Genomic DNA, 72,089 nt, shown 5'->3' with positions numbered 1-72,089 from the left:
CGTTCGCTGGCCGCCTCCAGTTAATTAACTCTGTTCTTTCATCAATGCATATTTTCTGGGCAGCCGTGTTTATTATCCCTGTGTATGTTGTTAAGGAGCTAGAGAAAAGAATGAGACGTTTCTTATGGAATGCAGGTCCTCAATCTAAAGTTCATGCTAAGGTGGCTTGGAAAAAGGTTTGTAATGCCAATAGAAGAAGGGGGGCTCGGCATAAAACATGTTTCTGATGTGAATAAGGCTCTCATGACAAATCACATTTGGAGTATTATTAGTAACAGGCACTCGTTATGGGTTCAATGGATCAATATTCACAAGCTAAAAGGAAGGAGTTTATGGGATATTCCTATCCGTGGTAGCATGACTTGGAGCTGGCAGAAATTATTATCCATTCGTAATATTGTTCAGCCATTTACATGGAGAAAGATTCGAAGTGGAGCCCAAACAAATGCATGGAGCGACAACTGGTGCCAATTCAGTCCTTTAAACTCCTTTATCACTCCACGGGTTATTGCTAATGCAGGTTTTAATCTACAATCCCTTGATAATTCCCTGGTTGATGATCAGGGCCAATGGAGGTGGCCGCAACCTTGGCTCGACCTCTTTCAGGTTTTAATTAATCTTGAACCTCCCACTTTGACGCATCATATGGAAGATAACCTGATCTGGAAAGATTTAGAGGGTCATCATCGGCAATTTGGCACGAAAGAAGTTTGGAATAATATTCGGTATCGTAACAACATAGTTAATTGGGCAAATCTTATTTGGTTCGCTCAATGTATCCCCTGACATTCATTCCATATGTGGCTGGTAATATTGAACAAGTTAAGTACCCAAGACCGGTTACGGGCATGGGAGGTGGGAAGTGAAACAAACCGTCAGTTAATGTGCTGTCCGCTGTGTCAGTATGATCGAGACTCAAGGGACCATTTGTTTTTCCAATGCTCCTTTGCGGCCCAAGTGTGGAACAACGTGAAGGTTATAGTTGATATGAGTAATGTTAATAACTCATGGGACTCAGTTATGGATTGGATGATCCATCATGCTAGCACTAAGAAGATCGAGCATATTTTTGCAAGTTGGTAGTTGCTGCTTCAACGTATTTCATTTGGCAAGAAAGAAATGCTCGTCTTTTGACTCCAAATCAAAGCAGTGACTCTATGGTAACGGAAAGAATTCTGAATGCTGTCAGGTTACGAGTGATGGGGTTCAAGGTTACTGGTGATGATAAATTTGCATCGCTGATGAGGAAGTGGAAGATTTCTATGCCTGAAGACGACAATGGCCCGGGCTAGCTCCTGACAGGAATCGGTCGTTGTGTGTAGTCTTGGTCATGTTTGTTTCTTGGATGTTTTAGTTTTGTTTGTCTTTATTTGTTGGGTTGTGTTTTGCTGGATTTCCTAGTCTTGGTATGCCAAGTCTAGCATTGTGTATCATTTCTGATGCACATGTTTGTATTCTTTGATTATTTATAAAATTCACCGGGGTAACCCTTTACCCAAAAAAAACATGTCTAATAATGTTGCCTAATCAATTTAGATGTCAAAATTGAAGTTACATATGCTTAAAATGAACTTATGCGTAAAAAGGGCATTTTGGTCATTTTCCTAAGGCATATAAATTACCTATCATACAACTACTTAAACGAAGTGACCATAAGGTATAACCTCGGAAGGTTATTCCCAATATAACTATGGTCACAATACATGTTTGGTCGGATCCTAATGATCGACCAAACGGGTCGGGTTCGAAAGTCTAAGCGGTTACTTAGACCGTTTATCTTACGACCCTATATAAGCACTAAACCTAAAGTGACGAGCTAAACATGTTAAAACATGTTTAACGAGGTTTTTAAACAAGTTTGGTATCAAAACAAAGGGTCTTGATACCTAAAAGTAGTTTGGTTGCAAAATACGCAAGAATACGCATTTTGACGGAAACTACAACTCGTCACTACGCCTAAATAACGTGGTAATCAGTAGGTATAGTCACAAAGGACTATGACCATCGTGATTACGCTCACGTTACGAAGTTCAAACGAACTTCGTGTTGACCATTGACTGGTCAAAGCTGAAAGTCAAACACTTGTTTGACTTTCACGCTTAAAATGCGTAAAAGAACGAAAGAATACTTACAACGGGTCCAAGAAATGGAGGTTTGATCTAAATATTCTCAGGTATGAACTGTATAACTTCAACTTAGAGAACAAAATCAGATCAAAGGTGAGTTTGCAAATGAAATGGAAGGGGTATATATAGATTTCGGAGAACCGTTTGGATCGTTTCTCGCAAATCGTGCTTTGATCTTGACCTTACAAGTGGGCACATGGTTTTCAAAACCATGAGAATACTTAAAACCATCAACTTCTAGCTCATAGAGTGCAAAACCTTGGGTTAAAACCATCAAAACCTCAAAAATGGATCAAGTTCAATGTATCTGCCAGAAATTTCAAAAATGGTCCCTGTACTTGTAAAACTTGATTTTTGGCACTTTTAAACCCCGTTAACCCCATTTCAAGGCTCTAAAATAAATTTAAAGTATAGGGAACTTGAAATGTGCTTAAAAATATCTCGGATGTTGGTTCGTTTGGTAGTACGGTTGCGTTGTTCGGTTAATTACGACGGAAATCGTAACGAACGCAAAAACAATCCAAGTTACGCGACGAATGGAATTTCATCATGCCAATCACTAAAATAAAATATTTTAATGATTACATAAATTTTTGGATGTCCGGATATATTCAGAACGTAAGATATGCGCGAAAATGCAAACTTATGCACTTTTTGACGAATTTAGTCCCTGTAAGCGAATAAACTTGATTTCGACAGACCAAACCTTCCAAATTTTATTTCTAAGTTATGTAAAGGTTATTTAAGGTATGTTAAGCCTATGCCACTGTTCCGGAGTGTTTGTTGTGTTAAACTGATTACGTTTACGCATCAGTTCACGTATAACTTCCCAGAAAGCGATTTAGAGCTCGAAATCGAACAAAATTTGATATGTGCAAATGACTCACATATTTATATAAATCCCAAGTATGAAATACAATATTTCATTGGTTTGGTATTTGTTTGATGCCGTGGAGGCACAGGTGTCCTATTCGTGGTTACAAACCGCGGTTTCAAAGTTAACCCCAAAAAAGTTCAAGCCATCGAGCGGATGCCGTCACCGTGCACGATCAAAGAAATGCAGAGATTGGCCGGCTACCTAGCCGCGCTTAATCGATTTTTATCAAACCACGCTGCAAAATCTTACCCTTTTATCAGTACCTTGCGCAACTGCATGAAAAAGCAAGAGTTCAAATGGACGCCAGAAGCAGAAGCAGCCTTCCAACAAATGAAGGAGTGTTTGATCAAGCTCCCTACCCTAACCGCGCCATTCGAGAAAGAACCACTTATTTTGTACTTGTCTTCGTCGGACAAGGCAGTTGGGTCGGTATTGTTGGTGGAAAGAGACGGAGTTCAGACTCCAATTTACTATGTTAGTAGGGTGCTTACAGATCCAGAAACACGATACTCAACCATGGGAAAGTTAGTGCTCGCGCTGCTACACACCTCCAGGAGGCTACGTAGGTATTTCACTGGGCATGTGATCACTGTACTCACTAATTTCCATATTGGCACAATCTTGCAAAAACCACAGACGTCAGGACGCTTGGCAAAGTGGGCATTCGAACTGGGGGGCCACAACATTCTATACAGGCCGCGCCCAGCCATTAAAGGCCAAGTATTAGCGGACTTATCACTGAAGTCCCAGAAGATAAGGTCAAAGAGTGTGAAGTTGTTGACACTCCCATCAAAGACGCATCAGATGGGTTATGGTTGCTATACACCGATGGAGCCTCGAACGAAGACGGCGCAGGAGCTGGTTTGCGCCTTGTTAGCCTAGAGAAGCATGAGTTTACCTATGCCATCAAGTTCGATTTCAAAAATACCAACAACGAGGCAGAATTTGAAGCGTTTTTGGCAGGCTTGCGCCTGGCCATCAAGATGGGAGCACAAAACCTACAAGCGCATGTCGACTCTCTCCTAATCGCGAGTCAAATTAATGGGTTATATGATGCAAAGGGTGAAGTTATGGACTTGTATTTAGAGCAAGTGAAAGAGTTGCTTCAACAGTTCAAATCATACAAGGTGGTTCATATCAACCGATCAGAGAACAAACCAGCAGACGCATTGAGCAAGCTTGCTTCAACGGCTTTCCAACATCTCGCCAAAGATGTAAGAATCGAAGTCTTAAAAAACCCATCTGTTTTGTTTCATCAAGTCAGTGTAATTGAGATAGGGCCACCATCATGGATGACCCCTATGATTCAATATCTTCAAGAAGGAATCCTCCCAGAGAACAAGGCAGAGGCCAGGAAGATACAAAACAAAGCACTGTTCTATGAGATGAATGGAGGCATTTTGTATAGAAGATCCTTCTTAGGGCCACTACTACGTTGTGTGGACCCTCAAGATGCAAGCTATCTGATCAGGGAGATTCACGAAGGCATCTGCTGCATTCATGCGGGCCCGCACATGGTCGTAGCAAAGATAATGAACGCTGGTTACTATTGGCCAGGGATGCACGTTGACGCTCTGAAGGAGTTGCGCAAATGCGACTCCTGTCAAAGGCACGCTCCAAAAACCCTGCGCCCGAAGAATGATCTCATCCCTGTGTTCACTGCCTGGCCTTTCCAGCAGTGGGGGGTTGATATGGCGGGACCTTTCCCTGAAGCTCCTGGAGCAGTGAAGTTCATAATTGTTGCCGTTGATTATTTCACTAAATGGGTGGAGGCCAAAGCCCTCGCTTCAACTACTACAATGATGGTGCGCAAATTCATATGGGAACACATCAATTGCAGATTTGGTCTCCCGCTCAAGATTGTAACCGATAATGGCACCAATTTTGCTTCTGAAGACCTTCAAGAATGGATGAAAGAGATGAATATCGAGCACACTTTCTCTTCCGTTGCGCACCCTCAGGGCAACGGTCAAGTAGAAAGTGTCAACAAAAGTATCGTCGAAGGGATAGAGGCCCGCCTGGGCACTAAGTGAAGAGGCTGGGTAGATGAGCTCCCTAGCATCCTGTGGGCTCATCGAACCATGCCAAAAACAGGCACTGGCGAAACCCCTTTTAGCCTGGTCTACGGCTCAGAGGCGGTTATCCCAGCTGAGATAGGCCTCCTCTCGCCACGCTTATCAGCGATCAACAAAATTGACAACGAGGCGGAGCGCCGTCCAGACTTGGACCTGCTCGAGGAGAGACATGAAATAGCGCGAATCAAAGAGGCCAAGTATAAGACGCAGTTGGAGAGGTACTACAATGCAAGAGTGCGCGTTTGTACCTACACTCCAGACGAATACGTTTTCAGAGACAATGAAGCTTCCAATGCTGAACGCCCCAGGAAGCTAGCACCTAAGTGGGAAGGCCCATACTTAATACATGAGGTGCTAGGAAAAGGGGCATACAAGCTACGCACCCTGGATGGACATATCATCCCGCGCACGTGGAACGCGCAACAACTGCGCAAATGCTACATGTGAACACCCTTGGCCATGCGCCTTTTCACTTAGTTATGTTGGCCATGCACCTTTTATCTACTTATGTTGGCCACGCGCCTTTTTAATTACCTATGTCGGCTATACGCCCTTTTTCTATTTCGATGATGTACGTTGGTCGCGCGCCTGTTTCTAAGCTACCGAATGAAAGCATTGACCATGCCTTATGTTTTTATCATCATGACTTCTACATTACAAATGCATGTTAAACTTTTGATTAGCACGAAAACACTTCAGTAAATTACGAGCTCTTGAGTCAGGCCTCCAAGGTTCTTCACGATCATAGCGCGAGACCGGGCAGTAACACTCATACACAAGCCACACTTACATTTATTCGAGCTAATTTAACCAAAGTTTCTAACAACAATGCAATAATTGTGGGGTTTCTAGGAACCCTAAACGAATTCAAGCAACTTTCTTCGTCTGAATTGATATTGATTTGTATCTAAGGATTCGGTTCTTTAGATTTCAATCAATTGATATCAGATTAAGCTTTCAGTTCTAGGGTTCGGTTTCTTTAATTCGATTTCCTGATTGTTTTTGGCGTGACGGCAGAATCATTAATCAGGCTTCGGGCAGAATCAACAATCAGTGTTCTATGGTTCTGTTTTTCTCCAATACGAATTCGTTTTTGTTTCTCTGATTGTTCTTGGAGCCGAATCAAGCTTTAGGGTTTTGGGGCGGTTGTCTAGTCCGATTAGGGTTTGCGGATTTGTTTGGCGGCGGAACAGAATTTTCAGTCGAATTAGGGTTTTGCGGAGGCGTAATCTTCTGATTAGGGTCTTGCTGGTTTGGACGACATCTTTAAGGGTTTATGGATGATCTTAGCGGCTCTGGTGGAAATCATCAGGAAGCTCGTACGACACCGAGGGCAACGTTTGAAGAAATTGCAGCAAGGCTTAAAATCATTGATGATCTTTCGGCTCAAACTGAACCTCGTAATGTTAACATAATTGATGAATTGGTTAAGAATTCAGTTCCAATTGAAGCTGAAAACCTGCGGTCAGCAACTAGGGTTTCTGATTGGGAAGGGATTAAGCAAGCTACCAAGAGATATGCGCAAAGATTGGAATTCAATGCGGCTGCTTTGACAGGTCAGGGGAATTTGCAACCTTCAGTGACAAAGGAACCGGTATCTTTTGCAAATGCAGTAAAGAACTTGAAGGAGAAGGTGCCGGTGAATTTTAGGGAGATGGAGTCTTCTGAGGTTGTTGATGGAGCTGATGTTGTTATTCCGTTGGCTTCGGTTAAGCAAGTCACGGACAGGTATGCAAACACTCTCTATGGGTATTTCTTGGGTAAACGGCTAGCGTTTCCGGTGGTGGATTACTTCGCTAAGAACAATTGGGTTAAGTACGGTCTGGATAGATTGATGATGAATGCGAATGGCTTCTTCTTCTTTAAGTTTAAAACTAAGGAAGGGATGGATAAAATGTTAGAGGATGGGCCATGGATGATAAGAAATGTTCCGATTATCTTGAAGATGTGGTCGGCCTCTATCAAACTAGAAAAAGAGGATCTTAAAGCTATTCCGGTGTGGGTAAAGATGCATGATGTGCCGCTTACAGCTTATACCGAGGATGGTCTTAGTTTGATTGCATCTAAGATAGGGGTGCCTAAGTTGTTGGATACATATACTGCTACGATGTGTGCTGATTCTTGGGGAAGAAGTAGTTACGCTAGAGCTCTTATTGAAGTGCAGGCGGGGGCTGAATTAAAAAGAAGTGTCACTGTTGCCATTCCATCTTTAGATGGTAATGGTTATTCTAAGGTGGAAGTCAAAATTGAATATGATTGGGAGCCTTTAAGGTGTTCGGGTTGCTGCGTTTTTGGTCATGATGATAGTTCGTGCCCAAAGAACCCTCAGGTTGTTCCATCCAATTGGGGAGTATGGGAAAAAAGGTGATGATTTTCAGGTTGTGGGTGCTAAAAAGAAGAAAGCTACTACTCAAGGGCTTCATATAAAAAATCAAAAACCTAAGGTAGTCTATCGTCCGGTTGTCAAACCTAAACCGAATGCGGCTGTGAAAAATTCGAATCGGGTTTCAACGTCGAACCCCTTTGATAGTCTTAAAGATGACGATGGTAATGGTAACATGGGGGGTCGAGTGGCTGGTAATCAGGGAGGTACCACCGTGGGTCGGGCTGAGAAGAAACCTTCGAGGGATGAGCAGGAATCGGATGAGGAGGAGGTCGAAGAAGTCTACAACGAAACTAGTGCATTTATGACATCGGGTACTCATCCTTTTTCTTCAAAAGCAGGGGCAAGCACCTCTTCTTCCAAGTTCTCGAATGGATAGATTGTCTGCTTTTCGTCTGAAGGGGCTGCGGTTCTGTGGCCACTTTATTTTTGATGATGGTGGTTGACATTATATGTTTGTGTTTTGCATTGTTTGTCTACTAGATGTCGAGTCATGATGTATAGTAGACTAGGTCTTTGGGGTTTTATAGGTCTTTGGATTTGTTTTGTTTTACATATATGGGGCATGTCCTGTATATGAACTAGTGTGGAACACATCCTCACTACTTGTACTTTATTGCGGTTGCATTTTAATAGATTCACCGGGGTAACCCTTTACCCAAAAAAACAATGCAATAATTGTAACTTGACAAATAGAAAGCAAACATAATGTCATATTCCAAAAAGCGCGCCCGCGCAGTGATTACATAAAAAGTCAAAAACAGAAATTACAAGGCACCAGCCTGCAAACACTATCTATTCGTTATCACCACCTTCGCCAGCTCCATCGCTATCGCCATCCCCGCCGGCTGTTTCTTCCTCATCTGTCAACTCCATAGTTTCTGGAGGGTCGAGGATAGTCTTTAGCCGCGCGCACCAGTCATCGTGCTGTAGCGCTTCGGTGACCAAATCCATAACAGGCAACGAAATATGGTCATAGACTTCTTCAGCACAGACTAGCACAGCATCAGCCTGATCTGTCACAGAGCAATGACTGGTATCAAACTCCTGACCAAAGGCCTCTTCAACATGATGAGCACACTCTAGATAAGCTCCGCGATGCCCAACCGCACGTGAGGCATCTATGAGTGCGGCAACAACCGTATCCATCTCAGAAGCGTTTAGAATAGAGTTAGCAATCTACAAAAATGGCAACGGGTGAGAACAAGACAACAATAAATAAAGCCTAAGTCAAGAGAGGAGAAACTCACCGCAGCTACTCCTCTATTGCGCATCCATTCGGAGTCGGAGACTAGCGTGTCGACGATTGATTGAGCTTCAGCGTAGTTGCTCTGAGCTACGTTGAGGGCAGAGGTGCTAATATCTCGCGCCTCGTCGGCCCTCTATTTGGCCTCCTCGGCGGTAGCAGCCTTCACCCTTTCAGCTTCAAGGTCTATCTCTAAGGACTCATTCTTGTCAGTTTGCTCATGCAATCGACGCTTTAACTCCACAATATCCACATCCTTGGCATTTAAGTCTCTATCCTTGCTGGCCACTTGCGCCATCAACTCAGCCTGCGAAGGATGAAACACGACTTAACAATATTTTAACAATTACAAAACATAAAAAAAGGAAAGGGTCAAGACTGTTGAACCTCAACACGTCCTTTCTCCGCTTCGACGTCCTCAGCCTTTCCTTTTAATGTGACAATCTGAGCCTCAAGGTCGGTAATCTTGGAGCGAGCAGCATACATGAACTGATTATCTTTTTTGCATAACTCTTTCCATTCAGCCCGCTCCTTCGACAAGAGCTCCTCAGCAGCACGCAGTTTGCTCTTTAGGCCCTCGCGGCCCCATTCTTCAGATTTTTTCCCGCATCAAAGGCGGCTTTCTCCTCAGTAAACGCACTTTTCATCTTCTCGAAATCTTTAACCTGCCTTAACAAGCGATCACGAGACTTCTCCCAGTCCCCCCCCCCCCCCGCTCTCTAACCATTGTGCGCCACTCACGCACAATCTGGTGGTTAGCAGCGTGGGTGTTGGCCTCCCCGACAATGTAGGTATGATACAACCCATCGTGGGTTTGTGCCCTCTGACGATTAACTTCACCAGGAGGGAAGGAGTTCAAGTACCAGTCACGGCAGGGAGCGAACTCCATGAACGTGTCTTTCTGCTTTAAGCCCCATGGAGGATGGTGGGGAGCATCACCGCGAGCCTCCTCAGAGTAAGTCTTGTAATAAATATCTCCTAAGGTATCCTTAGGACCTATCGGAGCTTGTGGCATCGAACTTTGGCCCCCCGCACCAGCCTGACCAGCCGCGCCTGCACATACATTACCACCAGCACTTGCACCACCTGCAGTAGTAGTAGTCTCCTTATACGCAGCCTGCTCAGGAACAGTAGTAGCTGATCCCCCAGCAGCAAAAGTCACTTGCACAGTTTGGGTGGGGGCATCAGGCTGTGCAGGCTCCATTGGTTTAACAACCCCGGGTTCCTTGTGCTGAGCAGTTTCCTTCTCCTTCTCTTTAAAGGGTTGATCAAGCCCTGTGATATGTGTGACCTCCGGGTCTCGCGCCACGTCATGCTGGGTGGCAATGGCAGCATCAGTGGCTTCTTTCTCCTTCTCTTTTTTCTTTTTCTTTCTCCTTCTCAACCACCTTCTCAACCGTCCCCTCGGTTGTCTTGAGAGGCTTGATGATAAACTTTGTTTTCTTCAGCACCGGTTCCTTTGGATCCTTCAACTCAATACCCTTCGTTTTCCCAGGGGCCTTCTTCTGGGCCTCTGTAGAAATCAAGTGTTAGAAAAGTTTCTGTCAAAAGAGCAAGTATTAAAATCCTACACTAACCCGGAGAGAACTTGTATAGGGAGCGCAGTTTGCTCTGTTTCCCTATCACTGGGGCTCCCCCAACCTTCTGCGCCGCTTTAACGCCTGCAGCAGTCTCCTCTCTACTTCTTTTTCTGCTCACCAACTTGGCAGCAGGTTCTTCATGTTCCTCTTCTTCCTCTTCTTCTTCAAGAGCAATCGATGAAGGGGTCGTGCCAACATCAGGGTTCCTTGATCCCGCGCTTCCAAAGCTTTTTGAGCCTGCAGCGCTGGCCTTCTTCTCACCTATACGGGACAAACCCTCAAGTGAGTCACTCGCAACAACGTAATCTTCCATGTTACTCTGCCGAAATCGAAGAGTACCTTTATCAGAGGCTCCAGCAGTCGCGCGGCTACTCCCGCCTTTCTTGCTGGTCGCTTCAGCATCTATGGTTATCACCATCTTCTTCTTCTTGCTCGTTTTCTTCTTCTTCTCCTCCGGATCTATGCCAAGGTCATGCAACACACCTACAAAGATGTTAGACTAGGAACTTAGCTCCCCATTTGATGACTCTACAAACTCCTCGCTGGAAAGATAAAGAATCTCTTTCCCAGCGGAAGTCACAGCACGCAAGGGTCTGGGGTTGGGTAGATGCGCACCTTCGGTTGTAGTGGGAGGATTGGCAAAGGCTCCAGTAGGGGTGTTGGTGCATACGTCTGTCGACTTCGTCCTGTATCGAGTCTTGTATTGTATTTTTGTGGGCATGTTATTTGAGGAAATTGTCAAATCTAGGATTTAGGGTAATTTCGCACGAAATTACCAACAGGTACTTCCGTACGAAATTAGCTAGTAATTTCGCTTGAGTTCTAATTCCGTTTGAATGTAATTTCGTTTGGGTCATGTTCAAGCGAAATTACCAGGCCTATAAATAAGGATCATGTAATTTCGTTTAAATCAGGTGTGTATGTGTGATTCCGGAGCCGAAGTGCTGCCGAAGTGTCGTCTTGCTGTAAAACTTTGTCAAATTAATCAAGAGAGAGTTTAAAGTGATATTCTAGCTGAATTGAACTTGATACGTCTGTTTCCGCCTTTCATATTGAGCAAAAACTCTTCTGATCGACTCGTTCAGGTCAGAAAACGATCCTACAAGTGGTATCAGAGCTCAGGAGGAAGAGTTCATACTAATTCAGCTGCAAATTCTGATTTCTACACCTTCTTTTTCACAATTAACAAGTTTCACTGTCAAAATGCTTTGAATTTCTCACATTATGTGCGCAATTATGTTTTTACAAACCCTTGAAAGTTTCAGATCTAAAATCGGCTTAAAACTTGATCAATTTAACAAACTTCAGCTCGAGATGATGACATCAGCGTAATTCCGCGTGGAATTAGGGGATTTCGCACCAGATAGTAATTTCGTTTGAGTGATTCACATGAAATTACCTAATTCCGCACCAGATTGTAATTTCGCTTGAACAGTTCCATGCGAAATTAGTAATTTCGTTTGAAGTTCTGATTTCGTTTGATAATTCCTCACGAAATTACAATTTCGTTTGAAAAGGTGTCACTTCGAACGAAATTAGGGGATTTCATTTCAAAGCAGTAATTTCGTTTGAAAAGGGAATTTCGCACCAGGGATTTCGCTTGAAAGATAATTTCATTTGAAACTGTCTGTTTGTGAAATTTTGAAAACCGAAACATGGAAGAGGAATTCTACAATGCGTTTGCTACTCCGATAACCATTACTCAGCAAGCAATGTTAGAAAACGAAATGGGCACCATGCAGAAACCACCTAAACTCATGATCATTGAAGAGTATAAAGGATGGGAAGAACGTTTTGAGAATTGGGTTCAAGCAAACTACTTGGATGCTTGGGAATGCATTGAAACGAAATATGTTAGACTGACGAATAATGACAAAGAGGAGATTGCTATCAAAGATCTTAGTGCGGATGAGAAAAAGAAATACAAAAATGAAAAGATGATGATCAGTTTACTGCAACAGGCCGTTAAAGAGGACATTTTTGTCTTATTGCAACACAGTGGGAGTGCATATTCGATTTGGAAAGCGTTAAGATCTAAGTTTGTTGGAAGTCAAGAAATGATTAAGAACATCGCTTCTGAAAAAAGAGTTTGATTTATTTCGTGGTTTGAAAACTGAAAGCACAAAGCAGATAATTGAAAGATACTGCAATTTGTTAGTCAACATGAAGAGAGTAAGCATCACAAAAGACAATGAGGAATTGATTGAAAAGTTGGCTGATGCGTTGCCACATGAAACTTGATGATGTTAAGAAATAAGAAAGGGTTTAACAATTTAACACTGAGTAAGTTCATTGAAAAGCTTGAAGCTCAGGAAATGGAACAAAGGAAGATTTTAAGAATGAAAGATTTTGATGGTGAACAAGATATTGGGTTGTATTACAAAGCAGGGTTAAATGATAAAACCACCAACATGTCACCAAAGGTTGAGACTGCATTCAATGCAAAGAATTCATCGGGAGGTTCATCTAAAGGATCAAACAGCAAAACCAGTTTATCGTCATATCCATCATTTGATCCAAACTTTTCAACAACAAAGAATGGGAAGAAATTACAATGCAACATTGTATTGAATCTTGAGAATGATCAAGATTACTCAGAAGAAGTTGCAAAAAGTCACATGTCTTTGTTGGGGACTGTTTTTGTTAGTGCATGCGCCTATCGACTTCGTCTTGTATCGAGTCTTATTTTAAGAATGTTAGATCAGGGCACGTAGTTCGAGATTTTAGGTAATTTCGCTTGTAGAGGTAATTCCGCTTGAAATGATCTTTTTTTTTTGGGTAAAGGGTTACCCCGGTAAATTTTATAAATAACCAATAAGAACAAAGCATGTGCCTGACATAGCACACGCAACTAGCCCCGGCATACCAAGACTAGGCAACAAGAAAACAAGACCAACATCAACGTACAACCAAAAGACGACACACAGCCCAAAACACTACCAATAAAACAAACAATTACTACCAAACGGACAACACAAAATCTTGGTCCTTAGCCCGGGTCTTCATCCGATGCCCTACACAGGTTCTGCCACTTTGTGAGCGTCCTTTGGTAATCCAAATCTCCTTTGTAAACGAAACCCATTAGCCTGAGCCGGACAATGTTTTTAATCTTCTCGGTTACCTGTTCCGCCGTGCACTCCTTTGACGTAAACAACCGATTATTCCGCTCTTGCCATATGTAATAAGATGAGGCCGATATTGCTAGCTTACACACGATGTGTTTGAACCTTTTGGAATCCGAATAGCGTTCCATCCAAACCGCAATCGAAGTCCAAGAATCATTAACGTTTTCCAAATCCACCAACATCCTTATGTTCGACCAGACTTGAGAAGCAAAACCACACACGAAAAATAAATGATCTCTAGAATCCGTACCATGTTTACAAAGAGGACAACACATGAGTCTCCGGTTCGTTTCGCTGCCCACTTCCCAAACCGCCAACCGATCTTGTGTTTTGAGCTTGTTTTTTATGACTAACCAAAGATGAAATGAATGTCTCGGGATACATTGACTAAACCACACCATACTAGCCCACTTAACTGGAGTGTCACGAGTCCGTAATGTATGCCATACTTCCAATGAGCTAAAGTGCTGATCATGACCCTCTACATCCTTCCAAACCATTCGGTCCGCTAACTGGGGGTCCTGTTGATTAACAGTTAACCCAATCAGAACCGGGTATACATCGTACCATGCTTGGGGCCATTTCCACTGCCCATTCTCATCTATTACTTCTGCCACCGTGGCTTGAAGGTTAAACCCCGCGTTCGCAATGTGTCTTGGTGTTATAAAAGACCTAAGAGGACTCAAGTGACACCAATTATCGCTCCACACATTCGTTTGCTTACCACTCCGAATGATGCTCCAAAAAGACGGCCGAACCGCATTCCGAATGGATAAGATCTTCCTCCAACCCCACGTCATACTACCTTTACCTTGTACCTCCCAAAAATTCTGATTTTTCAATTTATGAGTATAGATCCACTGCACCCATAATGAGTTCCTTTTTGAGAGGATACTCCAAATATGCTTAGTAATGAGGGCCTTGTTGACATCCGCAATACATCTAATACCCAAACCACCTTCCGCTTTTGGCAAACATATATCATTCCACGCCACCTTTGCTTTGATTCTCCCACTCGTTCCCGCATTCCAAAGAAAGCGCCGCATACGCTTTTCTAACTCCTTGGTAACACGAGCCGGGATCATGAAAACGGAAGCCCAATATAAATGCATGGCTGAAAGAACAGAGTTAACTAGCTGCAACCTACCCGCAAACGAGAGAGTCTTTGTCATCCAGTTATCAATTTTCTTCTCCATACGATCCACCAGCAACTTACAATCTTTCGCCATTAACCTCGTGGTAATCAACGGCACACCAAGATACCGAACAGGCAAAGTACCTTCCTGAAACGGCATAATGTTGAGAATATGCTGCCTAACCTGCTGACTAACATTACAGAAAAAAACCGTACTCTTTGCAGGGCTCGGAACTAGTCCCGAGATATTAGTGAATAACTCCAACACCTCCTTGATTCTGTTAACCGGAGAGACACTCCCATGAACAAAAATAAACAAATCATCAGCGAAAGAGACATTAATAATTTTCTGCTTCACACATTTTGCATGATACTTGAATGTTGTGCTTGAACGAGCATTATGTTGAAGGAGTAAAGTGAGCACCTCCATGACAAGAGTGAACAAATAAGGAGACATTGGATCTCCTTGACGAAGCCCCCTTCTCCCCTTAAAAAACCCATGGAGATTACCGTTTATACTCAATGAATAGGTAGCCGTGGTAACACACGCCATAATCCAGTTCACCATCTTTCTATGCAAACCAAACTGACAAAGAATCTGTTCTAGAAACGACCAACTAACAGTGTCATACGCCTTTTGAATGTCAATTTTGAATGCACACCTTGGCGGGCCTTTGTTTAGATGGTAGTTATGCATCAGTTCTTGCGTCAAGAGGATATTATCCGAAATCCTCCTACCAGGCACAAACGCCGATTGATTAATACTAACTAGGGTCTCCAAACACCCCTTTAATCTCTCCGTTATAATTTTACTTATACATTTGTAGAGAACATTGCAACAAGAGATTGGACGGTAATCCAAAACCGAATCCGGGGTATCAACTTTAGGGATTAGAGCCAAAATTGTATGATTCAATTGCTTCAGAATTTTACCGTTCTCAAAGAATTCCAGAATCGCTTTTGTGACCTCAGCCCCCACAATATCCCATGCATGCTTGAAAAAGGCAGACGTGTAACCATCCGGTCCCGGAGCTTTGTTTTCACCAATACTGAACATAGCCTTTTTAATTTCTTCTGGAGTAACCTGTCTGACCATGTTGCTTGCCACTTCCGGACCAAGCGTATTAACACAAACCTCCGACAAGTCAATACGAGCAACTTGATCCTCCATTCCTAAGAAACCCGCGTAATGATTTACTAACGCTTCCGAAGCCGCATCCCCTTCATATCGGGTTCCAGCCACATCCCGAATACAATGAATCTTGTTTCTAGCATTTCTACATTTCAGGCTATTATGAAAAAAAGCTGTATTCGAATCCCCAGTACAAAGCCACTCAACCTTTGATTTTTGCTTCAAGAAACATTCTTCATCATACGCTGCAATCTGGAACTCCTTTAGGCACTCCGATTCGTTCATACGAAGCTCCACATCAAGAGGGTTCTTGTCTAGCAGGCATTGGATCTCATCAAGCTTTTTACGCAGCTCACTCACCTTTAAGTGTAAATTCCCTTGTTGGTTCAGGATTTTCCTAAGACCTGGCTTCAAGTTTTTTAACTTAGAGGTAACCGAGAACATAGAAATCCCATCAACCATCTTCACCCATTCTCGCTCGACACAAATTCTGAACTCCGGTTTAGAAGTAATAAAATTCGCGAACTTGAACGGTTTCGGCTTAGACCCTTTAGGCACATTTGTAAGCTTTAAAATGCAAGGAGTGTGGTCCGAGACCCGATACGCATGGTACAGAACATAGGCATCAGGAAACATGTCTAAACCCTTAACATTACACATGACCCTATCAATCTTACGAAGTAAACCAATACCCTCCTTCGGCTTCTGGTTCCAAGTGTATTGCATACCATGACCCTTCACATCAAACAGGCCCGAGTTCTTGACACATTCATAAAATTCACGCATTCCAATAGTTTGACTCGACGTACCAAACAGTGAATCCTCCATATAAAGCGCCGAGTTAAAATCGCCCATGACAAACCAAGGCTTATCCGTACACAATATTGCATGCCCAGCTAAGTTCTCCCAAAGAGCCCTACGGTCTTGATACTTATTTTTTTTTTTTTTTTTTTTTTTTTTTTTTGGGTAAAGGGTTACCCCGGTAAATTTTATAAATAACCAATAAGAACAAAGCATGTGCCTGACATAGCACACGCAACTAGCCCCGGCATACCAAGACTAGGCAACAAGAAAACAAGACCAACATCAACGTACAACCAAAAGACGACACACAGCCCAAAACACTACCAATAAAACAAACAATTACTACCAAACGGACAACACAAAATCTTGGTCCTTAGCCCGGGTCTTCATCCGATGCCCTACACAGGTTCTGCCACTTTGTGAGCGTCCTTTGGTAATCCAAATCTCCTTTGTAAACGAAACCCATTAGCCTGAGCCGGACAATGTTTTTAATCTTCTCGGTTACCTGTTCCGCCGTGCACTCCTTTGACGTAAACAACCGATTATTCCGCTCTTGCCATATGTAATAAGATGAGGCCGATATTGCTAGCTTACACACGATGTGTTTGAACCTTTTGGAATCCGAATAGCGTTCCATCCAAACCGCAATCGAAGTCCAAGAATCATTAACGTTTTCCAAATCCACCAACATCCTTATGTTCGACCAGACTTGAGAAGCAAAACCACACACGAAAAATAAATGATCTCTAGAATCCGTACCATGTTTACAAAGAGGACAACACATGAGTCTCCGGTTCGTTTCGCTGCCCACTTCCCAAACCGCCAACCGATCTTGTGTTTTGAGCTTGTTTTTTATGACTAACCAAAGATGAAATGAATGTCTCGGGATACATTGACTAAACCACACCATACTAGCCCACTTAACTGGAGTGTCACGAGTCCGTAATGTATGCCATACTTCCAATGAGCTAAAGTGCTGATCATGACCCTCTACATCCTTCCAAACCATTCGGTCCGCTAACTGGGGGTCCTGTTGATTAACAGTTAACCCAATCAGAACCGGGTATACATCGTACCATGCTTGGGGCCATTTCCACTGCCCATTCTCATCTATTACTTCTGCCACCGTGGCTTGAAGGTTAAACCCCGCGTTCGCAATGTGTCTTGGTGTTATAAAAGACCTAAGAGGACTCAAGTGACACCAATTATCGCTCCACACATTCGTTTGCTTACCACTCCGAATGATGCTCCAAAAAGACGGCCGAACCGCATTCCGAATGGATAAGATCTTCCTCCAACCCCACGTCATACTACCTTTACCTTGTACCTCCCAAAAATTCTGATTTTTCAATTTATGAGTATAGATCCACTGCACCCATAATGAGTTCCTTTTTGAGAGGATACTCCAAATATGCTTAGTAATGAGGGCCTTGTTGACATCCGCAATACATCTAATACCCAAACCACCTTCCGCTTTTGGCAAACATATATCATTCCACGCCACCTTTGCTTTGATTCTCCCACTCGTTCCCGCATTCCAAAGAAAGCGCCGCATACGCTTTTCTAACTCCTTGGTAACACGAGCCGGGATCATGAAAACGGAAGCCCAATATAAATGCATGGCTGAAAGAACAGAGTTAACTAGCTGCAACCTACCCGCAAACGAGAGAGTCTTTGTCATCCAGTTATCAATTTTCTTCTCCATACGATCCACCAGCAACTTACAATCTTTCGCCATTAACCTCGTGGTAATCAACGGCACACCAAGATACCGAACAGGCAAAGTACCTTCCTGAAACGGCATAATGTTGAGAATATGCTGCCTAACCTGCTGACTAACATTACAGAAAAAAACCGTACTCTTTGCAGGGCTCGGAACTAGTCCCGAGATATTAGTGAATAACTCCAACACCTCCTTGATTCTGTTAACCGGAGAGACACTCCCATGAACAAAAATAAACAAATCATCAGCGAAAGAGACATTAATAATTTTCTGCTTCACACATTTTGCATGATACTTGAATGTTGTGCTTGAACGAGCATTATGTTGAAGGAGTAAAGTGAGCACCTCCATGACAAGAGTGAACAAATAAGGAGACATTGGATCTCCTTGACGAAGCCCCCTTCTCCCCTTAAAAAACCCATGGAGATTACCGTTTATACTCAATGAATAGGTAGCCGTGGTAACACACGCCATAATCCAGATCACCATCTTTCTATGCAAACCAAACTGACAAAGAATCTGTTCTAGAAACGACCAACTAACAGTGTCATACGCCTTTTGAATGTCAATTTTGAATGCACACCTTGGCGGGCCTTTGTTTAGATGGTAGTTATGCATCAGTTCTTGCGTCAAGAGGATATTATCCGAAATCCTCCTACCAGGCACAAACGCCGATTGATTAATACTAACTAGGGTCTCCAAACACCCCTTTAATCTCTCCGTTATAATTTTACTTATACATTTGTAGAGAACATTGCAACAAGAGATTGGACGGTAATCCAAAACCGAATCCGGGGTATCAACTTTAGGGATTAGAGCCAAAATTGTATGATTCAATTGCTTCAGAATTTTACCGTTCTCAAAGAATTCCAGAATCGCTTTTGTGACCTCAGCCCCCACAATATCCCATGCATGCTTGAAAAAGGCAGACGTGTAACCATCCGGTCCCGGAGCTTTGTTTTCACCAATACTGAACATAGCCTTTTTAATTTCTTCTGGAGTAACCTGTCTGACCATGTTGCTTGCCACTTCCGGACCAAGCGTATTAACACAAACCTCCGACAAGTCAATACGAGCAACTTGATCCTCCATTCCTAAGAAACCCGCGTAATGATTTACTAACGCTTCCGAAGCCGCATCCCCTTCATATCGGGTTCCAGCCACATCCCGAATACAATGAATCTTGTTTCTAGCATTTCTACATTTCAGGCTATTATGAAAAAAAGCTGTATTCGAATCCCCAGTACAAAGCCACTCAACCTTTGATTTTTGCTTCAAGAAACATTCTTCATCATACGCTGCAATCTGGAACTCCTTTAGGCACTCCGATTCGTTCATACGAAGCTCCACATCAAGAGGGTTCTTGTCTAGCAGGCATTGGATCTCATCAAGCTTTTTACGCAGCTCACTCACCTTTAAGTGTAAATTCCCTTGTTGGTTCAGGATTTTCCTAAGACCTGGCTTCAAGTTTTTTAACTTAGAGGTAACCGAGAACATAGAAATCCCATCAACCATCTTCACCCATTCTCGCTCGACACAAATTCTGAACTCCGGTTTAGAAGTAATAAAATTCGCGAACTTGAACGGTTTCGGCTTAGACCCTTTAGGCACATTTGTAAGCTTTAAAATGCAAGGAGTGTGGTCCGAGACCCGATACGCATGGTACAGAACATAGGCATCAGGAAACATGTCTAAACCCTTAACATTACACATGACCCTATCAATCTTACGAAGTAAACCAATACCCTCCTTCGGCTTCTGGTTCCAAGTGTATTGCATACCATGACCCTTCACATCAAACAGGCCCGAGTTCTTGACACATTCATAAAATTCACGCATTCCAATAGTTTGACTCGACGTACCAAACAGTGAATCCTCCATATAAAGCGCCGAGTTAAAATCGCCCATGACAAACCAAGGCTTATCCGTACACAATATTGCATGCCCAGCTAAGTTCTCCCAAAGAGCCCTACGGTCTTGATACTTATTTTTTGCATAAACAAAAGACCCGAAGACACTAGTGTTATCAGTTTTAGACCATAATTGCGCATGAATAACTTGATCAGATTGAGACAAAATCATAACATCCACAATATCACTATTCCATCCTAGGATAATTCTCGTACCCCGATCACAAAGACCCCCATTAGACGTCCAACTCCAATTTCTGAACACCTTGTTACAAACTTTATCCAGATTAGCAACCTCCACATGCGATTCAAGAATAGCACAAACAGACACCTTATTTTCCGACAGCATAAGACGAACCTCATTTTGTTTCAGGGGATGGTTCAAACCCCTTATATTCCATGAAAGAAAACTATCCATGAAGACCGCTCTGACCGGGAGTGCTTGCCCCCTCAGCTTTGCTTCCAATCGAATTACTACTCATAAACTTTGACACTTCAGTAGGCACCGCCTCAACAAATTCAGCTTCATAATCATCTAGCGGATCATTAGGACCGGCCACAGTTGGCCCCGTAGACTTCACATTACCCGGAGGGATATCCGCATCACCATCCGATTTAGATAAAACTTCGAAAGAATTTTTAGTTGCCACATTTGCATTCGCATTAGTATTCTGCTTGTCATCCTTCGTACCTGAAGTGCTAGCACCCGAGCTTCCTGTTTTCGGCCTATACACAAATTTTGCCCTTTGTTTCTTTTGCATACCTCCTTTTCTAGCCATTTTCCGCTCATCCGTAACGAACCCCTCATCATCAATAACAACCTGCTTAGCTTTTGAAACTATGTTCTTCGGACACGCTTGGTCACTATGACCAAAAACACAGCAAGACGAGCACCTCTGCGGCTTCCATTCATATTCAACTTTCACCTTATGAGTAACATAACCATCCGCTTCAAGCTTCGGAATTGCAACCGTAATATGATCTTTTAATTCATTATCCGCACTAATTTCAATTAACGCACGAGCAAAGCTACTTCTCCCCCAGTTATCAACACACATATCAGCCGTATAGCCATCCAAACGTTTAGGAGTACCCAACTTAGACGCTAATAAACTCAGCCCATCATCCGTGTATATAGCAATAGGAACATTATGGAGTTTCACCCATACCGGGACCGACTTAATACACTCCTTTATGAGGTTTACCGACGGCGACCAAACATTCAAGAATAAAGGAACTTTTCTAATTAACCAAGGCCCTCCGTCCAGCACTTTCATCATCCCCTCCTTAGAGTCAAACTTGAAAAAGAAAAACCCATCAGAGTTCATCATGATCTTCGTAAAACCATATTTCAACCAAACATTTTTTGCATAATACTCGACAACAGGAAAAGGCAGCCGATTGCCCAAGAAATAACCATATAAAACATTCTCAAATTTATCCTGGACCTTTTTTATAACCTCACGCGGGATCAGCACATCCGCATCCTGAACCGTCTCAGTTGCGTCCAGCTTACGAAAATTAACCTCTCTTTTCAGCGAATTCTGCGTTTTAACCTTATCAGCATACGACAAACTGGGAGCATCATTGACCACATTACTCGAACTGGGATTAGCTTGGCTATCCGTGTTGGCTGCCGAAGACCCATCTCCATAATCCCACACACTAGGCAATTCCACCGGCTTCGAGATTTCTAAGAGCCCATCTATGACCGATACATTATTCGTCGAGTACAAACCACGTCTCGGCATCATTGGATTACCCTCAATATTCCTAACTCGTAATCCAATCCCACGAACCGGAGGAGTATTATCATCAACCCCAGGTGATTGTTGATTCAAAGGTTTGACCCCGCCACTTTCACCCGCCATGCATGCAAAACGAAAGAACTAAAACAGCCGACAATGAAAGAAATCCAATCCAAAAACCCTAATCGGCCAAGAGAAAGGAAACAAACACAGAAAATCAGCGCCGAAAACAGAAACCTTCACAATACCAAACCCTAATCCGCCGTCAGAAGGAAACCAAATCTGAATGAACAAGAACACGTAAAGAAGAAAATAAAGCCCGAACTCCCTTAAACCCTAGAGGCAAAACTTCAACTCTTGATCGATTAATCCAGTGTCATCAATCTAGCTAAATTAAACTCAGTTAACCGCAATCAATGGCAACCAGATTAATAAATTAGAGAATCAGAATATGTTTCTAGAGTGGCGATTATATGAAAAACAAACGAAACCCTAATTCTGGATTGATCCTTGATGCTAACGAATTCGTTATGGATACTTGGAAGAAACAAGATCCAATCACAGATTGTTATACATCAGATCACAAAGAAGAACAAGGGAGATCAAGAACAAGCGCACGAAATCGCCAAGAAGGGAGAGAGAACACGGCCTTCCCCGTCTTTTTTGATACTTATTTTTTGCATAAACAAAAGACCCGAAGACACTAGTGTTATCAGTTTTAGACCATAATTGCGCATGAATAACTTGATCAGATTGAGACAAAATCATAACATCCACAATATCACTATTCCATCCTAGGATAATTCTCGTACCCCGATCACAAAGACCCCCATTAGACGTCCAACTCCAATTTCTGAACACCTTGTTACAAACTTTATCCAGATTAGCAACCTCCACATGCGATTCAAGAATAGCACAAACAGACACCTTATTTTCCGACAGCATAAGACGAACCTCATTTTGTTTCAGGGGATGGTTCAAACCCCTTATATTCCATGAAAGAAAACTATCCATGAAGACCGCTCTGACCGGGAGTGCTTGCCCCCTCAGCTTTGCTTCCAATCGAATTACTACTCATAAACTTTGACACTTCAGTAGGCACCGCCTCAACAAATTCAGCTTCATAATCATCTAGCGGATCATTAGGACCGGCCACAGTTGGCCCCGTAGACTTCACATTACCCGGAGGGATATCCGCATCACCATCCGATTTAGATAAAACTTCGAAAGAATTTTTAGTTGCCACATTTGCATTCGCATTAGTATTCTGCTTGTCATCCTTCGTACCTGAAGTGCTAGCACCCGAGCTTCCTGTTTTCGGCCTATACACAAATTTTGCCCTTTGTTTCTTTTGCATACCTCCTTTTCTAGCCATTTTCCGCTCATCCGTAACGAACCCCTCATCATCAATAACAACCTGCTTAGCTTTTGAAACTATGTTCTTCGGACACGCTTGGTCACTATGACCAAAAACACAGCAAGACGAGCACCTCTGCGGCTTCCATTCATATTCAACTTTCACCTTATGAGTAACATAACCATCCGCTTCAAGCTTCGGAATTGCAACCGTAATATGATCTTTTAATTCATTATCCGCACTAATTTCAATTAACGCACGAGCAAAGCTACTTCTCCCCCAGTTATCAACACACATATCAGCCGTATAGCCATCCAAACGTTTAGGAGTACCCAACTTAGACGCTAATAAACTCAGCCCATCATCCGTGTATATAGCAATAGGAACATTATGGAGTTTCACCCATACCGGGACCGACTTAATACACTCCTTTATGAGGTTTACCGACGGCGACCAAACATTCAAGAATAAAGGAACTTTTCTAATTAACCAAGGCCCTCCGTCCAGCACTTTCATCATCCCCTCCTTAGAGTCAAACTTGAAAAAGAAAAACCCATCAGAGTTCATCATGATCTTCGTAAAACCATATTTCAACCAAACATTTTTTGCATAATACTCGACAACAGGAAAAGGCAGCCGATTGCCCAAGAAATAACCATATAAAACATTCTCAAATTTATCCTGGACCTTTTTTATAACCTCACGCGGGATCAGCACATCCGCATCCTGAACCGTCTCAGTTGCGTCCAGCTTACGAAAATTAACCTCTCTTTTCAGCGAATTCTGCGTTTTAACCTTATCAGCATACGACAAACTGGGAGCATCATTGACCACATTACTCGAACTGGGATTAGCTTGGCTATCCGTGTTGGCTGCCGAAGACCCATCTCCATAATCCCACACACTAGGCAATTCCACCGGCTTCGAGATTTCTAAGAGCCCATCTATGACCGATACATTATTCGTCGAGTACAAACCACGTCTCGGCATTATTGGATTACCCTCAATATTCCTAACTCGTAATCCAATCCCACGAACCGGAGGAGTATTATCATCAACCCCAGGTGATTGTTGATTCAAAGGTTTGACCCCGCCACTTTCACCCGCCATGCATGCAAAACGAAAGAACTAAAACAGCCGACAATGAAAGAAATCCAATCCAAAAACCCTAATCGGCCAAGAGAAAGGAAACAAACACAGAAAATCAGCGCCGAAAACAGAAACCTTCACAATACCAAACCCTAATCCGCCGTCAGAAGGAAACCAAATCTGAATGAACAAGAACACGTAAAGAAGAAAATAAAGCCCGAACTCCCTTAAACCCTAGAGGCAAAACTTCAACTCTTGATCGATTAATCCAGTGTCATCAATCTAGCTAAATTAAACTCAGTTAACCGCAATCAATGGCAACCAGATTAATAAATTAGAGAATCAGAATATGTTTCTAGAGTGGCGATTATATGAAAAACAAACGAAACCCTAATTCTGGATTGATCCTTGATGCTAACGAATTCGTTATGGATACTTGGAAGAAACAAGATCCAATCACAGATTGTTATACATCAGATCACAAAGAAGAACAAGGGAGATCAAGAACAAGCGCACGAAATCGCCAAGAAGGGAGAGAGAACACGGCCTAACAATCCGCTTGAAATGATCTTGCATGTAATTCTGCACGGAATTAGATTCAGTGTGAAATCTAATTCCGTTTGGAACCTCTTCATGCGGAATTAGACGGCTATATAAACCCTCCAAACGAAATCATTTGTAACTTTTCCGGTTTCAATGCCGAACTGCTGCCGAAGTGTCGTCTCGCTGAAAATTGTCATCAAATCAATAATATCGATAGTTAATGAGTATATCTTGCTGAATTGAGCTTAATTCGATTGTTTCCACCTTTCGTTTTGAGTATAACCTCTTCTGAACGACTCATTCGGGTCCGCAAACGATCCTACAAGTGGTATCAGAGCTCAGGAGGAAGAGTTCATACCAATTCAGCTGCGAATTCCGATTTCTACACCTTCTTTTTCAAATTAAACTTGATTTCACGGTCAAAATGTCTTGATTTTCACACATCATGTGCGTATTTGTATTTTAACAAACCCTAGAAAGTTTCAGAACTAAAATCGGTCTATATCTTGATCAATTTGACAATTTTCAGCTCGAGATGATGACATCAGCGTAATCTCGCACGGAACTAGAGGGTAATCTCGTTTCAGTTGAGTAATCCCGTTTGAAGTCTCACACGGAATTAGCTAATTCCGTTCCAGATTGTGATTCCGTTTGGGCAGTTTCAAACGAAATTAGTGATTTCGTTTCAGTTGAGTAATTCCGTTTGATAATCTCACGCGAAATTAGTAATTCCGCATCAAATTTCTGATTTCATTTGTTAATCCTGCTCGGAATTATAATTCCAGATCAACGGGAGGAGGATGTGACACCCCAGGAAAACCATGCAACTTAACTTGCTTCCTCAGTGGGTACGTACCAAATTTCGGGACGAAATTTCTTTCAACTTGGGGATAATGTGACAACTCGTATTCCAGATCATGTCTTTGTGTTTAATGTAACGTATGTGAACATGATGTGATTATATGTACTTGGTTGATTAATTGAATGATATGTTATATGTTTATGTGTGATGAATGAATGTACATAATCGAGCCCAACGCACAACACTTGGCCACTCGCACAAGCCCATTCCGGCCACACTCTTTGTATCCGAAACCAATGGACAACCCATGATGGGTTCGGCCCACTCTCTTATGTCGCATAACCTCATGAGGAGGAGGTATAGCCTTCATTGTTTGCAAAACACTTTACACACAAAAACCCTAATACCTCTCTCTCCCCCTCGAAGCCGGCGGCAAACATCCCCTCCTCCTCGAAGCTTTCTTACTCGGATCGATCCCATTCTTCTCTCAACCGGTTAGTGTTAGTAGTTATCAATTGTGTGTTGAATGATGCTTTGATCTATTTGTATTACATGGTGATTTAGGGATGGTATATGTTTGATTGTAATGTAAATTGTTGACATATGGTGTTCATGAAATCGGCTCACACATGTGTATTTAGAGTTGATGATTACGTGATGATGATCTTGAATCAGATGCATGATAATCGGCTGTGATATGTTTATGTTAGGATAAATTATTATGTTGTCACAATTGGGATATATGCTAGAAATCGAGAACATGAGTCGGATTAACGCTATAATCATTGTTATGTTTTGTAATTGCTTTAGGGTTCATAAGAAATTGATATTAAAAGCCGTGTTTGATCGATTACTATGTGATTTGGAATTGTTAGTATTGATTGATGAATTGTAAACTTGGAAACTAATTGATTGGATGTAACTGATTGCATGAATCACGGGAAATAGTTAATCAATCGCACAAGCTTGTCGGTCGCACAAGATCAGATCACATCTGATCGCACAACACAATCGCACAAGACTAGGTACAACCGTCTAGGCTCAGTGTACAAAACAGTTATGCATGATCGCACAAGACAAGTGGATCGCACAAGGTAGTGCCGATTGCACAAGTCTTAGGCCATACACGTCTGTTGGATCCCATTAGGCTGATTGGGCCTTAAGGCCCAATATTCAGTCGCACAAGGGGGTTCCGAGTCGCACAAGTTTAATTGGATCGCACAAGTCCGTCCGGACCGCACAAGATCCCTACTTGTTGTTATTTGGGTCGAGTATGTTGTTGGATTGTTTATATTACTGGGTCGGGTTTATGATGGATCGCACAACATGTTGGGCCGGGTACTATTGGGCTTATATTTGAATCGCACAAGTATGAATGTGATATGCTCGTGACTGTTAACTGTTTACCGTGATCCATACGTGCTCGAAACCTGTTAGTTATGCGTAAACATACGTGCATTACTTGAAATCAAAACCTGACTTGCATGGTAACCATGTTTGGACGTGGTTGACCCCTTAGCTCAAGTAACCTTCCTGTGTATCTATCGAGCAAACCAAGGTGAGTTCACACTCATACCAAGGCATGGGATTCCCGGTGGGTAGGGAATGGGATTGAAGAAATGGGATTGAACAATTACTTGTACTTACACTGTTACTAGACTATCTACCATCGTCCTCGGATGCGAAGGACCCATACGTAAAACCTACGTATACATGTACTTACCCCTGTCCTCAGGTTGCGAAGGACACTTACGTAAAACCTACGTAAACTTATACTCACTACTGCCTCGGGTTGTAAAGGGCACTTACGTAAACCCCCGCGTACCACTGTCCTCAGGTTAAGAAGGACACTTACGTAAAACCTACGTAAATCTCGTACGTACTACTGTTCTCGGGATTAGAAGAACACTTATGGTTACATCCAGTTTAGTACATATACACATGGGAAGCCCCCACTAATTGAACATACAATTGACTATGGTGATGCCACAAACTCACTATTACAATCTTACTTATTGTGAACTCGCTCAACTAGTTGTTGACTCGCCTTGCAGTACCATAGGTACTCATGGAGCTTGCACTGGGAGGCGCGGTCGTTGTGGGCACGAATCGTGGATGTTATGTTAAACACTTTTATGACATTTCAACTTAATACTTACTCTGGGTTTATACATTATTGCTTCCGCTACACACTTGTTTACGTTTGGTTTTTGAAAACACCTTTCGTATTGCTGAATGACTTTTACTATTTACTTATGTGTTCAATATGATTGGTGGCTTGATCCTGGTCATGTCACGCCTCCATGCGGTGGTACTCCGCGTGTGGATTTTAGGGGTGTGACAGATTGGTATCAGAGCCATTGGTTATAGAGAACTTGGTTTTAATAAGGGGAAAACGTTTTTATTAAAACCAGACTATAACCTGTACAGTGCTCAACGATCCACAACGACGCCTCGCTCCACATGCAAGACTCAACATTCTAGGTAATATGGTATATGTTTTATTGCCTACTTGCTAGATTACATAGAACCTTGCTCATGGTATGCTTAGATACACATAACCACTATCGCTTGAGAACACTTGTGTGCTTACTCTCTTCTGTCATCGCACACTTCGCGAACTGCCCTCACTTATGTTCCCTTTGATACGAAGATCATGAGTGGATGCGTTAACATGACACAAGCCCAGTTGACGGCTCTGATTAACGAACAAGTTGCTGCGGCACTTGCAAGTGCGCAAGCAGGAGGTCAACACGTTCAGCAACCTGTTTGCACTTTCAAGAATTTCATGGACTGTCGTCCTAGCACGTTCAGTGGCACCGAAGGAGCAGTTGGACTCCTCCATTGGTTTGAAAAGCTCGAGTCAGTATTTGAGATGTGTGAATGCCCTGAGGCTCGCAGGGTGAAATACGCCACTGGTACTCTATAAGGCATTGCGCTGACTTGGTGGAATGCGCAAGTGCAGATTTTAGGATTGGCAGTTGCTAACGCCACTCCTTGGAATGATTTCAAGGAACTTATCAAGCGGGAATACTGCACACGTGATGACATCCACAAGTTGGTAGTGGAGTTCTTTCATCTGAAAATGACAGGGTCAGAAATTGAAGCTTATACGAAACGGTCAAACGAGCTGGCCATCTTGTGTCCAACTATGGTGGACCCTCCAATCAAGCGCATTGAGTTGTATCTCAAGGGTCTAGCGCCAGAAATCCAGAGCCATGTGACATCGGCTAACCTCGATAATATCCAGGACATTTAACGTCTTGCTCATCGCCTCACGGATCAGGCAGTGGAACAGAACAGGCTGCCAAAACGTATCAGTACTACTATTGCTACCACCTTTGCTACTCCTGCTACTCCTAGTGACAACAAGAGGAAATGGGATGGGGATTCCAGCAAGGGTTCAGCTACCGTTCAGTCCCAGGTTCAGCAGCGAAAGATTGACAACTATCAGAGCCCTGGTCAGTAATCTTCGGGCAGTCAGGGACGGGGTGTGTATCGAGGAAATCACCCAAGGTGCAACAACTGTAACAGACACCACAATGGCCAGTGCAACAAGGGTCGTTGTCAGAGGTGTCTCAAGATGGGTCATGAGGCCAAGGATTGTAGGAGCCCACGGCCTGTAACTCAGAATCAGCAGCAGCAGCAGCAAACACCGCAGAATCAGCAACAGGGCAACAAGAGATGTTTTCACTGTGGCGCTGAAGGTCACTTCAAGAGACACTACCCACAGTTAAACCAAAACCAGAACAACAACAACAACAACAACAATCAAGGCAATGGGAACAACAATGGGGGAAATAACAATGATGGGAACAACGGCGCTAGGGGTCGTGCATTTGTGCTGGGGCAGGGTGACGCAAGGAACGATCCTAACGTGGTTATGGGTAAGTTTCTTCTCGACGACTTTTATGTTACTGTTTTGTTTGATTCGGGTGCGGATACTAGTTATATGTCTATGAAAGTTAGTCGAATGCTCAAACGTACACCCACACTTCTGAACACTAAGCATGTCGTAGAGTTAGCTAACGGTAAAAGTCTAGAGGCCACACACATAGTTCAGGGTTGTAATCTTATCCTCGCTAGTCAGACTTTCTCTATCGATCTCATTCCTATAACTCTGGGTAGTTTCGACATCGTCATTGGTATGGATTGGTTATCCCAGCAGCAAGAAGAGATCTTATGCAAGGAGAAGATTGTTCGTATTCCCCGTTCTGGCAAGAAACCTCTCGAAGGGCAAGGCGACAAGAGTGGTGCCGTGGTTGGCATCATCTCTTTCCTAAAGGCCAAGAAGTGTCTGCGAAAGGGCCACACCACTATTTTAGCGCTTGTTACGAATGCATCAACGAAGGAGAAAAGATTGGAGGACATTCCAGTAGTACGCGATTTTCCTCAGGTGTTTCCTGAAGATCTACCTGGGCTACCGCCTCATCGCCAGGTCGAATTCTAGATTGAACTAGCTCCTGGAGCAGCACCCATAGCTCGCGCACCATATCGCTTAGCTCCAACTGAGCTGGAAGAACTGTCTAAGCAACTACAAGAACTCTTGGATACGGGTTTTATTCGTCCTAGCTCTTCGCCTTGGGGAGCTCTAGTATTATTCGTGAAAAAGAAGGACGGTACCTTCAGGATGTGCATTGATTATCGCGAGCTCAACAAGGTGACAGTGAAGAATCACTATCCTCTTCCACGTATTGATGATTTGTTCGATCAGTTGCATGGATCGAGCTACTACTCAAAGATAGATCTGAGGTGAGGCTACCATCAGCTGAGAGTCCGGGATGAGGACGTCTCCAAAACAGCATTTAGAACTCGCTACGGCCACTACGAGTTTCTTGTCATGCCATTCGGGCTAACGAACGCACCGGCAGTCTTCATGGATCTTATGAACAGAGTGTGCAAGCCTTATTTAGACAAGTTTATGATTGTCTTCGTCGACGACATCCTGATCTACTCCAAGAGTCAGGAGGAACACGAGCAGCATTTGCGACTTATTTTGAAGCTCCTTCGAACAGAACAGTTATACGCCAAGTTTTTGAAATGCGACTTCTGGCTTCGTGAAGTCCACTTTCTAGGCCACGTGGTAAACAAGGATGGGATTCATGTTGATCCATCCAAGGTAGACTCGATTAAGAACTGGCCTGCACCTCGCACACCAACGAAAATTTGCCAATTCTTGGGTTTGGCAGGCTACTACAGAAGGTTCATCAAGGACTTCTCAAAGATTGCACAGCCACTTACACTACTGACACAGAAGGGTGTCACCTACCGTTGGGGTAGTACTCAGGAAACAGCTTTTCAGCACCTAAAGGATAGACTATGCAGCGCACCTATTCTCTCATTGCCAGAGGGCACGGATGATTTTGTGGTTTATTGTGATGCATCCATTCAGGGTCTTGGATGTGTGTTAATGCAGCGCGACAAGGTCATTGCTTACGCCTCACGCCAACTTAAGGTCCATGAATGGAACTATACTACGCACGATTTAGAGCTGGGAGCTGTTGTTTTTGTACTTAAGATATGGCGACACTACCTGTACGGTACCAAGTGCACTATCTACACCGATCACAGGAGTCTCGAGCATATCTTCAAGCAGAAGGAATTGAACATGCGTCAACGTCGATGGGTTGAGCTACTTAATGATTACGAATGTGCCATCAAGTACCATCCGGGCAAAGCCAATGTTGTGGCTGACGCCCTCAGTCGAAAGGATACTACGCCTAGGCGCGTACGAGCACTACAACTTACTATTCAGTCTGGTCCTCCTGCTCAGATACGAGATGCTCAGGTAGAAGCATTGAAACCAGAAAACGTCAGGGCTGAAGCCTTACGTGGCTCAAGGCAACGATTAGAACGGAAGGAAGATGGCGCCTATTATGTAAGGGGGCGTATTTGGGTCCCACTATATGGCAACTTACGCGAGCTTGTAATGGACGAAGCACATAAGTCTCGCTACTCGGTACATCCAGGTTCGGATAAAATGTACCACGATCTCAGAACTACGTATTGGTGGCCTAGCATGAAAGCACACATAGCAATATACGTTAGCAAGTGCTTGACTTGTGCGAGAGTCAAGTTGAAATACCAGAAACTATCAGGCCTACTTCAGCAACCCAAGATACCACAATGGAAATGGGAGGAAATTTCCATGGATTTTGTTACTGGCCTACCTAGATCTCAACGTGGGGATATGTTATAAGGTTCGGTGATTCATGGAGGCTCTGGGCGATCTTGGAGATTTCGTGAAACCCTAGTCGATTCAATCAAATCTTGGTCTCGTTCGATCTTGGTTAGTGTCTAAGGATTCCATTTTCGTTTCTTTAGGTTCTAATAATCTGAAATCAGATTAAGTTTCGTGCTCTAGGGTTTTGTGTTTCTCATTCGTTTCTGATTGTTCTTGGGGTAACCGGCGGCATCATTCCATTCAGTTTGTTTAGGGTTAAGTTTTGCGGCGGCTTAGGCAATCCAATTACATTTGTTGCTGATTATTGATCACTAAATACCATCTTAATCGTGGTTTTTGGGGTTACATCAGATTGATTAGGGTTTGTTTGCGGCGGCTGTTATACTGTCAAACTTTGTTTCGGATTCAATCTTTGGTTCGAATTAGGGTTTGTCACGGCTGCTAGGATTTTGTCAGATTTCCTTTGTGTTCAGCCGTCATACCTATTCTGTTTTATCAGATTAGGGTTGAATGGATGAACGAATGAAATCTAGTGGAAAGCCGCCACTGTCTTTCAAAGAAATCGCGGATCGTATACTTGATATTGATGGCAACAATATACAGTCGAGACGTGGTATAAACATTATCGATGAACTCACTAAGGTCACGGCACCGGCTCACGTGGATAAACTGTTCTCACCATCAACAGGTGTTCAAGGTCCTATGGATAATTTACAGCCTAACTTTAGGGATTCGGAAAATAAGGAACATCAGGCAAGTTCCCAGGTTCGATCTGATTTGGGTAGTGCAACTAAGCCAAGGTCTTATGCTGAATCCGTTGTGGCAGCCAACACCAAACAGGTAAATTTCAGAACTCTTGCGAGTCCAGTGGTGCAGGATGGTTGTGATGTGGTGCTTTCCCGGGAATCTGTTAAACTGGTTCAAGACAGGTTAGCTAATACACTGTATGGGTACTTCTTGGGGGATCGTGTGGCTTATCCGGTGGTTGAGTACTTTGTGAAAAACAATTGGAAGAAGTTTGGTTTGCAAAAGTCTATGATGAATGCGAACGGGTTTTTCTTTTTCAAATTTGTGAACAAAGAAGGTATGTTGAATGTTCTTAAAGAGGGACCCTGGATTATTCGTTCTCAACCTCTTTTCCTTAGTGTGTGGTCGCCTACTGCGAGACTAGAGAAGAAGGAAGTTGAAAAGATTCTAGTATGGGTTAAAATTCATGATGTTCCTATAGTTGCCTATACAGAAGATGGTTTGAGTATGATTGCTACAGCTATTGGTGAGCCGAAATTGTTGGATTCGTATACTACCTCAATGTGCACGGATGCGTGGGGTAGGAGCAGCTATGCTAGAGCCTTGATAGAGATCTCAGCTAAGAATGCCTTTAAAGAGGAAGTTGTTATTACGGTGCCTGAGCTAGAAGGTGAAGGTTTTATTAAAGTGAAGATGAATGTGGAATATGAATGGAGTCCTTGCAGGTGTGACCATTGTAAGGTCTTTGGACATGCTGATGAGTCTTGCCCGAAACAGCCTAGGAAATCTCCTATGGTTGTTCCTAAACCCCCGAAACAAAACGCTAGGAAGCAATCTCGTGGTCAGGTGAAGACTCCAGAAGTGGATGCAGATGGGTTTATGGATGTGGATGGTAAAAAAGTGGCTAGGAAATCTGGTTTTCATGTTAACAAAGCTAAGCCGAAGTTTGAGTACAGGCCGGTTGGGTTCAAATCGAATGGAGGGGTTAAAAAGTCGGATCCACCGATTAGTGTAGTGTCCCAGAACCCTTTTGATGTGCTAAGGGAGGAGCAGGGTACGGCTCGTCAAACGGGTAAGGGGATGCGGGATGATATGGGTGATTCTGATGATGAGGAGGTTGTGGAAGTCTATAATGAAACAAATGAATTTATGACGTCGGGTACACATCCTGTGTATTCAAAAGCAGGGGCAAGCACCTCTTCCACAAAGTTCTCCAATGGCTAGTCAGTCTTTAGTTCGTGTTATGGGGATGTTGTTTCGAAGCAATTTCATTTTTGATGATGGCGGATAACGTCCCTCGTTGATGTCGTTTTGTCTGTCTACTAGACATTTTTTCATGATGTAAAGTAGACTAGGTTTTGTGGTGTCATTGGTCATTGGTTTTTGTTTTAGTGGTTTACATATATGGGGCATGTCCTGTATATGAATTACTGTGGATCATCCCCACTACTTGTACTTAATTGCGGTTATTTTAATAGAATCACCGGGGTAACCCTTTACCCAAAAATAGATCTCAACGTGGGAACGATACCATTTGGGTGATCGTGGATCGACTCACAAAGTCTACACACTTCCTGGCTATCAAGGAAACGGATAAGTTCTCTACCTTAGCAGACGTCTACTTGAAAGAAGTTGTTTCGAGGCATGGAGTGCCAACCTCTATTATTTCGGATCGTGATGCACGATTCACTTCAGAACTATGGCAAGCAATGCACAAAGCTTTTGGCTCACGATTAGACATGAGCACAACTTATCACCCTCAGACGGATGGGCAGTCTGAGCGCACTATCCAGACTCTAGAAGACATGCTTCGGGCGTGTGTTATTGATTTCGGCAACAGCTGGGAAAAGCATCTCCCGTTAGTGGAGTTTTCGTACAATAACAGTTACCATACCAGCATTCAAGCCGCTCCGTTCGAGGCATTGTACGGACGTAAATGCCGGTCACCTCTCTGTTGGGCAGAGGTGGGGGATAGTCAAATCACAGGTCCAGAAATGGTAGTTGATGCTACTGAACGAATTGCACAGATACGGCAACGCATGGTGGCGGCTCGTGACCGTAAAAAAAGTTACGCTGATAAGCGCAGGAAACCACTCGAATTCCAAGTTGGGGATCGAGTGCTACTCAAAGTCTCACCCTGGAAGGGTGTGGTTCGTTTTGGGAAACGAGGCAAGCTCAATCCGCGGTATGTCGGACCGTTCGAAATCATAGAAAGAATAGGCAAAGTGGCCTACAAACTAAACCTACCAGCAGAACTCGGTGCAGTTCACAACGTTTTCCACGTGTCAAATCTGAAGAAGTGTCTGTCAGATGAGACCCTCATAGTTCCTTTGAATGAGCTCACTATCGACGAACAGTTGCGATTCATCGAGGAGCCAGTCGAAATCACGGATCGGGATGTTAAGGTCCTCAAGCACACTAGAATACCTCTTGTTCGAGTTCGTTGGAACTCCCGTCGTGGCCCAGAGTTCACCTGGGAACGCGAAGACCAAATGAAGCAAAAGTATCCCCAATTATTCACAAACAGTACAACCACTACTGAGGCTGAAGCTACCACCGGGGTAACCCTTTACCCAAAAAAAAAGGCTGAAGCTACCACAGAATTTCAGGACGAAATTCCAGATCAACGGGGGGAGGATGTGACACCCCAGGAAGACCATGCAACTTAACTAGCTTCCTCAGTGGGTACGTACCATATTTCGGGACGAAATTTCTTTCAACTTGGGGATAATGTGACAACTCGTATTCCAGATCATGTCTTTGTGTTTAATGTAACGTATGTGAACGTGATGTGATTATATGTACTTGGTTGATTAATTGAATGATATGTTATATGTTTATGTGTGACTAATGAATGTATATAATCGAGCCCAAACGCACAACACTTGGCCACTAGCACAAGCCCATTCGGGCCACACTCTTTGTATCCGAAATCAATGGACAACCCATGATGGGTTCGGCCCACTCTCTTATGTCGCATAACCTCATGAGGAGGGGGTATAGCCTTCATTGTTTGCAAAACACTTTACACACAAAAACCCTAATACCTCTCTCTCCCCCTCGAAGCCGGCGGCAAACATCCCCTCTTCCTCGAAGCTTTCTTACTCGGATCGATCCCATTCTTCTCTCAACCGGTTAGTGTTAGTAGTTATCAATTGTATGTTGAATGATGTTTTGATCTATTTGTATTACATGGTGATTTAGGGATGGTATATGTTTGATTGTAATGTAAATTGATGAGATATGGTGTTCATGAAATCGGCACACACATGTGTATTTAGAGTTGATGATTACGTGATGAGGAATAGGATGCATGATAATCGGCTGTGATATGTTTATGTTAGGATAAATTATTGTGTTGTCACAATTGGGATATATGCTAGAAATCGAGAACATGAGTCGGATTAACGTAATAATCATTGTTATGTTTTGTAATTGTTTTAGGGTTCATAAGAAATTGATATTAAAAGCCTTGTTTGATTGATTACTATGTGATTTGGAAGTGTTATTATTGATTGATGAATTGTAAACTTGGAAACTAATTGATTGGATGTAACTGATTGCATGAATCACGGGAAATAGTTAATCAATCGCACAAGCTTGTCGGTCGCACAAGATCAGATCACATCTGATCGCACAACACAATCGCACAAGACTAGGTACAACCGTCTAGGCTCAGTGTCAAAACAGTTATGCATGATCGCACAAGACAAGTGGATCGCACAAGGTAGTGTCGATCGCACAAGTCTTAGGCCATACACGTCTGTTGGATCCCATTAGGCTGATTGGGCCTTAAGGCCCAATATTCAGTCGCACAAGGGGGTTCCGAGTCGCACAAGTTTAATTGGATCGCACAAGTCCGTCCGCACCATACAAGATCCCTACTTGTTGTTATTTGGGCCGAGTATATTGTTGGATTGTTTATATTGCTGGGCCGGGTTTATGATGGATCGCTCAACATGTTGGGTCGGGTACTATTGGGCTTATATTTGAATCGCACAAGTATGAATGTGATATGCTCGTGACTGTTAACTGTTTACCATGATCCATACGTGCTCGAAACCTGTTAGTTATGCGTAAACATACGTGCATTACTTGAAATCAAAACCTGACTTGCATGGTAACCATGTTAGGACGTGGTTGACCCCTTAGCTCAAGTAACCTTCCTGTGTATCTGCCGAGCAAACCAAGGTGAGTTCACACTCATACCAAGGCATTGGATTCCCAGTGGGTAGGGAATGGGATTGAAGAAATGGGATTGAACAATTACTTGTACTTACACTGTTACTAGACTATCTACCATCGTCCTCGGATGCGAAGGACCCATACGTAAAACCTACGTATACATGTACTTACCCATGTCCTCAGGTTGCGAAGGACACTTACGTAAAACCTACATAAACTTATACTCACTACTGCCTCGGGTTGTGAAGGGCACTTACGTAAAACCTACGTAAACCCCCGCGTACCACTGTCCTCAGGTTAAGAAGGACACTTACGTAAAACCTACGTAAATCTCGTACGTAATACTGTTCTCGGGATTAGAAGAACACTTATTCTTACATCCAGTCTAGTACATATACACATGGGAAGCCCCCATTAATTGAACATACAATCGACTTAGTTAATAATGCATGGTGATGCAACGAACTCGCTATTACAATCTTACTTATTGTGAACTCGCTCAACTAGTTGTTGACTCTCTGTTACATGCCTTGCAGGACCATAGGTACTCATGGAGCTTGCACTGGGAGGCGCGGTCGTTGTGGGCACGAATCGTGGATGTTATGTTAAACACTTTTATGACATTTCAACTTAATACTTACGCTGGGTTTATACATTATTGCTTCCGCTACACACTTGTTTACGTTTGGTTTTTGAAAACACCTTTCGTATTGATGAATGACTTTTACTATTTACTTATATGTTCAATATGATTGGTGGCTTGATCCTGGTCATGTCACGCCTCCATGCGGTGGTACTCCGCGTGTGGATTTTGGGGGTGTGACAATATATATGTGTTGTGTTTTCTCATTTGGCACGGAATTAGTTGCATTGTAACGAAGTGCTGCCAAAATCCTACCGTTGGTTAATCAAAACAACCCTAATGTTCTCTCCCCTTCTGGCGATTTTTTGTTCCTCATGAAACCTTGATTTCTTCGTGATCTAATGTATAACAGTCTGTGATTAGAAGTTTGATCCATTCAAAATTCTATAACGAATTCGTTAGCAATAGTGACCGATCTAATTAGGGTTCTTGTTTCGTTTCTGTTTTCAAATCGCCGCCTTAGACATCAATCTTCAAACCCTGATTTATTAAATTGGTTGTTATTGATTGCGGTTAACTGTGTTTAATTTAGCTAGATCGATAACTCTGGTTTAATCGATTAAGGGTGGATTTTTGATTCTAGGGTTAGGAATTAGGGTTTGGTTTTCGGTTTTCGGCTGCTTGTTTTCGGTATTCTTGTCTTCTTGGTTTGCATGGTTCGAATCTAGTTTGGTTGAGAGAGTTGTTTATCATTGTTCTTTGTAAAAGCTGCACTTGAGGTTCTACGTGGAACATCTGCATGGGGAATAATTCGGATGGGTCTGGGAGTGAGTCTAGGGATGTGCCTTCAAAACGTGGAATAGGGTTAAGAGTTACTAATGTTGACGGCAACATAAAGCTTCCAAGACGTGGTATGTTTTCAACTTCTGATGTATCGATCCTAGATGGATTAGCCAAGATATCTGTTCCGGTGGAAAACCTTTTTGACAAATCTGGTAGCTATGTGAACTTGGGTGCACGGAAACAATCGGATATTTGGAGTGATGAGAGTCAGGTGAATAAGTCATTCGCTGACTCCCAAAACGTGGAAAAGCCGGCGGCGGAGATAGGTATTGGAACTTCAACAGTGAATCATGGGGGGGCACCTATGTCTTTTGCAAATGCGGTCAAAAATAAGAAGGAACCGGTGAAAGTAAACTTTAGGCCGATGGAATCAAACGAAACGGTAGAAGGAGCTGATGTTGTAATCCCGCTCTCTTCGGTGAAACAGGTGCACGAGAGATATGAAAACACGCTATACGGATATTTCTTGGGGAAACGTTTAGCTTTCCCGGTTGTGGATTTTTTTGCTAAGAAGAATTGGGTGAAGTATGGTCTCCTGAAGCTTATGATGAACGCGAAGGGCTTCTTTTTCTTCAAGTTCAAATCAAAAGAGGGAATGGATAAACTAATGGAGGATGGGCCGTGGACCATCAGGAATGTGCCGATAATCTTAAATGAATGGTCCCCGAATGTGATAGTGGAGAAGCAGGATATAAAAACTGTTCCGGTTTGGATCAAAATGCATGATATACCGCTGACAGCGTTCACGGAGGACGGGTTGAGCTTGTTGGCTTCCAAGATAGGTAATCCGAAGATGTTGGATTCGTACACGGCAACTATGTGTGCTGAATCATGGGGGAGGAGCAGTTTTGCTAGAGCAATGGTCGAGATTCACGCTGATAAGGAGATAAAGAAAAGCATAACGGTTGCTATTCCTTCCTTGGATGGAAGTGGTCATACAAAAGTCGAGGTAAAAGTGGATTATGACTGGGAACCTATGAGATGCTCGTCATGCTGTGTCTTTGGACATGAAGATAATTCATGCCCAAAGATTCCTATTCAGGTTAACAATGACGTTAATGCCAAACCCAATAATGAATTCCAAGAACCTGGTGTGAAAACGAAAAGATTTAATGGTCAAGGTGTGAATATCAAGAACCAGAAGCCGAAGTTTACCTACCGGCCGGTTGTAAAGCCTAAGGCAAAAACAACCAATTCAAATGGAACTCTGAAACGAATCACAACTTCAAATCCGTTTGATGTTTTAGGAGCCGATGCGGAACTTATGGATGACGTAAATGGGGATATCGGTGTTGATGGGGCTGCCGTCTTAAAATCGAAGGGTAAGAGTAACAACACGGACGAGGTAATGGTGGATGATACAGATGTGGATAGTCTATTATCGGACATTCCTAAATACATGGCAACCAAAATTGGTAACCAATCTGAGGATGCAAGCACATCCGGTCTAGCGGGTTTTAATGGGTAGTATTGCTTCATGGAATATAAGGGGGTTGAACCGCTCCCTCAAACAGAAGGAGGTTCGCAGGGTAGTTGTGGATAATCATGTTCATGTTTGTGCCATCATGGAGACGCATGTAGACATCTCTAATGTTTCAAAGGTTTGTCAAAAGGTTTTTAACTCGTGGTTATGGACTACGAATGCTAGTTGCTGTTTGAAAGGGACAAGGATCATGCTTGGGTGGGATCTGAATGTTGTTGATGTTATGGTCCTCTCGCAGTCTGATCAGGTTATTCATACTCAAGTGTTTTTTAAGCTGGATAAAAAATCTTTATTCTGTTCGTTTGTATATGCGGAAAATCATTATATGAATAGAAGGATCCTGTGGCAAAATTTATGTGGTCATAATGTTTTTATGAAGGACAAGCCGTGGGCTATTATGGGGGATTTCAATGCCTCTTTATTTCTTGATGATTCGAGTGCTGGTACGTCAAAATGTAACATCGGTTCTAGGGAGTTTAAAGAATGTGTCAATTCCATCGAGGTTTTTGATGTGAATAGCACAGGTCTTCACTTCACTTGGACGAATAATCAGCAGCGAGGTGGCACTATTTTTAAGAAATTAGACCGAATCATGTGTAATATAAACTGTATTACGGATTTTCCAAATGCGGGAGCCTATTTTCACCCTTTTCGGGTCTCGGATCATGCACCTTGTATACTCAAGCTACCGGGTATATCTAGAGAGAAACCAAAACCGTTTAAATTTGTGAACTTGATTGCGGATAAGCACGGTTTTATTGATGCGGTAAAGCTGATTTGGAATAAAGAAATTATGGGATTTCACATGTATCAAGTTGTTATCAAGCTTAAACTCCTAAAAACCCCCATGCGCAGACTATTCATTCAGCAAGGAAATTTGCATGAGAATGTGACGAAGGCTAGAAAAGAGCTAGATGAATGTCAGATTGACATGGATCGGAATCCGGCTAATGAGAGCATTATTGCAAATCATAGTATTCTTCTTCAAAAGTATAAGGATGCTATCCACGATGAAGCTATGTTGTTACAACAGAAATCGAAAGTCGATTGGCTGAATTTGGGGGATTCGAACACGAAATATTTCCATAATGTTGTCAAAGCTAAGAATCATCGTAGCCGTATTCTATCAATTCGAGACTCTGGAGGATCTTTACACGAGGGGGGTGAGGCGGCCCAAGCATTCGTTGATCATTTTTCTAACTTCTTCGGGAGTGTTGGCCATGTGACGATTAGTCCTAATATGGATATGTTTCGCAATAAACTGTCGGTTGGGAAAGCAAATAATATGATTCGGGTAGTGACTGAAGGTGAAATCAAAGATGCTATGTTCTCCATTGCCGGTAATAAGGCTCCAGGACCAGATGGTTATACTTCTATTTTCTTTAAAAAGGCTTGGGATATAGTGGGTAAAGATGTCTGCCTAGCGATTCAGGATTTCTTTTTGAATGGCAAGCTTCTTAGTCAACTAAATCACACGGTAATTTCTCTAATTCCGAAGGTCAAGACTCCTGAGACGGTAACGGACTATAGGCCTATTTCTTGCTGTAATACTCTTTATAAGTGTATAAGCAAGATCATCACCACTCGTATAAAAGAGGGCCTCGGAGATATAGTTAATATTAATCAGTCCGCTTTCATTCCGGGTAGAAAGATATCAGATAACATTCTCCTAACTCAGGAGTTAATGCATAACTATCATCAGAATCATGGTCCCCCGAGGTGTGCTTTTAAAGTTGATATTCAGAAGGCGTATGATACGGTTGACTGGGGGTTCTTGGAAAAGATTCTTCACGGGTTTGGTTTTCACCGACAGATGATCAAATGGGTCATGGCATGTGTCACTTCGACTACATTTTCTCTGGCGATAAACAGTAATCTGCATGGTTATTTTAAGGGCAAACGGGGTTTACGACAAGGAGATCCTATGTCGCCATACCTATTTACATTGGTAATGGAAGTGCTTACATTGATCCTGAAAAAGCAAGTTGATGAGTCTACAGGGTTTCGATTCCATCATAAATGTGAAGAGCAAAGAATCATTAACTTATGTTTTGCAGATGATCTTTTCTTGTTTGCTCGTGGTGATCCTCAGTCAGCGGCTGTCATTCATGAATCGTTGAATATATTTAAAAATATGTCGGGCTTAGTCCCGAGCATAACTAAGAGTACAGCTTTTTTTGGTGGAGTTCCGAATCATATTAAAGTCCAAATTCAAGCCATCATGCAGTTTGACGAGGGTGTTCTTCCGGTTCGGTATCTTGGTGTCCCGCTTATATCGTCTCGGTTAAACTACTCGGATTGTAAAAAGCTTGTTGAAAATCTGGAATTGAGAATTACTGATTGGAAAGCAAAAAGCTTGTCCTTTGCTGGTCGGCTTCAACTTATTCATTCAGTTTTAGCATCTATGCATGTATATTGGTCGTCGGTTCTGATCTTACCAAAGAGAATTATCCATGATCTTGAAGATAGGATGCGAAGATTCCTCTGGGCTCAAGGAAACAATATCAAAGGTAAAGCTAAAGTTAAATGGAGCCGTGTTTGTTTGCCTAAAAAAGAAGGTGGCTTAGGCATTCGAAGAATTTATGACATGAATAACGCTCTTATGGTATCGCATATTTGGAGCCTTTTGACTCATAGGGAATCATTATGGGTTAAATGGGTTCACTCGTATCGTATAAGGGGACGAAGTTTCTGGGATGTACCTGTTCGAAACAATATCACATGGGGTTGGCGTAAGATGCTTCAATTAAGATCGATCATTCGCCAACACGTTTGGGTCAAAGTGGGTAATGGCGCTAATACGCGAGTTTGGTTTGATAAATGGGATGCCATTTGTCCTTTGAACCGGTTTATCACTCCACGAATGATAACTAATGCAGGTTTTGATATGGAGGCTTCGGTTGCGGATATGGTTCGTGATGAAGGATGGAACTGGCCGAGTTCTTGGATGTCTCGAGTTCCGCTTTTGCAACAACTTGAGAATGTCATCTTGCTTCCACAAGTACAAGATACAACTATTTGGAGGTCTAGAAATGGTGAAGATATGGAGTATAGCACTTTTGGGGTGTGGAATGATATTCGTGAAGTACAAGATCAGGTTAACTGGTATCGAATAGTTTGGTTTCCCCAAGCTATACCGCGGCACTCGTTTCTTATGTGGCTTATAGTTTGCAAGAAACTTAAAACTCAGGATATCATGTGCAAATGGCGGGCGTCGGGTAACGCAAATTATAACTTATTGTGTTGCTCCTTATGTACTTCGGGGCCAGATTCTCATGACCATCTATTTTTTGAATGTGCCTATGCGGTTCAAGTTTGGTATGGTGTTCGTGATAAGGCGGGAATGCAAATGATCGGGGAGCGGTGGAACGAGATCATGGAGTATCTTAGGCATCATGCGGCTTCAAAACAGGCTTCTCACATTATTGGCAAACTTGTGGTGGCAGCTACGGCTTACTTTGTTTGGCAAGAACGCAATAGCAGATTATTCTCGGCTAACAAAAGGAATGTGGAGCAACTGATTGAGGTGATACTTATGACTGTTAGAATGAAACTACACACAATGAAGTTTCGAAGAACGATTAGCGTGAATCAAGTACTTAGCGAGTGGAGCCTTCCTCGTGAGCTGCTTTTAAACAATGATGACGGTGGCTGAGTGGCGTCTTCTTGTGTTTTCGTAGCCTTGTGTGATGGCTTGGTTGTCGAGTTTTTCGTTGTTTATCTTGTTTGCTGTATTTGCTTGTTTGTCTTGTTTACTCTAGCAATGGCATGTCATTCTAGAGAACTGGGGAGATACTTTATCCTCCACTTGTTTTATTTGGTTGTTGAATGAAATTTAACCGGGGTAACCCTTTACCCAAAAAAAAACTGAAAAGAAGCCAATAAGGCGCAGTTACAGCTACATTGGATAGGGAAAGGGTTGAAGTTGCGAAATCCGGCATAGGGTGTACGGATAGCACTGATCGTAGACCATCCAGATGCTTATGGGGCAGAACAGACCGATTGATTAATTCCCGTGATCGTAGATCCACTTTAGCTAATGCAACTCGGGAAGAAGCTGCTAAGATCCCGTCGCTTACAAATGCTCCAACGTGAAATAAAGACTTTTTAGCTACAGGGAGAAATTCGTACAATAGTGCGAGGACGGAAAAGAAAACGACCTTCTTTGACGCATGTTCTCCCAATAGTGCGAGTACTAACTTGTTCGTAGAAAAGAAGAGTCCTGACTAGTATACCGTCTGCTATTCTTACTAAATCTCAAGATTGAATTGGTAGTTGTACAATTGAACACGGTATGGGTAGGAGTCAAGTGGAACATAGAATTGTTTGTAGTCAAATTGAATAGAGAATTGTTTATTGACAAGTTTGTGGGTATGTGGTTTTTGCATTTCGTTCAATAGGGGGAACACGAGACCTGTAAAGAAAGGGGAATACAAATCAATTTTTTTTAGATTTTGACGCATTAGTAGGATTCATTCTTTTCCTCTCCACAGATACCGAGATCTATCCTTAGATAGACGCACTAGAAAGTTGAACAGGAAAGTTGAGACTGGCTTGTTCATGAGGCTAGTTCAGGAATGAAGGTTTTCTAGTTTCAATCTATAAATGTCGTTTAACCCTCACTCACCGATGGGTTACGATTGAGCTTAGCTTGGCAGATCTTGCACCGTAATGTGAGTGCTTATTTACGAAAGATAGATTGTTGATATGGCTGCTACTACCAAAAGAGTTAGTCACAGGTAGAAACCTATGAGCTCTACTAGCTCTCCGACTCTATAAACCGAACTTTTATTTCCCGCCTTTTCGCCCCTTTACCCCATCTTTCTTGCTTGCTATGAGCGTTACTGCTACTCAGAATAGTCTTTCTTTGCTGGTTGCCGAAGGCTGTTAAAACCGACAGAATGACCCGGTAACATTGCACCCCATCAGCTGATTTAGCAGCAGTAGCATCAGCGGCTTGGCTTTTCAGACTGAAGGAATAATCCTAGAGTGGAACCAGAAATAAACAGATAGAACCGATTCAACAGGGACTGAAGCTGACTAGCGATAGCCAAGTTAGGTGTAGGAAGGAAGATAAGCATCCTAATCCTCTTTTTCTTCCTTAGTCTGCTCTTAACACTTCTCGGTAAGTCCAATAAAATACAGACTCTCTATGACTCAAAACCCCCAACCTACATCGTACCAGATTAGACTAGTCGCTTCGAGATCCCTTTCTTTTTTTGGGTAAAGGGTTACCCCGGTGATTCTATTAAATGCAACCGCAATTAAGTACAAGTAGTGAGGTTGTGTTCCACACTAGTTCATATACAGGACATGCCCCATATATGTAAATCAAACAAAAACCAAAGACCTATAACACCCCATAACCTAGTCTACTATACATCATGACACGACATCTAGTAGACAAACAAGGCAAAACACAAAACAAAAACGTCAACCACCATCATCAAAGATAAAGTAGCCACAAAACAGCAGCCCCTTCAGACGAAAAGCAGATAGCCTATCCATTAGAGAACTTGGTAGAAGCGGTGCTTGCCCCTGCTTTCGAAGAGAAAGGATGAGTGCCCGATGTCATAAATGCACTAGTTTCATTGTAGACTTCTTCAACCTCCTCCTCATCCGATTCCTGCCTGTCATTCGACGGTTTCTTCTCTACTCGACCGACAGTGGTACCTCCCTGATTACCAGTATCATCCTTCAGAATGTCAAACGGGTTAGACGTTGAAACCTGATTCTGCATCGGACTCTTTGAGGACGATTTTGGTTTAGGGTTGACGACTGGCCTGTAAACTACCTTAGGCTTCTGGTTTTTCATATGGATGCCTTGGTTGTTCACTTTCTTCTTCTTGGCCCCTACAACCTGAAAAATCTTCATTATTCTTTTCAGCATCTCCACTAGACGATACCTGAGGGTTCTTCGGGCACGAGCTGTCATCATGACCAAACACACAACAAGAGGAGCACCTAAGCGGCTCCCAATCATATTCAACCTTGACCTCCACCTTTGAATACCCACTACCATCCATAGATGGGATAGCAACTGTAACACTCTTTTTTAACTCAGCCCCCGCTTGCACTTCAATAAGCGCTCTAGCATAGCTGCTCCTTCCCCAAGATTCAGCACACATCGAGGCAGTATACGTATCCAACATCTTAGGTATCCCAATCATAGAGGCAACCAAGCTAAGCCCATCCTCAGTAAATGCCGCTAATGGCACATCATGCATCTTGACCCAAACTGGAACCACTTTAATGTCCTCTTTTTCCATCTTGATAGAGGGCGACCACTCCTTCAAAATTATGGGAACACTTCTGATTAGCCAAGGCCCATCCTCTAGCATTTGATTCATCCCTTCCTTAGAAGTAAACCTAAAGAAAAATAACCCGTTTGCATTCATCATGAGCCAGGAAAGCCCATATTTAGCCCAGTTGTTCTTAGCAAAGTAATCGACCACAGGAAATGCCAACCGTTTACCCAGAAAATACCCAAACAAAGTGTTAGCATACCTATCAGTAACTTGTTGAACCGACGACAAAGGAATAACAACATCAGCACCGTCAACTTTCTCGGTAGACTCCATCGCCTGAAAATTCACTTTAACCTTCTCCTTTGTATTCTTTACAATGTGAGCAAAGGAAACAGGATCTGCAGGCCCCGAATTACCTTGAGCAGCCCTGTTATCAGCCGAGAAGGATGCACCAAAAAAGTCTGATTTCGGCGTATACTTTAACCTTCTCCTTTGCTAGGGTAATCCCAAAAATTGTCTGACTTTCCGACATCCCGTTTTTCCAAGTGAACCGGAACTGTGACCCTTGTTAGATCATCGATGATGTTTGAAGACTTAGGGTCATTTTGTGTTCCAATCGTTACACCACGCTTTGGCTGCAAAGTGTTCCCATCAACATCAAGAATCCGTGCAGCAATTTGATCAAACGATAATCTCGGCTTTCCACGAGTATCCTGTTGGTCTCCACCAGAATTGTTAAGTTCATCCATTCCTATAATGTATGCCGGCTGAAAACAAAAGCAACCGTGACAAACCCTAGCCGAACTCAAACAACTGAAAACAAACAAACCCTAGCCGCCGTCACGCTAAAGTTCGATCAAACCCCAACCAGAAACCAAAATATCGACAAACCCTAGCTCAGATTTGCAGCCTCCAAAACGATTTCTATTAGCAATCGGATAACACCCACTAGGTACTCCCAATCTGCCGTAAACAGATTGAAGAAACTCTAGCAACCGTACCCAAAAAAGAAGAAACGAAACCGGAACAACCTTGGCGCCGTCAACCCTAATGCAATCAGGAGATGACGAATCAGCGAAACAGCAATGATACTCTCTTGTAGTAAACCCAAACCTGATTAAACTTGAATCCAATTAACCGCAACAGCCAAGTGCAAAGAACCCAAGAACAGAAGAAAAAACGTAACCCTAATACCTAAAAACGGACCAAAGACGAATTATAATGAATTGCAAAGATAAACTAGAGATCATAAGACTCTAATCATACAAACAATCATCATAATCAGCATGAAATCACGAATTTTAGGTCACAGAGAGGTGGTCGCCGTTTTTCTCCATTAGAGAGAGAGAACTAGGGTTTTTTTTTGCTTCGAGATCCCTTTCGCCATTTGAAGAAGAAGAAAGAGATCTTGCTGTACGAGCTCTATTGCCCGAGATGGATGTGGAAAACCCTGTCTTTCTTTCCATTAGTTCAGCCGCTGTATCAATACCTATAGGTGAAGCAGCGGATTGGGCCGTGTATTTATCTTCAGAAAGCCGAGGCGTAGACCAAGAGCGAACCCTTCTTGATTCATCAGGGTCAGGAAACCCACATCACCTAAGTCGTTTTCTGATTTGTCTGTGACGGCAAGTGGGGTGGAAGTAGAAGAAAGACGCCCCATAGACTTGATTAGTGAGGTGGCCACCTACCTACTACTAATTATCAAAGACCAAAGCAACGGCCAAGCTCAAGATTCAGAATACAAGTTCCGACCCTGTGAAGAAGGGAAGGGCCGATTTCCGAAAGAGCTCAATCAACGAAGGAAAATGAGCCCCAACCCCCTTGACCCAGTTTAATCGGTGACGTAGGGAAGCTGCTAGAGCCAGGCGAAGACGACCGTGCCTTGAACTTCCTCAAGCTTAGGCCCTAGCCAATACCACGGAATAAAGCAATGGATGGATGAGGGGGCAGGAGGGAAGTTGTAAGTCAGTTGAGAGACTCAATAAAAAAACCTCGAAAAGGGAGGGGAAGACATCAAGATTGGTATCCATACACTAATACTAGTCGGAAAGTCAAGCCCCGCCAACAGAGGCTAATCATCAGCTACCCTGTCTGTGACAACTCGAGTTTTTCCAAGATTCCATCTTCATGTTAGTTGCACATTAATTGTTTAGTTGTTTACTTTCATGACTTGTTTGCCTTGTAGTTGTACACGTTGGATTATATGTTGAGATGTTTGTTTGGTATGTTATCTATTTAATGTGATTAAAGTGTTTGGTTACATGAACTTGTAAACTGTTTGAGATTAGGAACTATACCCGATGAAACAATTACAGTTTCGCCATTAACCACTTCGACAAAACAGAGGAGTGTTTCGCCATCTACACTTCGACGAAACGAGGTGTTTCGCCGAAGCCCAGTGGGGGCCCAGTACATTACGCGTATATTTAATATGTATTGCTGTTTCATTCGTCACACTTTTAGCCGAATCGAAACCCTAGAATCCCCTCCACTTTCCTGCGGCAGCCATCACCTCTCATTATTATCTCTTTAGGAAATTCTTGTGTTCATCTTAACCGGTTAGTCACATTTATCGATTCGATCTACTTGTTGCTTTATGTGTGAATAGATATCGTAATGAAATAATGACTTCTGAATGATTTTGATTACAATTAATGTTTAGTGATTAGGGTTTTTACTATTCTTGTGCAAATCGGTTATTTAAGGACTATGTGTTTGTATCTCATGAGATTGCATTCGTTCACGTTGCAGCCGACATGATTGTTGATATGATACTTGTGTTGAATAGGTCTTATCATTGAAATACATACGGATTGCAATCTAGATTGCATAAGGTTGTTTTATGTATTAGGGTACATGCTAGATGTTATGTGCCATGATGATTGTTATGATAAATGGTATTGATGATTGCTGTATGATTGTATGTTTGCTGTGTGATGATGATCGACGGTTAGGGTTTCTGGGTAAAATCATCAGTTACGCGACGTAACTGACTTAATGGACAAAACTGGTATGCCGACAAAACTGATGATGACGTAACAGCTGCTTGTCGATGAAACACATGTCGACGAATCCGGAGTGTTTCGTCGATGGGGCTTACGACGAAACAGGGGAGTTTCGCCGGGGGTAATCATGACGAAACCCGGGGGTTTCGCCGAAGGGGTTCACGACGAAACAAGTGTGTTTCGTCAAGTTATCAGTCAAGCACAGTAACTCGGTTAATTCTGTTAATAGTTAACTAGGTTAGTGAGGACTATGTTAACTGTTAAGGGTAGTACAAGTAACTTTTAATTGTAAAGCATGGTTACATGAGCTTGTATAACTGATAAATGCTATCTGTTAGTTGTTACTTGCATGTACGTGATGATCTTGACTGTTAGTCGGACCTTGTGAATGTCAACTGATTGTGTGTATGTGCAAACTATAGGATCGGATTGAATTATTTGTGAGCGAGTAATAATCTTAGTGAGCAAAACGAGGTGAGTTCACACTTTCAACAAGGCATGGGATTCCAAGGGTTGGGAATGGGTTAATAAACTAAAACGGAAATCTACATATTCTCCTTGGGTAGGATATGTACGGCCATCCTACTTGGGTAGGATGCCACTATAAATCCTGCGTGTTCTTCTTGGGTAGAACTACGTACATTCGTCCTCCTTGGGTAGGACAACAACCTTAAACTTAGTAGACAAAACTCTATCATGAAGTCCCTCCTCTTTATATCGACTTAATCGCCGAGGCCGATGGCGAGCGGGTCATTAATTAAAGCGCTATTAGGTTTAACAAACCTCACACCGTGTCGTTCGAACGGGCGTGTACTAATGGACTATGGCAAACTGTCAGTGATGATAGACACTGATGCAGGGCACAACTTATATTTCGTTAGTAGTCGATATGGTATGGTCTAGTGGTTCACAGGAAAAGCCCCCCCACAGATTATGGTCATGGTTTGGGAAACAAAAGGACTATTTAACTCGTGGTTTACGAAACAACTTATGATTTCAAAACAAACTGGTAAAACTGAACAACCAACTGTGAACTCGCTAAACTTTGTTGTTGACTCGTTGTTACATGTCTTGCAGGTCGTTAGGTACCTTTAGAGCTTGCACGAGGAGGCGTGGATGTTGTGGGACATGGATAGTCTTATGCCATGTTAAACATTTATTACATTTTGAACTTATACTTTGGTTTTAAATATTATGCTTCCGCTTACAACTCAAACAATGTTTTGTTTGGACACCACTTATATTGTGTTGGGTTTTATAATTATTTACATGCTATGTTCAATATGATTGGTGGATTGATCCTGGTCAGTCACGCCTCCAAGCGGTGATACTCCACATGTGGATTTTTGGGGGTGTGACACTGTCAGCCAGAAGAGCAGAAGCAAACAAATAACATGCCGTTTGGAGGACATATTCCCTACGTAGATCTATTATAAAAAGATGGCCCGGAAAGTCTCATCGTCAAGTTTTGTTAGTGTGACCGAGATCCCCTCACTGGAAAAATGAAAGAGTAGGTCCCAAGTCGATGATTCATTCAAAGATATAGCCTGTGTGTCGCGAGTAGGTCTTTTTGTTGGAGATTCAGCTACAATAGAGAAAAGAATTAGCTCAAGTTCACAGCCGAAAGAATCACAAGAAGAAGAACAAAATGCATATTCTATCTACCATAGAGAAAAGGATATAGAAAAGGAACTAAAGCCCTAGAAACGTCTAATGCGTATGCTTTTGCCTAAGCTTCTCAGACTCTCTTTGAGCTTCTTGGCTCCCCTGCTTATTTTCTTTCTTATATAAGATAAGCATGTTGATCTACAATGCTGCTTTGAACGAGGAGATGGAGATGCATCCTCGAGAACTAATATTGGACCGGGAATCAAAATGGGAAAAAAATAAAGTCTAAGCGCATATGGCACGAAAAGGAAATCCGATCTCGGTAAGAAACTATTTTTTTTTGGGTAAAGGGTTACCCAGGTGACTCTATTAAAACAAACCGCAAATAAGTACAAGTAGTGAGGATGAGTTCCACACTAGTTCATATACAGGACATGCCCCATATATGCAAACCAAGAAAAAACAAATGTATCAATGACACCACATAACCTAGTCTACTTTACACCAAAACAAAAAGCTCTCAACCTCCATCATCAAAGACGAAATAGTCACAAGCCATCCGTCCCTTAACACGAAACATAAAGCGTCTATCCATTCCGAAGTCATAAAATCATTCGTTTCATTATAGACTTCAACAACCTCCTCCTCATCCGAATCCTGCTTGTCACTAGCCTGCGTAGCCTTCTTCTCAACTCGACCCACAGTGATACCTCCCTGATCACCATCATCGTCCTTAAGGACATCAAATGGGTTTGACGTTGAAACCTGGTTCGAACTCCTCAAGGACCTCGGTAAGAAACTATCAATCTATTTTTATTGATATCTTAATATATCTCGTTTTGATTCCTCTTTCGTTGACCCTCATAAAGCTGGGGATACCGATTATGGATTTTTGTGACTCCGGGGATGATTCTAAGATTGAAGGGGGCGAGGCTGAAGCTTCCTCTTCGGCACCACTCCAGCAGGGGGAAGCTTCATCTCATACCAACCCTACAGGTTCACCATCTTTATCTGAATAATTTCCTATTCTTAGGATGGCATCTCCTGAACTAAAAGAGATGGAAGAACAATGGAGAGACGAAGAAGATGAAAGATCATCTTCTGCGCGCGAGATGCCGCTTCCGTCCGATGCTGGACCTTCAAATCCGGCGCCTATTTCAATTCCGATCTCTACTATTTCTCAGGATACCATATGGGACAACCTTGTTCAAAAGAATTTTAGCTTGGAAGCATCCCTCCGTAATCGAGTTTTGCGCTTAAAACATAGTCCCTTTCTTCTGGGTAAGACAGTGGATCAGTATTGGTCTGACATAAAACTAGAACTTGCTGAGGCTCCGTCTCAGAGGGAGTATAACCGATTAATCGAGTTTGAGAATAGGGATCTCCTGATCCGCGAACTCAAACATGAGTCATTAACCCTTTTGAATAAAATGCTAATAGAGTATCCCACATTACGGGAAAAGGCCCCCTACAATCCTGAGGAATGCCTCATAGACTTCTTGAACGAGAAGGAAGAGCTGACCCCGGAATGGGATCCCGTAAAAAAGGACGAGCAAAATATATCATTATTGAAGGATATTCTAAAAGATTGTAAGATACATGGCCTTGAATCCTAGTATATAAAAGAAATTCTGGATGCACGCCTACCTTAGGAAGTATAAAGGATTATGCCGGAAGAAAGAGTCTGAGGGTGGGTTGGACGACATACATCTTGGTACAGAATTCACTGAGATTAACTTTAGATATCGCGTTTCCGGTATCACATTTACTTTTTGATATCCCGCTACTTCTGGTACAGCCTTTCCTGAAACAACCAAAACTGATTAAGAAACAACAGTCGAAAGAGGCCTTCTTCTACTTATTTATGGAGTGTTGCTTAGTTTGGCTAAGCCTTATATCCCGTACATGGCCTTGTGATACTATACTTCCTTTCGAGTGCAACAACCTCCTCTCCATCCCTTACTGCTTATGTTCTCTCTTTACCTTTACTTACTGGTGGGGCACCTACGAATCTAGTAGGAAGGCTCGACTCAACATAGACAGATAATAAATAAAAATAGCTTTCTCTCCACCATTCCTTCATGAAAGGACTAACCCCCCTATCCAACATACTCCATTGCATAATGAAGGTTTAGGTCTAAGGACAGCTAATGAAAGTATTCAACGAAAAGATGTTCGCTTCAAGGGACAGGCCTTTATAAAATAAAAGGACCAAGACGAGAGAGTCCCTTGGGCAAGCAACCGCACAGCATCCATCCTTACCGTGGCACCATAACGCTAAAAGATTGACACTAGTCCGATTTGAGACTTAGGCTTATGCGCCCTTTTTTTTGGGGTAAAGGGTTACCCCGGTGATTCTATTAAAATGCAACCACAATTAAGTACAAGTAGTGAGGATGTGTTCCACACTAGTTCATATACAGGACATGCCCCATATATGTATATCAAACAAAAAAACCTATGACACCCCATAACCTAGTCTACTATACATCATGACAAGATATCTAGTAGACAAAACAATGTAAACCACAAAACATAATTCTCAACCACCATCATCAAAGATAAAGTTGCCACAAATCAGCAACCCCTTCAAGCGAAAAGAAGACAGCCTATCCATTAGAGAATTTGGTAGAAGAGGTGCTTGCCCCTGCTTTCGAAGAAAAAGGATGAGTACCCGATGTCATAAATTCACTAGTTTCATTGTAGACTTCAACGACCTCCTCCTCATCTGATTCCTGCCTGTCACTCGACGGTTTCTCCTTCTTCTCCACTCAACCCACAGTGGTACCTCCTTGGTTACCGTCGTCGTCTTTAAGAATATCAAAAAGGTTCGATGTTGAGACCTGATTAATAGTCGGATTTCTCAGAGACGATTTTGGTTCAGGTTTGACAACAGGACGATAGACTAACTTTGGCTTTTGATTTTTCATATGAAGCCCTTGATTATTAGCTTTCTTTTTTTGGCACCCACGTCCTGAAATTCATCATTATTCCTCTTCTCAGTTTCCCCAATCGAACTTACCTGAGGGTTCTTAGGACACGAGCTGTCTTCATGACCGAAAACACAGCAAGATGAACACCTTAAAGGCTCCCAATCATACTCAATCTTAACCTCCACCATTGAATGCCATTACCATCCAGAGATGGGATTGCAACAGTTACACTCTTCTTTAAATCAACCCCTGCCTGAACCTCAATAAGTGCTCTAGCATAGCTGTTTCTTCCCCAAGATTCCGCACACATTGTGATGGCAGTATACGAGTCCAACATCTTAGGCACCCCAATCTTAGATGCGAGTAAACTAAGCCCATCCTCAGTAAATGCCGCTAAAGGCACATCATGCATCTTGACCCAAACTGGAATAGATTTTAGATCCTCTTTTTCCAACTTGATAGAAGCAGACCATTGTTTCAAAATTATTGGAACATTTCTTATCATCCACGGTCCATCCTCTACCATTTGGTCCATCCCTCTTTTAATTTTGAACTTGAAGAAAAAGAACCGCGCGCATTCATCATAATTCTTGACAAACCATATTTAACCCAATTGTTCTTCGCATAAAAATCCACCACGGGAAATGCTAGTCGTTTACCCAAAAAGTACCCATACAAAGTGTTCGCATACCTGTCAGTAACTTGTTTAACTGAAGATAATGGAATAACAACGTCAGCTCCGTCAACTACCTCACTCGATTCCATCACCCTGAAATTCACCTTCACAGTCTCTTTATTATCCTTCACTACATTAGCAAAAGATACCCGTCTCGCAGAACCCGAACCTGTTGGTTTCCCTTTATCAGCCGCACAAGATGTTCCATTGAATTCTGATGTTGGCGCATACCCCGTGGTAGTATGAACAATCCCTGCACTCTCCGAATCTGAACACAGCTTCTCCACAGAAATTGGAACGGAAACTTTTGACAGTTCATCAATTAAATTAAACTTACGATGTTCAGATTGAGACTGAATTGTACCCCGTCGAGGAAGCCATGTGGTACCTTCAACATCCATAACTCGGTTGTCTAAACCTTCAAACGAAAAAGAAGATCTGCTGCCGTCATAATGTTGAAAGACCTCATGTGTGTTATGCTCATCCATACGAAACAAAAACAACTCTCTCCAATAAACACGAACTCAGCTGATGCACCAAGAAACCCGAACACCAATAAACAACTAACAAAACCGAAAATAAAACCCTAATCTAGCAGCGCCCTATCCCATGAAACTTGCAAATCAGATAGTGATAACTATCGAATCCGAACAAAACACAGAAAAAATGAGGCGGCGATAATTCTTTGAACAAAACCCTAATTTCACACAAACCCTGCGATGAACAGAATCAGTACTAGAGCAAGAGCTGATGACCAACCTGTTAATCGAAAGAATACGATGACATTTAGGGTTTCAGGATGTTGAAATCGCCTGCGCTAGAGAGAGAGCATTAGGGTTTTATCCATATGGGATGTTCTCTATACCAAAGCATAGGCTTGTGTGCCCTTAAAGGAGTACCGATAGAGTTGGCTTAATTAAGGGAAAGCAGACTCGCCTGCCACAACCCAGTTAACTATTGGAATCAGGAGCTTCCGATCCCATCCCTTCAATCACCATTATTCGATCCGAACTGGAACTGACCTGGAACCGAACTACCACACTACGTCCTGCTGCTGCTTCCCTGGTCTGACTGGAACTATTACTAAATGAGATTTATGGGCCACGTTGATGGTACCAGCTTGAGTGAAGGAAGTTGCAGTAGAAATAAGAAGGCATCGTTGCCCAACCAATCAGATCAGTCACCGGGGAAAAACGTGGCAAGTCCTGATCTAAAGATGTTGCTTGGAGAAGGTTGCAAAAAGCAAAGCGAGGGTCTGAAGGAGGCAAGATGGACGAAGTGGAAGTTACCGTAGCCCCTAAAACTAGTTGGAAGAAGAATCTGCCCATCTTTTTTCTTGATGAATCGAGGGGAACCTGATAGAAAATATGGCACGAAGACTACCCGAAAGGGGGTCTCATCTCTCACTGCAGCACTTGCCACCTACCCCTGAAATGGTCGAGAAAGTAGATCTAGTGAACGAACCAGCTTGAGTGAAGGTTATTATTCCAGTACCAAGTTCATATTCTAATTTCAGGATCCATAAACGAGACTGAAAGTCGAAGTGGACTACAACTCGATCTCGTGATTGCTCGGGTCTTGTAACATCCTGTTGCTGCCTATTTAACTAAGGCTCTCTCTTGACCGTCTTGGCATTGGGGAGTGAAGCGATCGATCTTGTTTGACTGAGGTGCTCACTGGGTCTTTCAGATTGGTAGCTTCTTTCCCGTCTTGGTCCGTGTCGAAGAGAAAGAGCGGGGTTTCGCTGATAGATGGGGAGAGATTGGCCAAGCTCCGCACCAGGATATCAAAAACTGTAGAATGCCACACCAGTGCAAGAGCAGGAAAGAGATGATCAGTAGTTTTGGTGTCCGTTAACTGAGCACATTATACATCTTAAGCTTTTCTATCCTTCTAGCCCAAGTGAGGCTCATTTCCTTTTTCTCAGTAGTGAATGGATTCATTTATGGAGGTTCTTTTTCGTCTGTTTCTGGGGTCATTTTCTTGACTGTCTTAGTTTCGATAGAGATAGCACTCTTCTGTTTATTTCTTTCATTAGAGGAGACTCTGAGAGTGACTTTACGCCTCTTCTTATGAATTCGATCATAAACCCATATATTGACTGGATCCATTTCATATAATCTTGAACTGTTGTAAAGTAATCAGATTGATAGATCACTGGGCGACCCCCTGCTGATGCCAACCAGCTGATACTACTCTTGATCAAACGGATCAAACATACCAGGCCTCTAGCAGGCGACTTTTCTTCTTTCATGGATCCTTGATTCTTTCGAGCTGTGGGTGTATAACAGTCTGTAATCAAGATTTGATTTATTAAACTCTTGTAACGAACTCGTTAGCACTTTCTGTTTGGATTTTTTCTTGGGTTTATCTTGTTTCTTCTTCGCCGGCTCTAATCGTAAAGTCTGATATGATTAGATAGCGTATTGGGTCTTTCGGTCATACTGGTAAGGCAGTAACCTTGATTGATCGGGTGCTCTATTTGATTTCGTGAGGATTTTAGGGTTAGGGTTTTGCTAGATTTAGGGTTTTCTTCATAGGGTTTCTCATTGGACCTGGTTCTTGGTTTCTGCTTGTTTTACGTTGATTTTATTGCATGGTTCGATTTCTGAGGTGATAATGGAGAGAGTTGCAGATGCTGGTGGGGAGAATTACCCCAAAACTGATAATCTACAACACATAAGGGTGGAGACGCTGAATGAAGATGTCGAAACCACTCCTGGAACAGCTCCAGTACGTGGCATCGGTCTAAGGGTTACGAATATTGAAGGCAATACGCTATTGCCGAGGAGAGGTTTATATTCGACGAATAATTCTTCGGTTATTGATGGGTTGTTTGCGATTTCAAAACCTGTCGGATTGGAACATAATGGAGGGGAACCGGATACCGTAGCTCAACATATCCATGTTAATGAGACTCCGTTTCAGGAAGGAGTTAATGAGGATCAGTTGAGTAAGATTGCGGATAAACCTGTCCCTAGTGATCTTTTCAAACCAGGAACTATGACATTTGCTGAAAACCTCAAAGGAGGACATAAGACTAACAAGGTTAATTTTCGTTTCTTGAAAACAATAATCAGCATGGAGGTGCTGATGTCACAATCCCGGTCGAATCAGTTAAAAAGGTTCAAGAAAAATGCAGTAACGTCTTATTTGGCTATTTCCTGGGTAAGAGACTAGCGTTCCCAGTAGTTGAGTACTTTGTAAAGAACCGTTGGGTTAAGTATGGATTGCAAAAGAGTATGATGAATGCCAAGGGATTTTTCTTTTTCAAGTTTGATTCAAAACAGGGTTTGGACCAGGTTCTTCAAGATGGACCGTGGCTTATACGTAACATTCCCATATTTCTGAAACCATGGTCTTCTAAGATGGAAATTAAGAAAGAAGAATTGAAAAAGGTTCCGGTTTGGGTAAAAATGCATGATGTCCCTTTGGTTGCGTATATGGAAGATGGGTTGAGTCTGATCGCTTCAAAGATAGGAACTCCGAAGCTACTGGATAACGAAACATCGAATATGTGTTTGGAGTCGTGGGGCCGGAGCAGCTATGCTCGAGCGGTGATCGAGTTGGATGCTACAAAAGAATTAGAGGAAACAATTTCTGTTGCTATCCCTAATGTTGAAGATGGCGGCTTCTTACTAAGTTCGGTTAAAGTGGAGTATGAATGGTCTCCCCCTAGATGCCCTACTTGTTGTATTTTTGGTCATACAAAGGATACTTGCCCTAAGGAGGTTAAGCTGGATATTAATGAAAAACACAAAGGGAAGGAACAGGTTGATGGTGAGGGTTATATGGAGGTTAACAAGAAGAAAATGGCTAAAAAAGGAGTGGTTCTCAAGGATAAGCAGAAGTTTGAATATAGGCCTATTAAGAAGCAAGGCAACTTGGTTATTAAAGAGCCGAGTACTCGGCCTAGCATTTCTAGCTCAGCTCCTACTCGAGATAACCATACATACACGAAGAATGATGCTTCTGCTTCTATGCATAGTATTAAGCTGGGAATTTTTTTGGATGCCTTGGTTCAAGTAGTATGACGAAAGATGATGAAAACTCGGATTATGTTGAGGTAATAGAGAATAATGAGACTTCAAAGTTTATGCAAGCAGGTAATGATAAATCAGGGGCAAGCACTCCTGCTGATAATGTTATCAATGGATAGTATTGCCTGCTGGAATATAAGGGGGTTGAACCATCCCCTGAAACAAACGGAGGTTCGGAATGTTATTATTATTGATAATAAAATTCAGGTGTGTGCTATTTTGGAATCGCATGTTAATGTATCGAATCTTGTGGGTGTTTGTAAAAGGATATGTCGTTCTTGGAGATGGTCTTCGAATGGAAACATTTGTTCTAAAGGCACTCGTATTCTCTTGGGGTGGAATGCTGACTATGTGGATGTTATGGTCATATCGATCACTCCTCAACTCACACATGCTCAACTTGTTTTCAAGCATGTTAATAAAGCCTTGCTGTGTTCTTTTGTGTATGCGGACAATAATTACATGGAAAGACGAAAATTATGGGATAGTTTATGTTTGCACAAACAGTTTGTCAAGGATAAGCCGTGGGTGATTATGGGCGATTTTAACTCCTCTTTGTTTCTTGAGGATATGGCTACGGGGACTTCAAAAATAACTACAGGAATGCGAGATTTCAAGGAGTGTGTTGAGAGCCTTGAAGTGTTTGATGTGAATAGCTCGGGTATGCACTATACTTGGACTCAAAAACCGAAGAAGGGAGTTGGTATTCTGAAAAAGATTGATCGTGTTTTGGCTAACGTGTTACGGATGAGTTTCCAAGTGCGTGTGCGGTTTTTCATCCTTATCGGATCTCGGATCACACACCATGTCTTCTTAAAATGCCAGGCACTCAAATTAGTAAACCAAAACCTTTTAAATTTCCTAATTTTATTGTGTATAAGCAGGAATTTGGAGAGATTGTTAAGGCGGAATGGTTGAAGCACATTGATGGGGTTCCTATGTTTAAAGTGGTCAAAAAGCTGCGAGCTCTTAAACATCCCTTTCGTAGTTTCCTTTTCAAACAGGGAAATCTGCACAACAAAGTTAAATACTTACGCGATGGTTTAGATGAAATTCAAAGAAACATTGATAAATACCCGACTGAGGAGGAGTTGAGACAAAGAGAATCGGCCCTATTGGCATCCTATCAAGAAGCGTTACTTGATGAAGAACGCTTTTTGAAACAAAAGTCAAAGGTGGATTGGTTGAAGGCGGGCGATGCTAATTCAGCTTATTTCCATAACTCGCTTAAATGCAGAAATCACCGTAGCCGTATTGATATTATTAAAGATGTTGACGGAAACCTTTATGAAGGTAAGGAGGTTCCGGATGCGTTTGTCAACCACTTTAATGCTTTTCTTGGTCAAAAAGGTGATACCACTCGTATGCCTACCCCGGATCTTTTTCCGAATGTGCTTGACATTCACGCGGCTGAGCATATGATCCGAGATGTTACGAATGAAGAAATTAAATCAGCTATGTTCTCTATTGATGATAACAAAGCTCCGGGGCCGGATGGGTACTCTTCGGCTTTTTTCAAGAAGGCTTGGCCGATCGTTGGAAATGATGTTAGTGTTGCCATAAAAGATTTTTTCACTTCAAAGCGAATGTTAAGGGAGGTAAATCATACAATCATTGCTCTTATTCCTAAGGTGACTACTCCCTCTAAAGTCACAGATTACCGTCCTATTTCTTGTTGCAATGTCATTTATAAGTGTATTACTAAAATTATTTCAACAAGAATTTTAGAAGGTCTTGACAAGGTGGTGAGTTTGAATCAATCAGCTTTTGTGCCAGGAAGAAGAATTTCTGATAATATCCTCCTAGTGCAAGAACTTATGCATAATTATCATAGAAATATCAGGTCTCCTAGATGTGCTTTCAAGATAGATATTCAAAAGGCTTACGATACGGTGGACTGGGATTTTCTTGGTAATATTCTGAAGGGGTACGGTTTTCATCAAGTTATGATTGATTGGATCATGAACTGCATTACTTCCTCTTCGTTTTCAGTGAGTGTGAATGGTAATATTTTTGGTTATTTCAAGGGTAAGCGGGGTCTTAGACAAGGTGACCCTATGTCTCCTTATTTATTTACTTTGGTTATGGAAGTCCTAACATCCATGCTTCAACTTGCAACGTCTATTGAATATGCGTTCAGATTTCATAAAAGATGTGAAAAGCAAAGGATTGTTAATTTGTGTTTCGCAGATGATCTTTTTATTTTTTCTAGAGGCGAGGTTCATTTTGTGAAGATTATTATGGATACTTTGAATACGTTCAAAGACATGTCTGGGCTGGTTCCGAGTCTTCCGAAAAGTACGGCCTTTTTCTGCAATGTTCCTAATTTGGTTAAGGGTAATATTCTGTCTGTTATGCCGTTTGAAGAAGGTTCTCTTCCAATAAGGTATCTTGGTGTTCCTTTGATTTCTTCTAGACTAGTATATTCTGATTGCAAGGTGCTGGTGGATAAAATGGAGTGTAGAATTACGGATTGGAAAACTAAATTTCTATCTTTTGCGGGTAGACTTCAACTGGTTATTTCAGTTCTGTCGGCTTTCTATATTTATTGGGCGTCGGTGTTCATTTTGCCAGCTAGTATTGTTAAACAAGTTGAGCAAAAGCTAAGGAGCTTCTTATGGTGTCAAGGTCGTATGATTAAAGGCAAAGCTAAAGTGTCTTGGAAAACTGTTTGCTTACCAAAGAAGGAAGGTGGGTTGGGGATTAGGAGAGTGGCTGATGTGAACAAAGCTTTAATGGCGTTTCATGTCTACAGCATTCTCTCTCGAAGGAATTCTATTTGGGTCGAATGGGTTTATTCGTACCACTTGCAAAACAGAAGTTTTTGGGACATTCCTAACCAACAAAACATTTGTTGGAGCTGGAGGAAACTACTCCAGTTGAGGCCGATGGTACGAAGTTTCTTTGTATCAGAAATAGGTAATCGGGAACGCACGTTCTTATGGTTTGATAATTGGAGCGTTCATTGTCCTTTAAGCTCGTTCATTACTCCAAGACAAATAACACACGAGGGGTTGTCGATTTACTCTAAAGTGGCTGATGTGGTTCAGGAGAATACATGGGTTTGGCCTGAGGCTTGGAGGGATATGTTTCCTATCCTTTTTCAGCTTCCTCCGATTTCTATTACTCCTCATAAAATGGATACTATTTTATGCAAAAAAGATGGTAATGTAACAGAACCCTTTTCGACTACTTTGGCGTGGGATTCTCTAAGGCAACCAGGCCAAATGGTTAGCTGGTACAATATGGTATGGTCTTCTTTTAATATTCCGAGACATGCGTTTTGTTGTTGGTTGATATGTAGGAGAAAGCTTGCAACTCAAGATCGGATCAAGTTATGGAATAATGCGTCGGGTAACATGAATATGATGTGTTGTCTCCTTTGCAATAGAGACTTGGAAACTCATGAACATTTATTCTTCGAATGCCCCTATTCAAATCAGATTTGGTGTTCTATCCGACAGAAAATTGATATGGTTCAAATCGATGGAAAATGGGAGGATGTGGTCACATGGATTACTCCTAACGCGAACTCAAAGCTCCTCATATGGGTCATCCGCAAGCTTGTGGTGGCTGCTATGGCTTACTTCGTATGGCAGGAAAGGAACTCGAGGTTTTTTAACAACCAATTGAGGCCTCCAGAGAAATTAGAAGATATGATAGTCGAGACAGTCCGTCTAAAGCTTCACTCTTTCAAATTCAAGAAGAATGATAGAGTTGCCAGTTTGTTGAAGACATGGAGGGTATCATCTTCGGATGAGGTTGACAGAACCTAAATATATGATTTACTTTTTCGTAATATATAGTGTTTAGGTGTTGGTATTTGGTTTGATTGGTAGTGTGTTTTTGATGCTTGTTGTTACTTTAGTGTGGTATGTCACACTATTGAACTAGTTTGGCATTCAGCCTCTCTACTTGGTTTTTTATGATTTGATAGTAATACAATCACCAGGGTATACCCTTTTACCCAAAAAAAAACTCAAAGCAGACCTTTGCAAGAGTGTAGCTCTCCTTACGAGTGATGTACTGAGAGAGTTTTTCCTTGATATCGTTGGCAGTGCTCATGAGAGATTTTCCATAGATTATAGGCATAAAAATGGCTTTTATGAGCTTACGATCAAGGTGACTGCTGACAATAGCAAAGAGATTCCCTACTATATCATCTGAAAATTTCATGAAATCAAGCAACTCTTTGAGGATATAAACATCAATATCATTGATATGATTAGGATTTTCTTTATCAGGGATGAGATTCAAGTAACTCATGATCTGATACGCACTTGACGATGCATCTTTGGTTAGAGGGATGTTCGTTTTGATTCCATCTATGTGCCAGTCGTTACCTTCCTTTCAGATAGGTACTTCCCTACGTACTATACTTATCTAATTCTAGTTTCAAGCCGGACAGAAATAGGAATCTCGATTTCTTACTAAAGCTAGCGGCTTGACTTGGTGTGAAGTTTTCATAACATGGGCATGGGGGAAAGGACTCTTTGCATGAGTAGGCTGTTTTCAAGAACAGGTTTTACATGAATCTCTGGAAGGGCTTTCTCTGTCTCCTTAGGGTGTAGAACTCATCTCGGGCTACTAAAGAATGGGAAGAAGGTAGCTAGCAGCTTCCATAGCTGTCTGGGATAGGCCACAAGGTGAAGTAGAAGGGAATTCATGGACAAATTAGCTGTTCAGGAGTCAATAGACTGTTCGAAAGTAACTGATCCCACATTAGCATTAGTAAGGGAAGAGAAAGACCTGATTGACCTAAGGCAAGAAAGTGTAGCTCAGCCAATAACAAGTGAATCCGAAGAGCTCTTTTGCGTGTAGTATAAAGGGCCTCTTTTCGACATGCATCAGAAACGGGCAGCTAGGAAGGAAACTCTGAAGCCAACAGGTTGTTTTCAAATGTGCACATGAAGAAGAAATATTGAGGAGATTAAGTGCCTAGCCCTAGCCTTAGATGGAGCAAAGCAGAATGAGGGCATTAACTGAGATCCGTTTCCATTCCTTCTCTTTCTGTGGCATTTGTCCTGTCTTCCAAAAAAAAAAGTAAATTTTCTATCAATCTTCAGATAGAAGTACACCAAGCTAATCTCTCACTAGTCTTGACTTTAGCATTCTTTTCTTTGTTTTTAGGGGATATCTTAGCTATTGGATTAACAGCATCAATAGGGCAGGAAAGCTGTACCAGGAAGCGAAGGGAATGAAGTAATTGAAAACGAATAAGGAGAAGAATGTAATAACTTTTTTTTGATAGGGAACGAGCGGAGCCACTCGACCTACGGGATAGGGCGTTAAACAAGGTAGGTAGCGAGAGGGTACGTAGCGATGTACTAGCTCAACCGAGAGTCTGCGGGTAGACGAACGAAGTCAATCGACCAAGGGAGTTTTAGTGGAGGTTTGAAACCGCCCGCATTAGTTCAAGTAGTTGGACCACGTCTCAGCGGCTTCTTGGACTAGCTTTTGACACCGTTTCACAGTCAGAGCCTTCCCGTGGCACCCTTCGCCCAAGACTTGAATCAGGAGATTCTTTGCAAGCCTTTTCCCCTATAGAAGATCTCCCTTTTCGAAATGCTGAAAGTTCACTTAACCCAACTCTATACCGAGCTCTTTCTTCCCTGTTTCAGGATCGCTCAAAACAACCGGCTTCTTCACTCGTTGATTCCCAGATCTAAAATGCAAACCGGCTGCTTCGCGCATCTCTAGCCAAAGACCGGCATTCAAGACTTGAAACCTTCACTTCAACGGTTGTGTGCCCGAAAGTGCCTTTCTTTCCTTCTTGCCTGGGTTAAGCTCACTTGAGTTGAGCAGTTTCGCGTTTCCTGGTTCGCTTTCTACCTTTGTTTTCGTATTAGAATCTCCTATTTCAACCTTCATGCCAAGCAAGCTTCATGCTGAAACTATCTTCTTTCTTTGTCTTTGTGCGAGACTGGGGGAGGAGTTGAGATCCGGTGCGCTAAAACTCTTCTAAGAAGTTGGTGATCGCCTTGGGTCTGATTTTTAGTTTTTGATTTACTACAATTTCACGTGTAGTAAATCAGTTGAACACACGTAATCATATGCAGATAAACATAGAGACACACGCTAAAAGCTGTGAGGTTTCAAGCAATGCTAACCTTAATTATCCGGGTTGTCACATTATCCCCAACTTGAAAGAAATTTCGTCCCGAAATTTAGCATGCAGTTACTGAGGAAGCTAGTTAAGTTGCGTGGTTTACTGGTTTTCCTGGGGTGTCACATCATCCCCCCGTTGATTTGGAATTTCGTCCCGAAATTCTGTTGTAGCTTCAGCCTCAGTAGCAGTTGCATTGTTCTCGAACAACTGGGGATATTTGAGTTTCGTTTGATCTTCTCGTTCCCAGGTGAACTCTGGGCCACGACGGGAGTTCCAACGAATTCGAACAAGAGGGATTCTCTTGTTCTTGAGGACCTTAACATCCCGGTCCGTGATTTCAACAGGTTCCTCGACGAACTGCAACCGCTCGTCGATAGTGAGTTCCTTCACAGGAATGATGAGGGTCTCATCTGACAGGCACTTCTTCAGATTTGACACGTGAAAGACATTGTGAACTGCCCCGAGTTCTGCTGGTAAGTTCAGTTTGTAGGTTACTTTGCCTATCTTTTCAATGATTTCGAATGGTCCGACGTACCGCGGATTGAGTTTGCCCCGTTTGCCAAAACGAACCACACCCTTCAAGGGTGAGACTTTAAGTAAAACCCGGTCCCCGACCTGAAATTCCAATGGCTTCCTACGCTTATCCGCGTAGCTTTTCTGATGGTCGCGAGCTGCCGCCATGCGTTGTCGTATCTGTGAAATCTTTTCCGTGGTGTCCACTATAAGTTCTGGACCCGTGATCTGACTATCCCCCACCTCTGCCCAACAGAGAGGTGACCGGCATTTACGCCCGTACAATGCCTCGAATGGAGCGGCTTGTATGCTGGTGTGATAACTGTTATTGTATGAAAACTCCACTAACGGGAGATGCTTTTCCCAGCCGTTGCCGAAGTCGATGACACATGCCCAAAGCATGTCTTCTAAGGTTTGAATCGTGCGTTCAGACTGCCCATCCGTCTGAGGGTGATAAGCTGTGCTCATGTCTAATCGAGAGCCAAAAGCTTTGTGCATTGCTTGCCATAGTTCTGAAGTGAATTGTGCATCCCGATCCGAAATAATGGAGGTTGGCACTCCGTGTCTCGAACAACTTCTTTCAAGTAGACGTCTGCTAAGGTAGAGAACTTATCTGTTTCCTTAATAGCCAGGAAATGAGCAGACTTTGTGAGTCGATCTACGATCACCCAAATGGTATCATTCCCCCGCTGGGATCTAGGCAGGCCAGTAACAAAATCCATGGAAATTTCTTCCCATTTCCACTGTGGTATTCTGGGTTGCTAAAGTAGGCCTGAGGGTTTCTGGTACTCTGTCTTGACCCTCGCACAGGTCAAACACTTGCCGACGTAAGTTGCGATAAGAGCTTTCATGTTTGGCCACCAATACGTTGATCTGAGATCGTGGTACATTTTATCCGACCTTGGATGTACCGAGTAGCGAGACTTGTGCGCTTCGTCCATCACAAGTTCGCGTAGACCGCCATAAAGTGGGACCCAAATACGCCCCGTTACATAGTAAGCACCGTCTTCCTTTTGTTCTAATCGCTGCCTTGAACCGCGTAAGGCTTCAGCCTTGACATTTTCTGGTTTCAATGCTTCCACCTGAGCATCTCATATCTGAGCAAGAAGACTAGACTGAATAGTAAGCTGTAGTGTTCGTACGCGTCTAGGTATAGTGTCTTTTCGACTGTGGGCGCCAGCCACAACATTGGCTTTGCCTGGATGGTACTTGATGGCGCATTCGTAATCGTTCAGTAGCTCAACCCATCGACGTTGACGCATGTTCAATTCCTTCTGTCTGAAGATATGCTCGAGACTCCTGTGATCGGTGTAAATAGTGCACTTGGTACCGTACAGGTAGTGTCGCCATATCTTGAGTGCAAAAACAACAGCTCCCAGATCCAAATCGTGCGTCGTGTAATTCCGTTCGTGAACCTTAAGTTGGCGCGAAGCGTAAGCAACGACCTTGTCGCGCTGCATTAACACACATCCAAGACCCTGGATGGATGCATCACAATAGAACACAAAATCGTCCGTGCCCTCTGGAAATGAGAGGATAGGTGCACTGCAAAGTCTATCCTTTAGGTGCTGAAAAGCAGTTTCCTGAGTGTTGCCCCAACGGTAGGTGACACCCTTCTGTGTCAGTAGTGTAAGCGGCTGAGCAATCTTTGAAAAGTCCTTGATGAACCGTCTGTAATACCCCGCCAAACCCAAGAATTGGCGTATTTCCGTTGGTGTACGCGGTGCAGGCCAGTTCCTGATCGAATCCACCTTGGATGGATCGACATGAATCCCATCCCTGTTCACCACATGGCCTAAGAAGTGGACTTCACGAAGCCAGAAGTCGCATTTTGAAAACTTGGCGTACAATTGTTCCTTTCGAAGAAGTTCCAAGATAAGACGTAAGTGCTGCTCGTGTTCCTCCTGACTCTTAGAGTAGATCAGAATGTCGTCGATGAAGACAATGATGAACTTGTCAAGATAGGGTTTGCACTCCCTGTTCATAAGATCCATGAAAACTGCAGGCGCGTTCGTTAGCCCAAATGGCATGGCTAGAAACTCGTAGTGGCCGTAGCGAGTTCTGAATGCTGTCTTGGAGACGTCCTCATCCCGGACTCCCAGCTGATGGTAACCGGACCTTAGATCAATCTTGGAGTAGTAACTCGACCCTTGCAACTGGTCGAATAAGTCGTCGATACGAGGAAGAGGATGACGGTTCTTCACTGTGACCTTGTTCAGTTCGCGGTAATCAATACACATCCTGAAAGTGCCATCCTTCTTTTTCACGAATAATACTGGAGCTCCCCAAGGCGAAGAGCTTGGGCGAATGAAGCCCTTATCCAAGAGCTCTTGTAGTTGCTTAGACAGTTCTTCCAGTTCAGTTGGAGCTAAATGATACGGTGCGCGAGCTATAGGTGCTGCTCCTGGAGCTAGCTCGACTTGAAACTCGACCTGGCGATGAGGCGGTAGACCAGGTAAATCTTCAGGAAACACCTGAGGAAAGTCGCGTACAACTGGATGGTCTTCCAACTTCTTTTCTTTCGTTGATGCGTCAGTAACGAGAGCCAAAATTGCGGTGTGACCCTTCCGCAAACATTTCTGAGCCTTCAAGAAAGAGATGATGCCAACCACAACACCACTCTTGTCGCCTTGAACTTCGAGAGGTTCTTGGCCAGAACGAGGAATGCGAACAATCTTTTCTTTGCATAGGATTACTGCTTGCTGTTGCTGCTGGCGACTCTGATTTGCAGGCCGTGGGCTCCTGAATCCTTAGCTTCATGGCCCATCTTAAGACACCTCTGGCAACGTCCCTCGTTGCACTAACCACTGTGGTGTCTGTTGCATTTGTTACACAGTGGGTGAATTCCCCGATATCCACCCTGCCCCTGACCACCAGAAGTTGGCTGACTCGGGCTCTGGTGATCACTATTCTTGCGCTGCTGCTGCGCTTGAGACTGAACGGTAGCGGAACCCATGCTGGAATACCCATCCCATTTCCGCTTGTTGTCACTAGGAGTGGCGGAAGTAGCAGAAGTGGTAGCGGTAGTAGTAGCGCTGATACAACTAGGCAGCCTGTTCTGTTCCACTGCCTGATCCGTGAGGCGATGAGCAAGACGTTGAATGTCTTGGATATTGTCGAGGTTAGCCGATGTAACATGGCTCTGAATCTCTGAGGCTAGACCCTTGAAGTACAATTCGATACGCTTGCTTGGAGGGTCCACCATGGTTGGACACAAGATGGCCAGTTCGTTCGACCGTTTCGTATAAGCTCCAATTTCTGACCCCGTCATTTTCAAATGGTAAAGCTCCACTTCCAACTTGTGGATGTCATCACGCGTGCAGTATTCCGTTTTAATGAGTCCTTTGAATTCGTTCCAGGGGGTGGCGTTAGCAGCTGCCAACCCTAGTATCTGTACTTGCGCGTTCCACCAGGTTAGCGCGATTCCTTCCAAAGTACCAGTGGCGTACTTGACCCTGCGAGCCTCAGGGCATTCACTCATCTCGTATACTGACTCGAGCTTCCCAAACCAGTGGAGTAGTCCCACTGCTCCTTCTGTGCCACTGAATGTGCTTGGACGACAGTCCATGAAGTTCTTGAATGTGCAGACAGGTTGCTGTGCGTTCTAACCCGTTGCGCGAGAAAGATAGGTCAAGGTTAAGCGCGAGAGTTGGGTCACGAGAGTAGGATCTAACATCCTAGGATAGGTTTGCAATAGCAGGTTATACCTCCTGCTTGTGCGGCTGCAAGCGCCGCAGCAACTTGTTCGTTAATGAGAGCCGTCAACTGGGCTTGAGTCATGTTAACACGTCCAGACATGATCTTCATAGTAAAAGTAGCGTAAGTGAGAATGGTTCGCGAGTAGTGCGATGACAGAAGAGTGTAAGCACATAAGTATTCTCATGTAATAGGGTCATGTGTATCTAAGCATACTACGAGCAAAGTTCTATGCATTTCTAGCAAGCAGGTAATAAACATAACCATATTACCTAGGATGTCGAGTCTTGCACGTGGAGCGGAGCGTCGTTGTGGATCGTTGAGAGCACTGTTCTGGTTATAGTCTGGTTTTAATAAAAACGTTTTCCCATATTAAAACCGAGTTCTCTATAACCAATGGCTCTGATACCAATCTGTCACACCCCCAAAATCCACCTGCGGAGTATCACCGCTTGGGAGCGTGACTGACCAGGATCAAGCCACCAATCATATTGAACATGTAATTAATAAGTAAAAGTAAATGCCATTCAATCACCAATATGAAAGGTGTTCCAAAACATAAGTATGTTATCACTGTTTAGCGGAAGCGAATAAATAAAACCCAACATAAATAAGTATGTAATGTCATAAAGTGTTTAACAAACAATCACGATCCAAGCCCACAACGACCAGCTCCTCCCTGTGCAAGCTCCATGTACCTAACGACCTGCAAGGCATGTAACAGAGGATCAACAACTAGTTGAGCGAGTTCACAGAAAGTAAATGCGTAATAGTAAGTTCGTTTGTAACATGTGGCTCTACTGGGCCGATAATACGTTCTATTGGTGGGGGCTTCCCATGTTGTATAACCACTAGACTATTCGTAACCATAAGTATTCTGCATATCTCGAGAACAGTAATACGTACAGTTTACGTAGGTTTTACGTAAGTATCCTTCACAACCGAGGATAAGGGTACGCGGGGGTTTACGTAGGTTTTACGTAAGTGCCTGACACAACCGAGGCAGTAGTGAGTATAAGTTCACGTAGGTTTTACGTGAGTGTCCTTCGCAACCTGAGGACAGTGAATAGCACAAGTATACGTAGGTTTTACGTATGTGTCCTGCACAACCGAGGACGATGGTATGGTAGTCTAGTAACAGTGTCAGTACGAATCTATTCAACCTTATTCTTTCACTTCCATTCCCAAGCCCTGGGAATCCCATGCCTTAGTAAGAGTGTGAACTCACCTTGGTTTGCTCGGCAGATACACAAAAGGTTTCTTGGACTAAGAGTGGTCAACCACGTCCTAAAAGGGTTACCGATAACAGTCAATTCTACGTACACATAAAGCACATGTTTCACGTATAACAAATCATGTATTCCTTATTCACTTATCACACAGTCAAAATACATGTAGCACCCCCGTGAAGTTCAAGCCATACTAGTAAATAAAATAGTATCTAGTGTATACCTAGTTCATAAGCCAATTTATCAAATTAATTTATATATTCAAATCATGCACAGTACATTCGTTGACACACGAAAATATGCAATGCACAAACCAGTGGTCCAGTTTTGACTCGTGCGGCCCAACCAAAAATACCCGTCTACAATCCATTACCCAAAACACATGTGCTCAGACTTATAATACATAACTATATATATACTTAATTGTTGACCCCTTTTATCTATCAATGGAGTCGGCCCACTAAGGAACAACCAAAGAAACTTCGATCCATTCATCACCGCCCACAACAGAATTTGTCCTACATAACATTTAATTTCACCAACATGTGCATGTCTCATATTTATAAAATGATCAATGTTTGCATGTGCGTAGAACACAGATGTCGGCCACTATTATAGATTAAATCAAGTATTTGTCATCACATGAAATCAAAGACTTGAATGGCCCAATCATAATTTCAATAGCATATGCATGTCCAATAATAAAACATCATCGGCTTCTAGAACCTGATTACATAATCGTTTCAGTGAGTTATTGAATCCTGAATCTGTATTTGCAAGAACTATACTACCCGAATTCACATGTTATCACTAAATAATAATCATCAATCTCATTTAATAACACATATAAACAATATTATACAAATTTACTAACCACTAGGTTGATATCTCGAGAAGGGAGAAAAGGTCTCCTGCCGCACACAAACTTGGAAAGATAGGGTTTTAATTTTGAGTTTTTTTTTTTTTTTTTGCTAACTAGAACATAATACATATACATATCAATAAGAGTTTTGGGCGGTTCATGTTGGCTGGCCGTAATGGGCTCAAGCCCATGCAATTTATATAAAGAACACACAAACACAAAACTATATGTGTGTATGCGCTCCAACAAAAGAATCGGCCCAGCTAAATTAATTTAGTGTATATGTGTGTGGCCTGTTGTATTTCCCCAGCCCAACATCTACTTAGCAACTTTTATTCAATCAACATAGTTATGCAATACCAAATCGCCAATACACTTATGTTACCAGTTCCATATCGTCGAATAACATATAATCAGATTCATGCCATATTGTTCCACACACCATTAACCAATATTATTAGCATAATAAAATCTGATATTAGCAATCAATACCCGATTGGCTCATGCATCATTACTCAACCTAAATTCAAGAAACGGCCAGGTGCTTATAACATGTAGCAATAATTTTAACAATTAAGATTATACATGAACATGTCATCAACTAATAATTAATCATAGCTTTAACAATTAAGATTTACTAGCCAAGATCCTTGATAATAGTAGGATATCTCATGAGAGGGGGGGGGTTTGCATCCACTGCCGTCGCTAATGAGGAAGAGGTGAAGGTATTAGGGTTTGCAACTAATATACAATCCATACATTACACCTAACTTACGTATAAAGAAGGAAAGGGATTTGGGCTGGGCTGTCTAAGGTTAACGGGTTCTGATTAGTGTTAGGGGGGCTGGGCCGGATGATAGTAGCATACAGAAACAGTTTAGTAAGTTGGGCCGATTTCTTTGTGTGTGAATATGGGTATCAACATCAAGAAACAGTTTAGCGGCGGCCCAATGTTACATGTTACAAGTGCGGCCCATTTGTGTAAAAAATAGTTTGCGGCCCAACCAATTGATTCTAAATTAATTGAATGACACACAAAAGTGTTTACAATTTCACGTGTAGTAAATCAGTTAAACACACGTAATCATATGCAGATAAACATAGAGACACACGCTAAAAGCTGTGAGGTTTCAAGCAATGCTAACCTTAATTATCCGGGTTGTCACAAAAGACATGAAGATGATTGTGACAACTCGAGTTTCCGATTTTCACTTTCGCATTTATTGCACGTTGACTTTGACTGTTGACTTTGACTGTTTAGTTGTTTGACTTGTTTGACTTGTAACCGTACACGTTATATTATAATGAAACGTATGGTGTTTGCATGATTATGTGTTTGATTGTATAACATAAGACTTGTTTAGAAAACTTAAACTGTTAACACATGAACGAACCCGACGAAACAACAAGTGATTCGCCAAAGAACATCGTGACGAAACAAGATCTGTTTCGTCAACTCCAACTCGACGAAACCCAAGTGTTTCGCCGGC

At 42.6% G+C, this 72,089-nt stretch overlaps 1 protein-coding gene across 1 annotated transcript; it reads left to right on the top strand.

Moving 5' to 3' along the window:
• Window positions 1-51,575: 51,575 nt before the first annotated feature.
• LOC110888169 (uncharacterized mitochondrial protein AtMg01280-like) lies at window positions 51,576-52,157 on the top strand. The gene has a single exon (XM_022135708.1). The coding sequence runs from the start codon at window positions 51,576-51,578 to the stop codon at window positions 52,155-52,157; it is 582 nt and encodes a 193-aa protein (XP_021991400.1).
• Window positions 52,158-72,089: the final 19,932 nt, after the last annotated feature.

The sequence above is a fragment of the Helianthus annuus genome, chromosome 11, assembly GCF_002127325.2.
Source record: "Helianthus annuus cultivar XRQ/B chromosome 11, HanXRQr2.0-SUNRISE, whole genome shotgun sequence".
Lineage (NCBI taxonomy): Eukaryota > Viridiplantae > Streptophyta > Magnoliopsida > Asterales > Asteraceae > Helianthus > Helianthus annuus.
Note: the sequence above shows the minus strand (reverse complement) of the source record. Positions and strands in the feature narration are given on the sequence as shown.

What these genes read in the sequence shown, in the direction of transcription:
- LOC110888169 (XM_022135708.1), top strand. Translation starts at nt 51,576, where the DNA reads ATGGCATCTCCTGAACTAAAAGAGATGGAAGAACAATGGAGAGACGAA.